Source organism: Scleropages formosus, chromosome 7, assembly GCF_900964775.1.
Source record: "Scleropages formosus chromosome 7, fSclFor1.1, whole genome shotgun sequence".
Taxonomy (NCBI): domain Eukaryota; kingdom Metazoa; phylum Chordata; class Actinopteri; order Osteoglossiformes; family Osteoglossidae; genus Scleropages; species Scleropages formosus.
Genome location: NC_041812.1, coordinates 29,106,492 through 29,178,580, shown reverse-complemented (window position 1 = coordinate 29,178,580; position 72,089 = coordinate 29,106,492). Strand labels below are relative to the sequence as shown.

At 41.5% G+C, this 72,089-nt stretch overlaps 1 protein-coding gene across 1 annotated transcript; it reads left to right on the top strand.

The window, feature by feature from the left end:
* The first annotated feature begins 22,913 nt into the window (after positions 1–22,913).
* LOC108929052 (LARGE xylosyl- and glucuronyltransferase 2-like) lies at positions 22,914–61,695 on the top strand. The gene is made up of 15 exons (XM_018743342.2): positions 22,914–23,042; positions 39,394–39,575; positions 40,771–41,057; positions 50,461–50,543; positions 50,665–50,788; positions 51,356–51,527; positions 52,334–52,438; positions 52,605–52,717; positions 53,380–53,505; positions 53,703–53,858; positions 54,138–54,301; positions 56,786–57,064; positions 58,824–58,970; positions 60,668–60,863; positions 61,265–61,695. The coding sequence occupies exons 2-15, from the start codon at positions 39,476–39,478 to the stop codon at positions 61,460–61,462; spliced, it is 2,250 nt and encodes a 749-aa protein (XP_018598858.1). The 5' UTR covers positions 22,914–23,042; positions 39,394–39,475; the 3' UTR covers positions 61,463–61,695.
* The last annotated feature ends 10,394 nt before the right edge of the window (positions 61,696–72,089 follow it).

The window sequence follows — 72,089 nt, the reverse complement described above, 5'->3', positions numbered from 1 at the left end:
AAGTCAGATGAAATGATTACAAAGTTGGTCATTGACCTTTAGCCCAAGGAGCTCTGGTACCAAGTGCACTTATGAGCATTCTTGTGTTCGAACATGGTGTTTGTTATGGACAAACCATGACTAACACAGAAGTCCAGTAACATTTCACCTTTCGGGTTTAGATTGGGCAAGCCATTCTTCCCAATCACGCCGCTCCAGATTTTTCAGTCATTGCTAAAGTGAGCGTTGAGGTCCCCCAGCAGGCCTATGGAGTTTGTAAGTGGGGCCTTGTCCAGAAGCCCACCCACTTTCTCTAAGGAGGTTGAATACTCTGAACTGCTGTTTGGTGCATAAGCACACACAACAGTCAGAGTTTTCGTCTCTGTGGGACCTTAAGTCGCATTGAGGTAACCCTCTCGTCCACCGGGAAAATCTCCAATGGTATGGCAACCAGCCGGGGGCTAATGAGTATCCCCACACCCGCCCGGTGCATCTCATCCTGTGCAACTCCTGAGTAGAGACCACCCCCAAATAAGGAGTTTGGTTCCAGAGCCAACACTGAGTGGAGGTGAACCCATCTATATCTAGTTGGTATCTTTCAATCTCCCACACCAGTTCCAGCTCCTTCCCCCAAGTGAGGTGACATTACATGTGCCAAGAGACAGTTTCTGTCACGAGGGGCCGTGATGCCAAGTGCCACCCTGCCCCCTCCAGCCACCTGAAAAGCATCACACCCGACTCCCACATTGAACCTTGTGGGTGGTGGGCCCACATAGCCCCCCCTCACATTTCCTTTTTGGGCTGAGCCCGGCTGGGTTACGTGGGCTGCCTGGCCACCAAGCGCTTGCCTAGTAACAGTACCGCCAGGCATGGCACCAGGAGTAGGTCCCTGTGACCCTTGTCCAGACAGGATAAACTTCTCTTGTTCCCATTTTCCATACGGGTTTTTCAGATCATGTTAGTCTGGATCTTCATTCCAGTCCTGGTCACCATGGGAGTCTCTGTTCGGAGCATACTGCTCCCGACGATATGGCTCTGGAGATCCCTAGATCATGCAAGCCCTTCCGCCACGACAAGGCCCCAATCCAGGAAGGGGTTTTAAATTAATGAAGGGATTTTTCAGTCCATGACCACAGATACAATTTTATAACGGTTTTAAAATGAATTTTGAATGGTGCAGAACAATGTGTTGTTTTTATTTTTTGGCAGTTCTGCTCTAAGGCACTGAAAGATGAATCAGTATTCCTGTAGTCACTGGCTTTTTATGAATGACAAGGAAAAGTACTATATTGCAACCATATTAGTAATGAGTTCCCAGAAGAGGAAAGTCTTGTCAGTGTGCAACAAATAAGTTGTTCTGCTGACTTACACATGCTGAATTTCTCGAGAATTTTCGGCAATTCTCTAGCTTCTTGGGTGGCCAGCCTTCACGGAGACTTTTGCAAGGCCAGACTTGACCTATATTTTCTGCAGATGATGACAAGCTGTCCCCAACTGAATGAAAAATTAAGGACATTACAAAAGGCAGCTGAATTGCAGATTGAGAGTTGTTTGCTGAGAAAACATAAGAGCTTCTTTCAGAATGTGGTTTTGCTGTTTTTCCACTAGCTAACAAATTCCATCTGTTTTACTAGGTAGCTGTGCTTCAGATTTTGTCAGTTTTTTTGAGAAGATTATATCTGACACTAATTTCTTTCATGGTTGCCACTGTCATTTGTTCACTATACATTAAATGATGGCTTCAGTTTTGATTTGCTTAAGTCTTAAGCCTTAATATTGATAAGCAGCAGGAAAACAAATATGTTGCTTTAATTTGTTTTCTGAAGGTAAATTTGTGAAGTTTTTAATAAATAATCAGCTTGATTGATAACTACTGGTTGTTTCGCAAATGCCCTCCTGTCTTTTCTCTGCAATATCTCTTGAGGCATGACTGAAATTGTATAATAATTTAACTGACTTATGTGTAATAATACCCCTTAGTATATAAAACAAAGATATAAGTATATATATATTTATGTACATAATACACTGTATATATATATATATATATGTATGTATATATATATATATATATATATATATATAAGTGAATAAGCTCCTGTTGATGTAATGCACTCATTGTATTTTTCTCTGAGATATATGTTGCTTTGGAGAAAAGTGTCTGCTAAATGAACAAATGTAAATGTAAATCTAAATTTGAACATGCTGCTTGTACTTGAGGTCATGAGCAGTCTGTTATCTTTTTGATGATAGTACACATGCTGATCATTCTTATATATCTTCTAATTATGGTTATGTGTGCTTATGCATCAAGAAAAAGTGGGGTGGACATGTTTTCAGCAAAAGAAATCAGCTGGTGTGTTTTTGCATTACATAATTTGCACTTTGACCAAGCAACAAAATGTTTTTGAAGGACTAATATGGTCCTGCTTTTGGACAATATGAGGCCAGGGGTCAGATAGCTTTTGGCAATGGTGTGCAGGTCAGGCAGCAAGGTAGAATGCTTTTTACATTAATCCACAGTGAAGGTGCCTTGATGGAATATATTAATTCCAGAGAGCAAATCAAGTGCTTCAGTTTTTATGTAGATTCAAGATCTGAATGATTCCTTGCATAAAATCATTGTTGTTTTCTTGAGCTGTCCATGATACAAACTATTTTCATTTGAACTTTTATTTGTAAATTGCTTCAGTTTATGTTTCCTCATGGTTAACAGCTGGTTTCTGGGGTTTGTAAGTGTTGGTGATAAATAACACGATGGCAGAAACACTGCACGTTTATGGGATAAATCAGAATTTTCAGCATGGGTGAAAGGTATTTTTAATTTTAGTCACTTAGGATAAGTTTCTGTTTCAGGGCAGCTTGAAGTTAATAAAGTTGTTAAAATGAAAACTATACTATTTATTCTAACAATATCCAGGATTAGTTGAAGATATTTTTATTTTTAAGCTTTTTGGAACACTGGGCATGTTTTAACTTGGTCAGCAATGAGATTTAAATATGAGGTTGTCGAAATTACTCAAATAAGAAGGTAAAAATGAACTGGAATGGACAGAATATTAAATAATTTTTGTTTAATCAAAATTAAAATTAAATTAAAATTAAAATTAAATTAAAATCTAAATTTTTAAGCTCCCTTTTTTACTTTGACTTTGGAGTAATGAACAAAGTGATGACAGACTTGGGACCATTTGTGTTTCTGCCATGATTCACATGTTTTAACCGTAGCACGCAAGCACGGAGATCTTCTGGGCAGATGAGCTGATGAGCACCGGGGAACTGCAGCTGTTTGAAAGGGAGCTAAAGTGGCACTTGGGAGAAGTAACCCGTAGAATGACACTTAGGAGGCAGGCATGGGTCCGCGGGACTTGGTGGTGTTCATGGTCGTGGTTCAAAGAGTGAGGTTGAGATTCGAAGTGTCATGGTTCAAAAACGAAGATCGTAGTCCGAAGAGTTGTAGTCGTACACAGTTGAAAGAGAAGGGGTTATGATCGAGGAAAAAAAGAGCAAAAGCAAGTAAAGGCAAGATTTTTCTATAAGATTCCGCCAGTACTGTGACTTCTTACATTTATACATTTAGCTGACACTTTTTTCCACAGCGACTTTCAACATTAAGGTTACAGTTATAACAAGCTTACAATTATTTACCCATTTATACAGCTGGGTAATTTTTTTTTTTTTTTACTGGAGCAATTTAGGGTAAATACCTTGCTACAGCTGGAGGTGGGGATCAAACCTGCAACCTTTCTATCCAAAGGCAGCAGCTTCAACTACAATGCTACCTAAAGCATTTTAGTAGTATAATTTGTTCAAATTGATGTCCAAAAAATAATTTCTGCAAAATAGTTATGTAAATATTTACTGTTTTGTATAGTTGAACAATTAGAAATTAGTACTTTAGTACTAATAGTTCTCTCTAATATTTAATACTTCCAAATGAAGTAATAAGGTCCAATGAGATTGTCTTCTCATGCCCCTTATGATGACAATTAAACCAAGGCTTTCGTTTACCCCGCCCGGTATGGGGTCACTGGGGCCCCACCCTGGAGCCAGGCTTGGTGGGGGGGCTGGCATGCGAGCGCCTGGTGGCCAGGTCTATGCTCACGGGGCCTGGCCGGGCTCAGCCCGAAGCCATGACGTGGAGCCATTCTTTGGTGGGCTCACCACCTGCTGGAGAGACCGTAAGGGGCCGGTGCGTTGTGATTTGGGCGGTGGTCGGGGCCGAGTGCCCGGCCGACCCAAACCTCGGGCGCCAACTCTGGTTTTTGGGACTTGGAATGTCACCTCACTGGCGGGGAAGGAGCCTGAGCTGGTGCGGGAGGTTGAGAGATACTGTCTAGATATAGTCGGGCTCTCTTCCACTCACAGCTTGGGCTCTGGAACCACTCTTCTCGACCAAGGGTGGACTCTCCACTATTCTGGCGTTGCCCAGGGTGAGAGGCGGCGGGCAGGTGTGGACTTATTAATAGCCCCCCAGTTCAGCCGCCATGTGTTGGAGTCTACCCCGGTGAATGAGAGGGTCGTCTCCCTACGCCTTCGGGTCAGGGAACGGTCTCTCACTGTCGTTTGTGCTTATGCGCCTAGCGGCAGTGTAGAGTACCCGGCCTTTTTGGAGTCCCTGGGGGGCGTGCTGGAAAGCGCTCCCACTGGGGACTCTGTTGTTCTACTGGGGGACTTTAACGCCCACGTGGGCAGCGACAGTGACACCTGGAGGGGCGTGACTGGGAGGAACGGCCTCCCTGATCTGAACCCGAGCGGTGAGTTGTTATTGGATTTCTGTGCTAGTCGCGGTTTATCCATAACGAACACCATGTTCATGCATAAGGGTGTCCATCAGTGCACTTGGCACCAGGACACCCTAGGTCGGAGGTCGATGATCGACTTTGTAGTCGTTTCTTCTGATCTTCGGCCATATGTCTTGGACACTCGGGTGAAGAGAGGGGCTGAGCTGTCAACTGATCACCACCTGGTGGTGAGTTGGATTCGATGGCGGGGGAAAAGCTGGACAGACCCGGCAGGACCAAATGCATAGTGAGGGTCTGTTGGGAATGTTTGGCGGAGGCCCCTGTCAGAGAGGTCTTCAACTCCCACCTCCAACAGAGCTTCAACTAGGTCCCGAGGGAGACGGGGGACATTGAGTCTGAATGGACTATGTTCCACACCTCCATTGTCGGAACGGCGGTTCGGAGCTGCGGCCATAAAGTCTCCGGCGCCTGTCGCGGCGGCAATCCCCGAACACGGTGGTGGACACCAGAGGTAAGGGATGCCGTCAAGCTGAAGAAAGAGTTCTATCGGGCCTGGCTGGCTCATGGGACTCCTGAAGCAACTGACAGGTACTGACGGGCCAGACGGAACGTGGCTCTGGCAGTCGCCGTGGCAAAAACTCGGGCTTGGGAGGAGTTCGGTGAGGCCATGGAGGAAGACTTTCAGTCGGCCTCAGAGAGATTCTGGCAAACCGTCCGGCGACTCGGAAGGGGGAAGCGGTGTTCCACAAACACTGTTTACAGTGGAAGTGGTGCGCTGCTGACCTCAACTGAGGATGTCCTTGGGCGGTGGAAGGAGTACTTTGAGGATCTCCTCAATCCCTCCGACACGCCTTCCGTAGAGGAAGCTGAGGCTGGGGACTTGGAGGGGGACTCGTCCATTACCCTGGCTGAAGTTGCTGAGGTAGTCAAAAAACTCCCCGGTGGCAAGGCCAACTCATGGGAGTTTGCCCAACCAGTCCATATGTGTTTTGTGGACCTGGAGAAGGCATTCGACCGTGTCCCTCGTGGCATCCTGTGGGGGGTGCTTTGGGATTATGGGGTTCGGGGCTCGCTGCTACGGGCTGTTCGTTCCCTGTATGACCGGAGCAGGAGCTTGGTACGCATTGCTGGCAGTAAGTCAGACCTGTTCCCGGTGCATGTTGGACTCCGCCAGGGCTGCCCTTTGTCACCGATTCTGTTCATTATCTTCATGGACAGAATTTCTAGGCGCAGCCAGGGAACAGAGGGTGTCTGTTTTGGTGGCCGCAGGATCTCGTCTCTGCTTTTTGCGGACGATGTGGTCCTGTTGGCTTCATCGAATCAAGACTTGCAGCGTGCATTGGGGAGGTTTGCAGCTGAGTGCGAAACGGCGGGGATGAGAATCAGCACCTCCAAATCCGAGGCCATGGTTCTCAGTCGGAAAAAGGTGCATTGCCCCCTCCAGGTTAGGGGGGAGTTGCTCCCTCAAGTGGAGGAGTTTAAGTATCTTGGGGTCTTGTTCACGAGTGAGGGAAAAATGGAGCGGCAGGTTGACGGACAGATCGGTGCGGCGTCCGCAGTGATGCGGTCATTGTACCGGTCTGTTGTGATGAAGAAGGAGATGAATTGTAAGGCAAAGCTCTCAATTTACCGGTCGATCTACGTTCCTACCCTCACCTATGGTCATGAACTCTGGATCATGACCGAAAGAACGAGATCGCGGATACAAGTGGCAGAAATGAGTTTCCTCCGCAGGGTGGCTGGGCGCACCCTTAGGGATAGGGTGAGGAGCTCAGTCACCTGGGAGGAGCACGGAGTAGAGCCGCTGCTCCTCCGCATCGAGAGGAGCCAGTTGAGGTGGCTTGGGCATCTGTTCCGGATGCCTCCTGGACGCCTCCCTGGGGAGGTGTTCCGGGCATGTCCCATTGGGAGGAGGCCTCGGGGCAGACCCAGGACACGTTGGAGAGACTACGTCTCCCAGCTGGCCTGGGAACGCCTTGGGGTTCCCCCAGAGGAACTGGAGGAGGTGTGCGGGGAGAGGGAAGTCTGGAGGACTCTGCTTGGACTGCTGCCCCCGCGACCCGGCCCCGGATAAGCGGAGGAAGATGGAATAGAATGGAGATTGTCTTCTCATTCAGTGTGAGAGGTTTCACCTTTACATTCTCTGAAACTTAAAACTAAGTGTGGCAAATTCTTTGCGTTAGGGTTAAGAGTTTGTTATCGCTAAACTTTTAATTCCATTCAGTGGCCAGGTTAGTTCTGATAAAACAACTGGAACTCTTACTGTTGCAATGTAGTTAAGTTTCAAAATATGAGATACCCTCGTGTTGTTAATGATGGTCAGGGTTGCAGTGGACTGTAAAGTATGAATGTATTTTCAGTTTAGGTTTCTATTCACAGAGACACTGTTTAGGAAGAACATTTTATTTTGTTCTGGATGGGTTTGGTTTCATTATGTAATTTCCATTACAATATGTGTTTTCTGTCTTGTACCCATTGGGTTGTCTCCTTTGCTTCAAGGCCTTTTGGATATACCTACAAACAGGTTATTATAAGTCAAAGGTTCTCTAGCTTGAGGCTATGGATTAAAACTCAACAAGACCACAAAGGCCACAGTGTGGAGTTATCTGAGTGAAAACCACAATTGTAATAAAATTGTCAAGTATGAGGCTATCATACTTAAATAATAATAATAATACGAAGATATGCAAACTACCAATTGAAACTGAATTAAATAAATAATGTTTGTTATAAAATATGTGAATGACTATATATCATGTGTGACGGGGTGCGGTGGCGCAGTGGGTTGGACCGCAGTCCTGCTCTCCTGTGGGTCTGGGGTTCGAGTCCCGCTTGGGGTGCCTTGCGACGGACTGGCGTCCCGTCCTGGGTGTGTCCCCTCCCCCTCTGGCCTTGCGCCCTGTGTTACCGGGTAGGCTCCGTGACCCCGTGTGGGACGAGCGGTTCTGAAAATGTGTGCGTGTGTATATACCATGTTAACTAAATGCCTTCCTGAATATTCTACCTTTCTCCTTATATAGATATGACATATGCAGAGGTAGGATTTCTGTAACACTGTCTATTTTCAGATTTGAGGTGGTCACATTTCAGGTTTTATCTGTATATCTGTAAGCAGTAAAGATGAGGATCCAACATCATCAGAACCCTTGACCAGCTTGCAATCAGTTTTCACTACTTTGGTTAATGCAAACATGGCAAAGTAGAACTGGTATAAAGTAGAAAATAGAAAAGTAGTACTTCAAAGTAGAAAGTAGTACTTTCTGGTCTGAGTGAAAAGTGTATGAGAAGGGCACTCTAAAAAATGAATTGAATTGAATTGAATTGAATTGAGTAGGGGGATGTGGTGGCACAGCAGGTTTGGCCAGGGCCTGCTCTCTGGTGGGTCTGGGGTTCGAGTCCTGCTTGGGGTACCTTACAATGAACTGGCATCTTGTTCTGGGGTGTCCCCCCCCAGCCTTGTGCCCTGTGTTGCTGGGTTAGGCTCCGGTTCGCTGCGACTGATCAGAACAAGCAGTTATAGACATTGTGTGTATGAATTGAACTGAAAGGGGATGGCACAGTGAGTAGCTTTGCTCTATGTGGGTTTCCTCTGGGTGCTCTGGTTTCCTCCCACAGTCCAAAGACTTGCTGTTCAAGTTCCCCCATAGTGTGTGAGTGACAGAGAGAGTGTGTTCCACTGATGTATGGATGAGTGACCCTTTGTAAGTAGTGTATCTTGCAGTGTAAGTCACCTTGTTGAATAAGATATGTGAGCTAATAACATTGCATAGAGTTCATTGGAAGTTGCTTTGGAGAAAAGTGTCTGCTAAATAAATAAATGTAAATGAAACACCCATGGTCCTGAAGTGGTTTCCCTTATACTATTCTCAGCTTCCATTGCATCACTCTGATCTTCATATGATTCCCACAAATAGCTCCAAACATGACAGTGCAGCAGAATTTAACTTTGAGCACACAGATATTAGATAGGGGATTGTAATGTGTCTCTTGACCCATCCCTGTCTTGGGGTATGGCACTCCTATGATGACCTGCTCTGCTGACTCACACAGGGTCCCCAGGCAGACTACGTGTGTCCGGTTTCTGCTTCTTGCCAGTTGTGGCTGGAGACAGGGATGGAATGAGGCTGCCCCTCTGGAAGAGCCTATAACAATAACTTTCTGCAGTTAACATAGTAAATGACAAAAATGTAAGTCTTAATAGAATCTTTATAATATACCCGAACTTGTTCAAGTAGCACTGTAGTGGGTAAGGACTTATAAGTTATTTTAAGGTGTAAGATATCTAGAAAGGTTGCCTAAGCCACATAACAATAAATCCGTACAAGATACTGAAACTGCCCTGTATTTAGAGTGTCGTTTACTGTAATCTAATGTAAAAACACATTCATAAGTTTAATTCAAGGTTGGAAAGAGCCAGTGTATTATATTCATTAGATGGTAAAACTTGTCATTATTCGCTGTCCACTTTAACAGTTTTCTGAAAGATTCAGTAACACATTAGGATGAAATTGGCAAGGAAATACAAGCACTTAAGAACTACTGTAAAGTGTTCTTGAAGATTCTCCCCATTGAACTGAAAAGGATTTTTGACCTTTTAAAGTTTATGCACAGATTTCACTTGAAAAATACTCTTGGAATCAAATCAAGCATCAGACTTATGACCTTATAAGGTTGCACAAGGAGGTTTCATAAAGTTATAATTATACTCTCCACTGTATTGGGTAGGAGTTGGGAAATTGATGAACAGCGACGCATAACATGTGATGGTGCATTTGCATTTGCCATGATTTGGCCTATCTTAATATTATGTGACTGGGATTTGTTGAATGTCATGGTTTAAATTTTTTTTTTTCTGAAAGTCATGCATTTATGCCATCTTTAATGTGGTGGGCATTCATTACCTGTATCTACAATGATAGAGACTGAAGAGAAAGGTTATTTTAACATTTTAATTTAAAAGTTCTTTTTTTTTTTTGAAAAATTGGGTATTTCTGAATGCCCTGAAGATGCATCCTGAGGACCGGCCCAACACACCTGCATGACATTAAGGAGACTGAAGTGAGCCCAGCCACCCAGTCTGATTTCCGAATTTTTTCAGAGACACACACCTTCCCTAGTGATCTCTCTCGTTGTTTCACTGCAACCTTGTAATTGACCCTTGCGCTGACCTTTAACTTTGACCCAAACCTTGACTTTGCTCTCTGATCACATTCCTGGCCCTTGCTTTGATCCTGACCATGAGTTAGACCACAGCATTGAGTATGTCTCAGATTTCAGACCCAAAAATGCAAAAAAAAAAATGCCTACCTGCTTTATCCTCCCCAGTGTTCTTTCATCATTGTGCATCATTATTTGTCTTCACATCAAACCTTTTCACAACCCACTTCAATTCCTGGCTCGTTTCAGGAAGCTCTGCACTTCGTTCTAAGTTTGCCCTTGTCTGAGTCTACTTTATGACGGTATTGTTTATCACAGCTGTTGGAATATAATGCACAATCTAGTGGTACATATACTCATACTTGACACATACTCAACAAGACCACACTTGTCAAAAACATTTAATACTATATTTCACAAAGAGAGTTTTTAAGTTTCAGAGTGGTACCCAGACTCCCTGCTTGACACAATACTGGAATTAATCATTAATTTATATGACTGGTACATACACCATTTCAGGAAATGAAAATCATCTATTTAACTGTGTATGTACATGTTGTGTATATTAAAAATATATTTGTTTCAGACAACATCCCTACTGATAAATATGTTATTGAAATATTAGGTATACATCAAAAGCTTAAAATGTGCTCACTTAACTTGCACATGTAACTTTTTCATCCACGCCAGCAGCAATTAGACTGCTACTAACAGTATTACAATTTTACCCTTAACACCAATCCCATAAAGCTGTGTTTGGGTTTAATTTTACACTTTCAGAGAAGGATTTAAAAAAAAACACCTACATGATAATTACTGTCACGCTGATTGGTTGATTATGTTTTAATTTTGCAAATATTTTAGAGGCCACTGAGATTCCCAGAAAACAGCTGCGCTCTCTCTCAGCCTCCTGAAATTCTTAGCTTCCTGCCTCTCTGGCACATATGTCCAGAGTGCTTGTCTGTATGTTCCAGCTGAGCGATGTTGCCTGGCTGAGGGCATGATGGGTAATCAGAGCAGAGAGACAGGCTATGCACAACCAAAGCAAACTGTTACGAGGATAATCATCATTATTTTCTTGTTTTTTTCAGCTTTTACAAAGCTTCCTGTTCTTGTCATGTAATTCAGGTTAAGTATCTTGCTGTAGGGTACAATGGCAGGAATCCTCAATTTAATCTTCCAAGAGTGTGTCCCTACCCACAAAGGTACATTGTACCCTTCGGTTTTGCAGATACATTTTAAGGATGGAATGCTTGTGATCTGGTGTGGTGGCGCAGTAGGTTGGCCCGGGTCCTGTTCGCTAGTGGTTCTGGGGTTCGAGTCCTGCTTGGGGTGCCTTGCGACAGACGGGTGTCCTGTCCTGGGTGTGTCCCCTCCTTCTCTGGCCTTACGCCCTGTGTTGCTGGGTAGGCTCCGTGACTCCGTATGGGACAAGTGGTGCAGAAAATATGTGTGTGTGCTCATAATCCTAATAATAGGACCTCTAGTTGTCTACTGCTCTTAAATATCACTAATGTAAAAATTCTCTCCCTTTTTCTATGCTTAAAGTATTTACAATCTATGTCTTGAAATAAATGGTTAATTCTTGGTAGTAACTTGACGTTGACCTTCAACTCTTCGTTGTGCCATGTGACTTCATTCTTCTAATTTAACACTAATTTGGTCTTTTAAATTTATTCATTAAGATGATTCTTTTCTTCAAAGCCACTTTATAAGTTTCTTTTTTAACCATTTTTACAGCAGGGTAATTTTTACTGGAGGAATTGAGGGTAAGTACCTTGTTCAAGGGTATAACACCATGGAGTGGGATTTGAACCAATGACTGCTGAGTTTTTCAAGTTAGGTATTCTCTCAGAGTGTATATATTGTTCATGTGTTTGTAAGGGAGGGGGGCACGGTGGCGCAGTGGGTTGGAGTAGGTCCTGCTCTCCAGGGGGTCTGGGGTTCGAGCCCTGCTTGGGGTGCCTTGCGGCAGACTGGCATCCCGTCCTGGGTGTGTCCCCTCCCCCTCCAGTCTTACGCCCTGTGTTGCCAGGTAGGCTCCGGTTCTCCGCAACCCCGTATGGGACAAGCGGTTCTGAAACTGTGTGTGTGTTTGTAAGGGCAGCATTTGAGAAATCACAGCCTTTTAAGCATACTTTAGAGACCAAGTTTCCAGTTCCCAACCTTAGAAGTTATGTTACATTTATTAATTTAGCTGATGCTATCCTCCAAAGTGACTTACGCTGTTAAGGTACAATTATTTACCAATTATAGGTTTGAGTGATTTTTTACTGGAACAATTTAGGATCAGTTCCTTGCTCAAGGGTACTACAGCTAGAGGTGGGACTCAAACCTGCAACCTTACATTTACATTTATTTATTTAGCAGATGGTTCTCTCCAAAGCGACTTCCAATGAATACTATGAAGTGTTATCAGCCCACACACCTTATTCACCAAGGTGACTTACACTGCTAGATACACTACTTAGAATGCATCACTCATCATCATACATCAGTGGAACACATTCTCTCTGTCACTCACACACTATGGGGGAACCTAAACAGCCTGTCTTTGGACTTTGGATCCACAGGTAGTACCTCTAACCACTACTCTACCAGCTGACCCCTTTGAGGTGAAGTTGGGTTACTATGTTTCTTTCTTGCTGTTAACAATGTAAAAAGTCTATATGTGACTGAAGAGAAGATGACAAAGTATTGCAACACCCTATTTTTTAAACCAAATTCTTATTTTCAGAATAAGGTACAAACAGTTTTGTCTATTATAACGAAACAGCTAAGAAATTATCCAGCCCTAAACTTCTTCCGATGTGTTTAACCACCTCCTTCAATGGTTCAAAGGAAAGAGTTTCCCTTTCTAGCTCCATTGTTATAGTTTCTATTCACTTGGCAACAAGGAAGCATTTTCTATCAGAGAGCTATTAATCTTTGGGAGCGCTCAGCCGTTGCCACCAAATCCATGTCTGACTGTATGGCTGGGCTTTAGCTCTGCCCGCTACACATATCCATGCTTTTTTGCCGTTGTTATAGGAACGCTTCCTCTGTCACCTGCACGCACTCCCGCTCTCCCTCCCATTGTGGATTTGTCTTGCCTGGCTGGGTTTCCTCTCTGCATGCAGAGATTCTTCTACTGAAAGGTCTCGCTGGTTCCAAGACATGTCCTTTGTTCCAACATATCGGCAAGAGCCCGGAACACAGCTGATGAACTTTACTCCCTGCTGCTTTTTCGAATTGACTTCCAAAACATTTCGTAATATTTTATCTTATCTCTTGGTCTTTGATGTGATTATTTAATTAAATTTTTATTTCACGAGAATCACAGAATGTTTCCATTGCAAGTTACATAGAATTTGTGCTACTTTTTGATTTCTTGAGGTATTTAATACTTGCTCTCTATACTTAAATATGATTTGGATTCTAAAAAAAATTCATTCATAATATGACATTAATACTAGTGGCCGCAGGCAGTATAGAGATTAGAGCCTCCAGCTTGCAGTCAGTGGACACTGGGTTGATTCTTACCTGGTACTGCAGTATCCATGTGTAAGGTACTTAGCCTAAATTGATACAGTGAAAATTACACAGAATTGTAAATGGATAAATAATTGTAAACCCTAACTGAACATTGTAAGTTGCTTTGAAGGAAAGTGTCAAATAAAGAAAATGTTAGTGTTACTTCCACTTATAATTACAACTAAAAGAAAAGGTGTAAAATTCTTTTTGTATTTGTGTTGACTTGGTTTTCCTCTCATTAAGGCAATAATGAAGTTGAAATCTGGAACCAATGGAATGACACAGTGAGAGAAATTGGGTATACTTTGTCTGTGTTTTCCTTCTTTTCATTTTACTCTATAGCAAAGTTTTGTTTTTATTTTTATGCTCACTCAGGAACCTAAGACTCCAGTGTTTGGTCTCTTTGGTCTTTGTAATAAGTGCTCAGCTGTTCTGTTCTGAGTGAAGAAGGCTCAAACGTTGTCCCTAGCTACTTTATAAATAGGGCACCATGTGCTTGAGTGACCACTTTTAATCTTGAATCACAAATAGATAGAAGAGCAATTACAAACGGCATCTCCTTGGGCATTAAGAACTGGTACATAATTGAAACACTTATGGTAGCTTTCACAGCAGCATACGAAGATTGCAAAGTGCAGTGAGACCGAAAAAAATTTTGTCCTATTTCCGGATTTTCCTAAAACTGCCCATTTTTATAATGTCTCTAAATTTGCTGAATAAGGATGAATAAGCATGATTGTGGTTCTTTTCAAAGCAATATTTTCATTCAAAGGGAAATGCAAGTTATTTGTGTCTGCATTGTTGAGAAACTGAGGGTCTTGCAGGCTTGTGCATATTATATAGCTTAGATGGCCCTTTACACCAGAAAGCTATCAAGAAAAGTGTTCTGACAGCTAAGTTTAAATCCTGTCATATCCTGCCATAGAATTTATGCAAATGATGCTATAGTTCTAATAATATAATTTTTGTATGTCATCGTACAGTGCAGTCAACACAGAACTCTGCTGAGAGATCAAATATGTTTATTAACATATAGGTGATGAAACCTACTCTATTCATTCCCTGAGATGTTTTCTACTGCAAATTCAAATTCAAGACATCAGCTGGGCCCTCCTCCCCTTCACTTCACTTATCAGTGATGACAAAGTCATTGCAGACATGAGTCCACATGATTATTTGCAGGAAACCAATCCCATCTGACATGTCCTGTTCTGCTATTGATTTCCTGTCTTTCCCACCTTCCCCCTGCTTTCCTTCTGATTGCCAACTTCATTAAACAACTTGGAAAGTTCTCAACTGTTTTTGGCTCATTTTTAAATTTTCTAGGACCATAAATAATTTATCAGAAAGGCTAAATTAGGTGTGTATTTTAACAAACCTAGCTGCAGGAGGAGAGAATTAGGATTTATTCAAAATATATTTATTCATAGCAAAGAAAAATTAGTTAGAATGTATAGAGAATGGAAATGGGGCAGTTTCTTTCAACAGCTGGTAGCACAGTGGTTTGAGCTGCTGCTTTTGGACTCAAAAGTTGCAGGTTTGATTTCCAGCTCTGGCTGTAGTACCCTTGAGCAAGGTACTTACCCTAAATTACATGCTAACAGGACCAAACTCCGGGCTGCAGAGTGATGATGGCAAAAATCCAAAACTTGCACAGACCTGGGTGTCTGCAGACAACTCTTAGCTACTTTTCACTCTTCAGTGTCCTCAGCTAAAACAACTTTCTTCCACAGCAAAATACAGTCTGGAACTAAAAAACCAGACAGATTCTTTGTTACCTTCTCATCCCTACTGTTTCTTCTGCTGCCCCCTCCTCTTTCTTCTCTCACTGCCGATGACATTGCGTTTTTTTCAGAGACAAAGTCAGTGCAATCACGGACGAGCTCTCACCCTGCCTTGTTCGTGCTGGACCTCTCTGCAAAGTCATGTTCTCAGAATTCAAGCCACTCTCCGACTCTGAAATCTCTGACCTCCTGATATCACACAGAACCACCACCTGCTCGCTTGCGCTGATCCCATCATCACTCCTACAAAACGTCTCCCCGCAACTCTCCACATTCACCTGTAAGAACATCAACCCCTTGCTTTCCTCTGGCTGCTTTCCATCTGCCATCAAAACCGCTCTCATTTCTCCTCTGGTGAAGAAACCCTACCTGGATCCCAACTCAGTCCAAAGCTGCGGACCATTCTCCCTCCTCTCCTTCCTGTCTAAAACCCTAGAATGGACGGCCTGTGATCAACTATCTGAATTCCTCACCCGGAACCATCTCCTCGATAGATATCAGTCTGGATTCAAAGTTGGTCACTCCATGAAGACGGCGCTTCTGGCAGTGTCTGATGCTCTCCAGTCGGCTAGAGTTGCCTCCCTCTCCTCAGTCTTCATCCTCCTGAATTTCTGTAGCATTCAACACTGTCAACCACCAGATTCTACTCTCCTCACTTAGTCAGCTTGGGATCAAAGGTCCGGCACTAAGATGATTTGAGTCCTACCTATCTGACAGATCCTACCAATTGGTCTGGCGGGGCTCCTGTTCTTCTCCTCTGCCTCTCTCAGCTGTTGTCCTCCAGGGCTCGGAACTGGGTCCTAGCAATCTGCACCTTCTCCCTTGCACCTGTCATTACCTCTCATGGATTCAAATACCACTGCTATGCTGATGATACCCAGCTCTTCCTCTCCTTTCCACTTGGAGCATCAGACATTACCGCATACATTGCTGCCTTCCTGTCAGACATCTCTGAATGGATGTCTAATCACCACTTACAACTCAACCTCTCCAAAACTGAGATCCTACACCTCCCAGTTGGCCTGTCTTCTGGTCAGGATCTCTCAATCAAACTGGACAATCCACTCATTTTGCCTACCTTCTCGGCTAAGAGTCTGGGTGTAATGATTGACTCAAGTCTATATTTCTCTCAGCACATTGAAGCCACAACCCCGACCTGCAGATACATCCTGCATAACCTCTGTAGGCTCCGTCCTTACGTCATATCTGACTCTGCCCGACTACTTGTCCAGGCCATGGTGACATCCCGTCTGGACTACTGCAATTCTCTTCTGTGGCCTTCCCACTAATGCCATTAAATCTCTACAACTGATACAGATTTGTGTTTGACTTTCTGAAGCATTCCCATGTATACCCTATACTTGTTTGTCTGCACTGGCTCCCTATAGCTCTCAAATTTAAGACCCTGGTTATGCAGCTACTTGTATGATGTACATTGGTGCATATGGTGAAAGTAACAAACTAACGGTACTTAAGAATCACGTCTGCAACTATGTCTCTTTCTCCTGATGTAATGCACAAATTGTATTTTCTATGAGATGCATGTCGCTTTGGAGAATAACGTCTGCTAAATGACTGAATGTAAACGTAAATGTAATTATAAGTACCTTAACATTGTTAGCTGCTTTAGAGAAAACCGTCAGCCAAATGAATATATGTTAGAATGATATGTAAATATTGAGACTCACTGCTGGTACCAGAACAATGATGACACTTCACAGTGAGTTCATCAAAGCTCAGAGCAAAACAAAAAAATTCTCTAATGACCATAAAATGCATAATCCGTGATACTGTGATGAGTTATTTTTGGAGGGATAAGGTCTCAGGTGGGCTGCTGCCAAAACTATGAAGATGTGATTCACACAGGAAGGAAAACAGAAGCTTGTTTCAACAGCTGAACTATGCCTTGCACAGTAGCCACATTTTGCTCTGCTGCCCATCTCTCACCTTTGGCTCCGTGGCTTCAAAAGCAGAGAAAACAGGGACAATTTTTCCCTTCTTAGTATTATTTGGTCTTTGTTTTGTATAGTTTAAAAGTAGGCCTAATCTGTGACATTGTTGATTTTTTGGCTAAGGCATAAATAACTTTTGCTGCATCAAATCAGTAAGTACCTTGCCCAAAGGTACTGCAGCAGGAATGTGTATTTTACTTTCAGATTGCAAAACACTATGCCACTTGCTGCCCCATGATACCGCTGTATATACAATTTCTTGTTTTAATACTAGAAAAACAATTATACTGACACAATTCAGGGATGAAATTAGACACCTTATATTGTCAGAGCAGTTTGTCATACTCCAGCAGTATGTCACTAAAAGGCTTTCAATAGACATGAGTGTCAATCCCCACATATCACTAAAAAAAATAATAAAGAATATGAATGTGACTAGATCACTTTCGATCAATGTCATTTTCAGTGTTTCATTTTCAGCACCACAATGCACTGTAGTTTCAGATATTTCTCTTGAACCACATTTTTAATTATTAAGGTGTGTAATTGCTGACAAAAGACAGATTTTCCACTGCATAGAATAGGTTGCCCTCTACTCAACACAGAAGAAAATTATGATATATTACATTAGTGCTAGAAATGTTAATAGATATTCTGCCAAATTCTATCTGGATTTTGATTTATGCCTGGATAACAGCTTGTGCTAAATAAATACAAAGCAACATATTTTTAAAAGTGGATAGTCACACTTAATACTGTCTGGTAGTTCATTACTACTGAAGAAGTAGTAGATTACTTATATTTTCTTAATGTTTTCCTTATACAGTATTTCTATTTTGTTGTTTTTGGTACTTGAGTTCTGTAGTGCACATACAAATACTTGTAGCATACATTAAGAACATGACTAGGTTTGAAAAGATTAATTGCATGACTGTTTTTACAATTTGCAGGAATCTGAAATCAGTGTGGGGGGTGCAGTGGGTTGAACAGGGTCCTGCTCTCTGGTGGGGCTTGGGTTCAAGTCCCGCTTGTGGTGCCTTGCAACGGGCTGGCGTCCAGTCCTGTTTGTGTCCCCTCCTCCTCCAGCCTTTCGTCCTGGGTTGCTGGGTTAGGCTCCGGCTCACCGTGACCCCATCAGGCGGCGCTGGTGCGGTTGACTGCTCCGACTATACTTTCTTTGTTTTTACTTATTTTTTGCAATTTATCTCTGTTTATAGATATTTAAATATTTAGATATTTATATATTTTGGTCTTACATATGCATAAATAGATTGTTTTTTTTTTTTTAAATTTTAATACCTGTTATTTGTCTTTTTAGATTGTTATGTCGGACAGCTTTATAATGCATTTCACTGCACGTCGTACTGTGTATGGTTGTACATGTGACAAATAAAATTTGAAAGCAGTTTCAGATGATGTGTGTGTAATGTGAAATCAGTGTCTCATGCAACACATATTACACACAGTAAAGATATTACATCTTTTTTTCTCCAACACACACACACACACACACACACACACTGTCTAAACCGCTTGTCCCATACGGGGTCATGGGGAGCCGGAGCCTAACCCGGCAACACAGGGAGTAAGGCTGGAGGGGACACACCCAGGACAGGACGCCAGTCCATCACAAGGCACCCCAAGTGGGAATTGAACCCCAGACCCACCAGAAAGCAGGACCCAGTCCAACCCACTGCGCCACCACACTGATTTCAGATTCCTGCAAATTGTAAAAACAGTCATGCAATTAATCTTTTCAAACCTAGTCATGTTCTTAATGTATGCTACAAGTATTTGTATGTGCACTACAGAACTCAAGTACCAAAAACAACAAAATAGAAATACTGTATAAGGAAAACATTAAGAAAATATAAGTAATCTACTACTTCTTCAGTAGTAATGAACTACCAGACAGTATTAAGTGTGACTATCCACTTTTAAAAATATGTTGCTTTGTATTTATTTAGCACAAGCTGTTATCCAGGCATAAATCAAAATCCAGATAGAATTTGGCAGAATATCTATTAACATTTCTAGCACTAATGTAATATATCATAATTTTCTTCTGTGTTGAGTAAGATAGAAGAAAATAATGTATGTATTTTGTGAGTCATTTTGTTTCCAGAAACCCCTCCCAGAATATCTGTACAGTATTGTGCTATACTTGAGTGTTTGCCAGCACGAACATGTACAATATGGCCTTAAATGATGTTTGCTTTAAAGAACAATAAATAAACTTTAATGTTTTTCTTTGTGGGGTGCGGTGGCACAGCTGGTTTGGCTTGGGCCTGCTCTTTGGTCGGTCTGGAGTTTGAGTACTGCTTGGGGTGCCTTGCAGTGGACTGGTGTCCTGTTTGGGGTGTGTCCTCTCACCCTCCAGCCTTGTATCTTGTGTGTGATCATCTTTGTTTGAAAAAAGGATTTCCTCTTCATGGAAACATTGACAACATAGTTTTGTTTTGCCTCTCCTGTTAACGTTAAACTGATATATTAAGCCCTGAGCACTCAGGATAGGACAGATGGAATGCGGAAATCCTGAAATGAACAATAAGTAAGAAAGGCAAGAGCTGCAGTTTTCTCCCTAAATTCTAAACATTTCACAACCATTTTTAGCATGTTTGACTGGTAACAGACTGCAACTTTATACATTTTTAATCAGCTGTTCTTGAAAATGGATTCATTTTGAAGTAAAGCTAGTATAATAACCTTTGTTGAGAGTCAATGGAATGAACAACGTTATAGTTTATGTAGCTTGTTTGTATTTTGTGAAACACACAGTAAGAAAAGGCACAAGAGTAAATAAATATTCCTTTCCTGAAACTGTTCTGCTGTCATTGCAGTTGTAAGAAAAAAAAAAAAACGGTCAATAGAACTGTCCTAACAGTTTCAGAGGGGCCTGTGAACTTTAACAAAAGTACAAACAATGACTTCCACTTTCACTTTCATAATAAACACATAAATTGGCTGTTAACATTTGATATTACATGCTATTTCACGGCGGTGGCGCGGTGGAGTGGTGGGTTGGTCCAGGTCCTGCTCTCCAGTGGGTCTGGGGTTCGAGTCCCACTTGGGGTGCCTTGCGACGGACTGGCATCCCGTCCTGGGTGTGACCCCTCCCCCTCTGGCCTTACGCCCTGTGTTGCCGGGTAGGCTCTGGCTCCCCGCGACCCCCTATGGGACAAGCGGTTCAGAAAATGTGTGTGTGTGCTATTTCATGTAATATGATAACATTGATATTTCATGTTTTATACATCCATCAATAACTGCTTGTCCTGAGCAGGGTAGCAGTGAACCAAAGTAAAGTCCTGGAATTTTTGGGGACATGACTGGGGAGGTACAGCCTTCTATGGGATGCCACAAGCACTCACAGTGACTCACCCATTCACATACTGAAGGCAATTTAACATCACCAGTCCACTTGAACTGTAAATCATTGAATTGTGAGAGGAAACCCACACAGACATGGGTAGAACATACAAACTCCACACAGACTGACCAGGAATTGTACACAGGAGAAATTTGTACTATTACTAAATTAATATATCTTTGCTGCATGGTACATTGAGCAAATATTTAATTATAAAGTCATATTCAATTTTATGGGGAATGTATGTTCAAGTATCGCTGTGAAATGATTTTGTGTGAGAAATTACTCATTCAGTGCTTTGAACAGCCAGCAGATTTTTTGGTGATGGAGAACTCCACTCCTTCATGTACATAAACCTTCAGATTATGATCATGGCTGCTGCATGATCATCTGAAAGCCACTGCTTAACATCAGATTGATTCTCTTGCTGTTCTTGTATCTCAGTGTCTCTATTTATATTGTTTCTTTGTTGACACATATAAGCAACAGATTTTGCAGGTTGACCCATTGAGTCAGTGGAAAATTTAAGCAGAGCTGTTTAGGCCAAATACTTCAGTCAAAGTTATAAAAGGTGACCGAGGGAAAAAGGGGAAAGGATATACATGGGAAAGCTTCGAAAAAAAAGATTTTTATTTATTATATTTATAATTTGATATACAGTGTATACAGTATATATGTAGATTTAGATTAAAATTGTTACAGTAATATATGTAAATACAAAAAGTAATATAAATGTTACTGAAATACTATTGTATATTTCTATTAGTATTGTTCTCAACCCTCTCCATACAGAACATGTTGTCACCAGATTAAATGTACAGATAATACAGTGGTACTATATGCTACTTTGAACATAGCTGATTATTAAACACTTAAGTAACAATAAAAAAAAAATCTTACTTAGACTTGTCAGAATGCCAGTATACTAAAAGGCACTGATACAATTATCTTTTTCTTCGGAATAAAGTTATGTCCTGTTTCCCCTTTTCCATGGTGATATCTTAATGCATCTGTTTTAGTTTTTATTGAAATGAGATTATATTATGTGAGCTGGTAAAGTGATACCACTTTGTGGGCAAAGATAAATTGCCATCTGCCTCTCTTTCCACTCCCATCTGCTCCATTATTCCCGTGTAGTGGCATATCAGGTCACAAAAGCTGTTTTTATGTGTAACTTTGCAGGCCCAATGAGAACTGTGAAAACTGGTAAATGTGCATTATCTGAACAGAGATTTTATAAAAGTACCCTCACCTGAAAAATGCAGTAGAAATAGACCTGAGAAACAACACTGAAGATGGACAGTAATAATAAAACTGTGCTGTGTACATCGTACCCTCTGAGAAACAGATGTCAAGTTACATTGGTTTGTGTTTTGTGAGGCTGCCCACAGCTTATAATAAATGATGACATCTCACCTGCAGTGTAGAAGTAAAGGAGATGTTAGCAAGAGTTGATCATACTGGGTATTATTGGAGATTCAGTTATAACCCCCAATTCCCAGAATCAATTGTTAATTATACATTCATATTTTTATCTGACACCTTTGTTCAAAACGGTTTACTATATTAGCAATACTGCAATAAGTTATAAAAGAATGATTGAGACAGTTGGGCAGTTTTTGCTGTATCAGTTCAGAATAAGCACCCTGGTCAAGGGTACTACAGCAGGAATAGGGCTCTGAACCCAGTGCCTTCAATTACAAGATGTCAGTTCTGACCAGTTCACAACCTGCTCTCCCCCATTTGTGTTAATAATTGTGTTTATTCTTGAATGTTTTCTCTTGAATTTTGTCTAAAATTATTTGTTTTATATATACCAGTAGGGATGCCTTGCCCCTTAAGGTTTGATGTAACCATTTGTGTTTACTTTTTTAAATATAGACTTCACTGTTGTTTTGATAAATGTGAGACATCCTACTTACTAGACAAGCGTTTATCTCATCGTTACTGCAGTAAAAGCTCCGCCAAGTCGGAGACTTTAATTCCAGCTTCCGGCTCACTGCAGTGTATCTGGGAGGGTATGAAGCGGGGGGTGGGGTGTCTCCAGCCTGTGCGTGAGCTGCAGCAGGCTGCTAAATACAGTAGTAGCTACTGTCAAGTGTGGGCGGGGATTAATACGTTTGTTCAATGGGAGCTTGTTCAGGTTTGTTGAGTTCGGGAATGAAGCTCTTCCTCTGGATGCTGAACAAGGGTTTCTTCTCTACCATCTCCCTTCGTGGGCCTTGTTGTCTGCCATCGCATTTCTCTTTTGTGAAGTCGCCCCTCCCACCCCCACCCCCGAGATTGTATGCCAACATATGCCACCTAGTGGTCATTTCTACCCCTCTAACCTTTCTTGTTTTTCTCCTCAGCTTGTACACAGTCAAAGCACATCATTTTTCCCCAGGCTCTTCTTGAGGATTTTGTTTCAGCTGCCTCTGATCTGCATGGATAAGCTTTTTCCCCTCACTGGAATTTTGAACTAGTCTGGATATGAAAAAGTGCTTGCTAGCTGACTACCAAAATAACTGTGCATTAAACTTCAAGAGGCACTTTCACTGCATAGGTAAGTTTTCTTATTATCATTATGTGTTTACTACTACAGGCAACATTAGTGTTAAGAGCAGTATCTTTAGTATCTTTCAGCATTTGTTAATTTCGTGTGCTTGTTATAATTTGCAGTTCTGATTGCTGTGCGAGAGCTTTGCCTAATAAGTTTTCAGAGTTAGGCAAATTAAGGGAAGAATAACGTCTTGGTTTTAACTAGTTGATATTTAGTATTGATTAGTTAAATTTTAGTAAATGTTTTAATTAAAGTCAGTTACATAGCTTACACTATGATGTACTCATTGAAGAGTTTTAAACTGAAAGCATTTGATCTAGTAAGCACATTACTTAGCTAGTTACTAAATTCAAACAAGGACATTAGCTAAAGATGATGTTTTAATATACATTGTGAGAATAAGACATCTTAGCTTTTCAAGGCTTCTTAGGCATAAAAATACCTATTAATAAAGTATTCTGCGCATTTCATTAAACACTGCTAGATTTCATTTGATATCGAAACATTATCTTGCCATGTGGAAATACATGGTATTTTTCCATTTTAAAATATTTATTTAGAACCTGTGTCACAATGATTTATACGTCAAACATTAACAATGGAGTCAATTACATGAACATTTAATATATTGGAGTACCTTTAAATAACTTATGATGAGTTCTTATCTTAATATAGTTTCCATTTTATTTTTCTGTAACTGTGTTCAGGCTCTCAGTACAATCTGTAAATAAACTCTCTGAAAAGTAATATCAGGCTGTGGAAGGAATACCAAGCTGAGGCTGGGAGACATTTAATATTTCACAGGGAGGTTATAAGGAGCAGCTGTTTGCAACAAATGATCTGTCATAAACTTATGTCTGGTGTTCCATTATTTACATCACTATTATTCCTGTACAGAAGCAAACCTCTGGGAGTTCATTTACACAGTAATATGACTTGTTTCTTAAATGTACTGAGGTGCTGCAAATGTAAAGCCTCTGTAAGAATGGTGATGTGTGTGTGATTTTTTTTTTTTTTTTTTGAGGGAATCCAACACCAGCCAGTGTACAACTTAAATAGAGGACCTTCACAAAAATAATTCTTCTCATTGCTGTTCTTTTTGCTTTCCCATCAAATGCTGTGACTGTGCATCAGTGCAAAACCAATAACCATGAAGAGCAATATTGCTTTCTTTATGAGGATATTTATTTTCTCTAATGCTTGCAGCTTTGATATTCTATTATTTTCTTATGTGTGTGTGGTGCTGGAGCCTAATTAGTATTCTGTACAACTCAAAAACTGAAGATCCAAAATGTTTGAAGGTCCTAAGTTATTCTGGCAGTTCTTTCAGAGATACATTTTAAAATTTTCACTGTCCTTGGAAGCCCTTCAGCATGAGTTGCAAACTTGAAGTTCTTAGAATACAAATCAACAGTGGGACTGAATAAAAAACATACATTTGTTAAAACTTTTATGTTTTGTGTAGTTCCCCTGTTACATGTTTTTAATGCCTGTATTTTGTATTGGACAGTCCAATGCATCCAACAGAATCCCCATGTCGTATAAATGTTTCATAGGAACTTCATTCCCTGTCCAAAATATACTTGTGGTGTGCTATGGAATGTGTGTTAAGGATATAATTTTCCTTGGCTGGAAGGTAAAACTAAGGTAAGGCAATCACAACCCAAACACAATCCTGCCTTTTGCAATGTTTGTACAGTATATTCTTCTATAAGGAAACTTTTTTCTTCATGCTCTTACTACGTACCACATACTATGTAATGGCTTCATATTAATATTAACTATAATCCTCTAGTGTTCTTTCGCATCCTTCAAATTTCTTTCACATTGATTTGTGTTATAACTTTTTTTTTTTTAAAAATCAGGATTCATCTATCCTCCGTTTTATGCACCTACTCGAGCGATGAACATTGGTGCATCAAGTGGAAAGTATCAAACCAGGTTTACTTAAGAATCACATGTCTGCAGCTATGTCTCTTTCTCCTAATGTAGTCCACAAATTTGTATTTTTGCTGAGATGTACGTCGCTCTGGAGAAAAGCGTCTGCTAAAATGAATAAATATTAATGTAATGTAAAACCCAGTGATTTTGCTTGGGGTGCAGGTGAAAAAATGAAATGCCATAATATAAAAAAAAATCCTCAAATGAATAGAAAAGGTAGAAATGCCAAATTTGTAAGATTTTGGTCCTATCAGTTTTATTCCTTTTACTTTTATTTTATTTTACCTGGTATAATGTGGAATTTAGTTTTATTGCAAAATAATTTTTCCCTGGCTTTGAGAAAGTATCAGTTACAAGTATTCTCAGAGCATCAGTTCAAGGCCTCGCTCAACAAGAGACTGTTTATCGTCTGCTTCCTAGCTGCTGGACCTTTAATGGTGTTAAGGAGAGGGCTATTTCTCCTAAAAAGTGGCAATAAAACTCAATAAGTGCCTGATCTTGCCACATCATAGCTTCTGGCTGCATGAAGGGATGTGTCATAATTTACTTCAACCAGTAGTTATTGTTGAATATATCTTTTTAAATGGAGTTGGTAACGGATAATGGAGCTTTTGTGTGCTGATCCTGTTTAGCTATTGGAGTCAGATGCAATTACCTTGTGGAGCTGGGCAGCCGTGGTGGGGGGAGCGGATTGCTTGAGAAGGGAGATTAGTACCCTCTGCAAGGGTATTCAAGGAGGGGAAATTGTTTTACAGTGCGGAAATAAAGATAAGTAACCTAGACTCAGTTTCAGATGGGAACCTGTTTTGCATGAAAATACAATTCAGCACACAGTTTCTTAATTACAACTAATTATTGTGGTTTCCTTTGCCACGTTGTGCAGTTTAATTTCGTCCACCTCGCTGTCACGAAGCCATTCAACCGGCTTCATGAATAAACATATGTGGCCTGGCATTTTACAGTTATAATGCTTGAGCAATGCAATAGCTCTATAAATTAGAATGAAAAGTAAAGCTATAAACTGTATAAAAGCCAATGTCCTATTACATTCATAATCACTGTGACTTTAAGTTGCCATACACAAAGTATTGCTCTGTCAGAAGGCTGTATTAAATCACCAACTGGGAATTTGCATATTGTTACAAAATTGTGACTTAGAGTCATAGAATCAAATGTCTTCACACAGGACTTTGGTGTGAGAAGCTTAGAGTAGCTTTTTGCTTCATTGACATGCAAGGATGGATTTTTTTTAATAATGCTTGTGCATCTGGAACACATGGGAGCAATCAAATATGGATTTTCAGTGTTTTTATTTTTAGCAGCTAGTAGTGATACTTGCTTGTAATGACAAATTGCATGAAACTGGTATTCAGGGAAATTCCAAGTCCCCTGTTGTACCAGTAGGAACTCATACTGCATGGTATCAGTGAAATAGCAGTTCATGTTATTCATTGGCATTCACTGAAAACTCCATTGTGTCAGGTTTCTTGTGACATGTTGGTCAGAACACAAGCGGGGAGATTGTTGTCTGAAGTGTTTTAGTCGTGGTCTGAGTTGTTATTTGAAGAGTTGGGGTTCGCAGGCGAAGATCTGAGGAATCGTGGTCGTGGTTCAAAGAGCAAAGATTGTTATCTGAAGAGCTGTGATTCAAATGTGGAGATCGTAGTCCGAAGAACAAGGGTCGTGATCCAAAGGGCGATTGGCAAAGAGTAAAGAGCAATGCTGAGTGCGAGGAAAGGCAAGGTTCTCAATAAGATTCTGCGACCACTGCAGGGAGGTGGTCTCTTAAAGAGTGTTTTAATGAGGTGCAGCTGTTTGTCATGTATGTGAAATCAGCTTTCATGATATGGTCCTTTGGTGTAATCTCTGCGAGGTTGTGACATGTTGCTTGTGGGAAGCAGTTCAAAACATCATGGCCAATGAAACTGGCTATGGATGTCGAACAAACCATGCATTCTTTTTTCTGGAAAATTCTATTGAAGACAAGCAAGATGGGGCTGTATTCTTGATTAAAGTGCTGTGGGTTTGAATCCAGTCACAGCTCTGCATATCTAGAGTTTGCATGCTCACCCCATATGCATGTGGGCTTCCTGTCGGGTCGGTACCTCATTGATACTCTTGTGTCCTCCCAAATTCCACTGACATCCAGCTTGCGGAGTTGGGCAGAGTAAAATTGCCCTGAGTGTATGGTTGTCCGAGTGTTTGTGTACTTGTACCTCGGTCTGGTATTTCATTTGTCCTCCTACTCATACTTCCTACCACTGGACAGATGACAGTATCCCTAACTGGGTCAGTGTTTGCTGAAGGAACAGGGATGGATGAATGGAAAAAAGTTTCAATGTCAAAGATACATCCCAAATATTTAGTCCTGGAAATGAATTATATGGTGGAAATGGTAAATAACCTCTTAATTTGACATTTTATTACCAGTAGTTTGGTCCAAACCATAATTGAGGACTGGAATATTCCACCATAGTACCATAACTTACTCGAAACCATATTGTAAGCAAAATTTAGGCTTATGGCAGAAGAAAGATTAATTTCAACACTGTGTACACTTTCCTCATACTTATAGTCCAGTCAGTCATGACTGTGAAAGCACCCTGGCACTGTGTATGATTAAACCTAAACGTGCATCCTCACTGAAACTCTGAAACTGCAATGAATGTATTACAAAGCACCATCTTAAATGAACTGTTATTTTCTGTGAATGTTATGGATTTTAACTGGTAGGGGTAGGATATTGTAAATTTACTTCATATGACCTCATATTTACTTCATATGACAGGCACTTTTCTCTTTCCTGCCCTCTGGAAAGCGGCTCAGGTCTATTTGAACCCGAACTGCTAGATTCAGAGATAGCTTTTATCTCAATGCTGTAAGAATGTTTAACACAAACTAATGTGCAATATCAATAACGATAGTGGACTCTGCACTGTTAACTTTTGCAACTTGACTTTACACTGATCCTTCCAAGCACATCACTTGCATTGTCATTTTATTGATTTTGGCTATGTTTTTTATCCTTTTATATATGTATATTTTTTACTTAGTACTACTGTTTTTTGTCTGCGGAGATGCATACAAGCAAGAATTTCATATTACTTTGTACATGGTACTTGTTCATATGACACACACATTTTCAGAACTGCTTGTCCCATACGGGGTCGCGGGGAACCGGAGCCTACCCGGTAACACAGGGCGTAAGGCCAGAGGGGGAGGGGACACACCCAGGACGGGATGCCAGTCCGTCGCAAGGCACCCCAAGCAAGACTCAAACCCCAGACCCACCGGAGAGCAGGACGGAGGTCCAACCCACTGCGCCACTGCGCCACCGCACCCCTGTTCATATGACAATAAACTTTAAACTTGAGCTTGACCTCACAGTCACTGTGGAAAAACCAATGAACTGCTTGTGCATTTTTTATTCAATACACAAATTGCATATTGAAAAAGACTCAGTTCTCCGATAACTGCATATTGTACAACCATTCATTTTATATGCTACGATAAATCAAGGAATGTACAAATTATAGTTCTAAAGCTATTTATTTTGACTACCTTGTGATGGACTGGAGTCCTGTCCAAGGTATGACCCCAGCCTTGTACCCAGCGATTCCAGGATAGGCTCTGGATGCCTGCAACCCTAATCAGAAAAAGTGATTATTGGAAATAGATGATGGATGGATGGATATTTATTTTTCATTCTGCAGTGATGTTCAGGGCTTACGGTGTTGTAGGATAGATCACAACATTTTTTTTGAAAGAAGGATGAATAAGATCGGGGGGGCGCCGTGGTGCAGTGGGTTGGACCGGGTCCTGCTCTCCGGTGGGTCTGGGGTTCAAGTCCCGCTTGGGGTGCCTTGCGATGGACTGGCATCCTGTCCTGGGTGTGTCCCCTCCCCCTCCAGCCCTACGCCCTGAGTTGCTGGGTTAGGCTCCGGTTCCCCGCGACCCTGTATGGGACAAGCGGTTCAGAAAGTGTGTGTGGGAATAAGATCAGCTCAGTGCCATTAATGTTACTCTTTCTTAATTTTACGTTTTTGAACACAGGGTCTGTAACTGTTATTCCATGTTTGTATTACAGAGAATTTGTCTGCTGTTTGCAATTTGACTGGTGGTTTTAGTGCAAAAGAGGGATGTGGTGGCACAGTGGGTTCGGCCTGTACGTGCTCTCTGGTGGGTCTGGGGTTCGAGTCCGGTTTGGGGTGCTTTGTGAGAGAATGGGTGTGTCCCATCCCCCTCCAGCCTTGTGTTTCTGGGATAGGCTCTGGTTCAGTGCAACCCTGTTTGGGGCAAGTAGTTTCAGACAGTGTGTGTGCTTTAGTGCAGTCAGCCTGGCTCTTGGCCATGTCTCCACTCATTATTTCCAGGATGTAGGCAAGAGAAAAGCACTAATGATTTCACTGGAAAAAAAGAGAAGATTTTCATTCTCACACCATAGTTATGTCTTCTCCACTATTTGCATGCATTTTTAACACTTCATCAGAATGTAATACCTGTAACTTGGCACAAAAACTTTTAGCAGCAAACTTCTAAAGAAGTTACTGTGTTTAACTGCTCTAGTGTCACCATCACAGATAGGAGACAGGAGGGAAGCTGTGGACCCAAATTGCAGGTTTGTTTATTTTGGGATGGGACACGGGGAACAAAGGTCGTGGGCAGGTGTGGGTCTTCCGAGGCGCAGACGTCTTTCCGAGGGGCAAGACAAGAGACAAAACCGAGATGACGAGCAGGCGATAAAATGCCAGTAGATCCGTGAACGAGGGACAAGGGACGTAGAGGAGGAAGGAGCAGGTACGCTGAATCACAAGCCAAGCAGGTGAACTCTATAAGATTCTGCAACCCAGTGACTCAATGTTGTTCCTTTTATAGCTGGCTGGTCTGATTTGCAACAGGTGCGGTCGCTTGGCTTGATTGCGTAGGTGTGACATATTGCCACGTTGTAGTTTACATGTTTCAGAGTGAGTGAAGCTCAGCCATCTCAGTCGATAATGATCTGTGCTTCCAGGCACTCTAAACAGCTGTTTGTATAATGGAAAGTGATCAGAATGATTCACATGTTAAACATGATCCTCCACAGTGGGCAAAAATATGAGCTTCTGCTGCAGTAGAATGAAGACACTGAGATTTTTTGTGATTGAACTTGACCTGCCAAAGGGCTGAGCTATAAGGTACATAGTTTTTAGTCCACTCCAGTATTAGTTTATATCTTAACCATCCTTTTCCTCTATCCAACTACTTCTGAAGTTATAACTGCGAAAAATAAAAAGAATATGTAATTTATATTACTTTATAATACAAAATAATTTATACTACAGTTACATATTTTTACCTGTTACCGAAACCAGCAGAGGCTGGTAATTTGATATTGCCATGTATCGTTTGAATTTGATCGAAGACCTCTATGTTTGAAGAGGGATTCGAGGAGCTGAAGCACATATTCTAAGAAAGAATTCTTGAGGTCTTAGCTCTGGGATATGCCTAACTTTGTTAATGATGCCTGTGGAAAGGCAGAGAAGAACCTTCTCTCTGATACTATTTGTTCTCAAGAGCTGTTTGAACAATTCCACAGGTAGACCATTTGATCCTTGCGCTCAGACACAAACTCTCAAAAAGTTTTGTAAATTCCTTGAGAAGCAATTGTTTTCTGCACTGTTGTCTTCAATCGTGGAGACTGCCAGAAATGAAATGGACAACTCAGAGGAATTTTCCAAAAGCCATCCAGCACGTGCCCTTGTGGGCTTTTCAGATACTTTTAATTAGAAAATTCTCTTCCCCCCACTTATAAAGGTATTCAGTTTGTTTTCTAGGTTGTATATTAAAATGAGCTTTCTTTTTCTTATAAAAATTTAAACAGGAACATGACACAGTTCTCCAGTAGATAGATTTACATTTATTCATTTAGCAGATGCTTGCGACATGCAATTCAGTGAAAAAATGCAAAGAGTAGTACTTAATGGAGTTAGGCTGCTAGCCTATAAAGAGATATATGTAGCGGGGCAGCTGGTGGCGTAGTGTTTGGGTCCATCACCTTGCAGTTGCAGGACCTGGGTTTGTGTCCCCAGTCCTACAGCTGGGGTCAGAGAACATCTCTCCACTGTAGTGGAAACATGGATCCTGCTGAATAGAAATTTAATTTTCCAAGAAAAAGTGACTGAATATGTGTATAGGGTTTCTTTTTTGCACCCCAGAGAAAGATGGAGGGATACAGTGCATTCAGAAAGTATTCATATCCCTTCACTTTTTTATGCTGCAGCCTTATGTGAAAATCATTTAAACTCACTTTCCCCCTTTCAGTCAACACTCACACACTGTCTACAACTGCTTATCTCAAGCGGGGTTGTAGTGAACCGAAGCCTAACCTGGCAATACAGTGCATAAGGCTGGAGGGGGAGGGGACACACCCAGGGTGGGGCACCAGTTCGCCTCAGGGCACCCCAAGCAAGACTCGAACTCCAGGCCCACCAGAGAGCAGGCCCCAGCCAAATCCGTTGTGCCACTGCACCCCTTCGGTCAACACTCAGTCCACCGTAATCAGAATGAGCTTTATTGCCAAGTATGTTCACACATACAAGGAATTTGTCTCATAATGACAAAGCAAAAACTGGATTTTAGAAATTTTTGCAAATTTCTTAAAAAATATTAAAGCTGAAATATCACATTGACATTAGTATTCAGACCCTTTGCTATGACACTTGAAATGTAACTTAGGTGCACCCCCTTTCTATTGATCATCTTTGAGATGTTTGTACAACCTGTGTGGAGTCCACCTGTGGTAAATTCAATGGACTGGACATGATTTAGAAAGGTGCACATCTGTCTATATAAGATCCCACAGCTGACAATGTGTATCAGAGCAAAAGCCAAGCCATGAGGTCAAAGGAATTGCCCGGAGAGCTTACAGACAGGATTGTGTCGAGGCACAGACCTGTGGAAGGCCACAAAAAAATCTCTGCAGCGCTGAAGGGTTCCCAAAAGCACAGTCGCCTCCATAATTCTTGAAGGGAAGAAGTTTGAAACAACCATAATTCTATTTACATTTACATTCATTTATTTAGCAGAATCTTTTCTCCAAAGAAGGAGGGTACAGTGGTGCAGTGGGCTTGGCTGGGTCCTGCTTTCTGGTGTGTCTGGGGTTTGAGTCCCGCTTAGGGTGCCTTGTGATGGACTGGCATCCTGTCCTGGGTGTGTCCCCTCCCTCCAGCCTTACGCCCTGTGTTGCCGGGTTAGGCTCCGGCTCGCTGCGACCCTGCTTGGGATAAGTGGTTTCAGTCAATGTGTGTGTGCTTTGTCATTATGGGGTATTAAGTGTGCTCTGATGAGGGAAAAAATTATTTAAACAATTTTAACAAAAGGCTGCAACATAAAAAATGTGAAAACGTGAAGGCGTCTGAATACTTTCTGAATGCACTTTACATCTCAGAAAAAAAGATTACGATAAAACAGTGTAATTAATATAAACTTGTAATTCCCTCTATCCCTTGGTTGAGCCGTAGCTGCAGACATAAAACTTTGGCTTCTGGTAAAGTTTACTGAAATTGGGGTCATCTCACTCAGTTCCTTATGATTGAATGGAACTACTGGTGTTACCAAACTACTGGTGACAATGTATGCATCTCATGTACTGCACTGTATCAGATATACAGTATTTCGCAATACATATGGGTTATTTTGGGTTACTGACTGACAGCCTTTGTAGCGTTTCATCGGTTTCTGGCACTCTGTAGAGTTTGGTATTAATGCTCTTTCACTCCTACAAACTACTAGAGGTCATCTGGCTTAATATGATTGTAGCAGAAACAATGCCAAAGACCGCAGGAGCGTTGCTCTTGTGCTCTGTTTTATTTGATTCTCATGAGAGACCGACACTATCCTCGATCATGAGGAAAGGACGAGAGGAAAAGGGGATACAGGGAATAGGTACTGGGGGGGTTCTCCGGGGTCATTCGGGAAGGGGCCGGGGGTCGTTCTCTCATTGTGTGCTCGTAATGGGGTTCTCCGTCTCTCTCTCGCTGTCTCTCCCTCCATCTCCTCCCTTCCCTGTTGACCACAAGGGGAGAAATAGGGTTCTCAGTTAGCCTCAACTGCGGCAACCCCGTCCCTGTCTCCACCCCCCTCCCTGTCTGCTTTGGCGTGCCACAGTGGTATTTCTCCAATTTGTTTTCTTTGGATTTTAAAAGGGAGGAAATGATAGCTGTGCAACACAATTAGAAAGTTGGCCTGGACAGAGTTATAACTGCCAGTGAAATCCGGATCTGTCCAGGTTTAAGTAACATTGCACGCAGCATAGCCTGCTAATGGAACCATTGATTTTCTCAACCGAAGGTCAATACATTTCATCCTGGAGGGCTTCTGAGATTAAATGCAACAAAATGCAATACCCAACACTAGAATTTTGTGAATGGTCAGTCTTCAAACTTATATAATTCAATCACTTTGGCTGACGGAACTGCAAATACTTTATTTGACTTTAAAATGGTGCCTCTCTGCTGACAGCTTTCAGCAGCATTCTTGGTGGTAGTGCATGTAGATGGAGCTGTCTAGCCAAGCCTCTTTGTACTGATTATGGCTCAGATACCTGATGACTACAACAAATTTCATCCTTAAAAATATTGATGAAAATGTTCTGAATTCCAGTATTACTGTACTGAAATGAAATGGGGCAGCATGGCAGAGCAATAGGTAGTGTAGGTTTGAATCTCCACTTCTGCTATAGAACTGTTGACCAAGGTATATACCCTGAATTGATACAGTAAAAAGGAAACTTTCTATGCTGTAAAAAGCTAATTATTTATAGGATTATTGCCCTTCTCCTGAGCTTCAGTTGGCACACAGCCACCCTGATATTATCCTGTAGGATATGTTGATACACTTGGGAATTCATTTTTCCCTCAATGATGGCAAGTGGTCCAGGACCCGAAGCAGCAAAGCAGCTCCAAATCATGATGCTCCCTCCACCGTACTTAACCGTTGGGATGCTGTTTTCATGTTGGTTTGGCAAGCATTATCTCACAGCAGTGTTTGGAAAGCAGAGGCTTACTTTGTGGTGTCCTGCCATGGACACCATGCCTATTTAATGTTTTCCGTATAGCAGACTCACAAAAAGAGATGTGAACCAGTTCCAATGATTTCTTCAAGTTTTTAGCTGTCACTCCAGGGTTCTTTTTCACCTCATTGAGAATTGTATGGTGTGCCCTTTGAGTCATCTCAGCTGGACGGCCACTTCTTACGAGAATAGCCACAGTACTAAATCGTCTCCATTTATAAACAATTTGTCTAACAGTGGACAGATGAATATCTAAGCTTTCTGAAATAACTTTGTAACCCTTTCCATCTTTTTTCAATGGAACAATTCTTGATTGCATGTCTTCTGAGAGCTTTTTTTGCAAGGCATGGTTCACATCAACAGATGCTTTTTGTGAATAGCAAACTCAAACTGTTTGAGTGCATTTTATAAGTCAAGTAGCTATAAACCACACCTCCAATCTCATTTCATTAATTGGACACCAGATTTGCCAATTTCCAGCTCTAATTAACTTTTGTCGAAGTCATTAGCTTAGGGTTTCACATACTTTTTCCAACCTATACTGTGAATATTTCAGTTACATCTTCAATATTTACAAGAAAAATTACAATTATTAGCTAAAGCAGATTGTGTTTGTTGATTACTGTAACTTAGATGAACATCAGACCAGATTTTAGACAAATTTATACATGAATGCAGTAATTTTCAAAAGGTTCACATACTTTTTCTTGCCATTGTAACTGTGATTACATTGTACTTCATTACACCATTCCCCGTTAATCATTACTAGGTGGAGTCAAAGTAGCTGGTAATGAGGACAGCCAAGGTGTCGTTCAACACTCTGGAATGCAGGAAGGCACTCTTAGAAGTTTGCCTCGTGTCTTTTTACTGTGGGTGGTTAATAATTTGCAACATGCCCCCATCTGCTCTCCTGCAGTCTGTTTTTCGATAACTGGTAGTTCACAGAAATAGAGGGAAGGACAGAAAGAAACCCAGCTGAGGTCACCGAGGGGGTGAGAGCTCCGCAGGCTGTTGTGTTTGCTCAAAAGGAGCTGGAACTCTTCTCTCCTGAAGGACAGAGATATTGGCCGAGTGCAGTTCTAGGTGCCTTGGACTCTCAAGGTTAGGAGTTGAAGAGCAGTTCCATCAAAAGAAAAGATTAAGAGAGCTGAACAAGGGGAGCTGAAGCTGCACCTCAAACAAGGTAGCGAGTGGTGCTGTACATCTATGATCAACGGAAGTGGCCGAATGTAAAATTGGTGTTTCGCTGTGTGAGTGGAACAAGAAAGAAATAGCAAGTCCAAACTATATGCAGGGGATGTGAAGAATTAATTTTCGGCTTTGAATACTTGCTTCATGGTTTTATTTTTCTGCTAGGCAAACATGATTGTAATGTTTGGAGTTAACGTTTTTGTTAAATTACTTTTATTACAGATTAACATATATATATTATATCCTTTATTCTGCTTATTTTTTCTTTGGTGTTTGGTTTGCTGGGTAAAATTGGCATTTTATGACAAATTTCTCTGTAATTATCGAACCCACTTTTTTGGGTGTTTGTTTATATGTGTCATGCAGTTCACTTGTAATGCATTCCTCTGTTTGTCTATTTATCAATGTTGTGCACTAAAAAAGTTGGTGTAAAGTTTTGAGATGGAACTCTGAATGAGCTAGTGAAAGGCTAACTGCCTGAAACAGATTATATTGAGCCAAAAGGTGGGGTTTATTGTTACCTTGCAATCTCAAGATTCCTGGTTTGAATCCCATTCTTGTTGTGATACTTTTGCGTAAAACACTTACCTTGATTTCATACAGCAAGAATATCCTTTTTTACAGAGGGAATACAATTATAAAGTTATTTAATATTTTAAGTCATCTTGGACAAAGGTATCAACTAAGTAAAGATTAATAAACACACACACATTTTCAGAACCGCTTGTCCCACACGGGGTCGCAGGGAATTGGAGCCAACCCGGTAACAGAGGGCATAAGGCCAGAGGGGGAAGGGGACACACCCGGGATGGGATGCCAGTCCGCCACAAGGCACCCCAAGCAGGACTCGAACCCCAGACCCACCAGAGAGCAGGACTGTGGTCCAACCCACTGCGCCACCACACCCCCTGACTAATAAATAATAAGAATAAAATGCTACTCTGTCTACATGTACAATAGCTAGAGAGTCCTTGGAAGAGTGTTTTATACACAAAACAAGAGAATAATTTCATGCATGGTGGATTTGTCACATCAGTATCAAACTGAAGTTCGGATTGCTTTTATGTGTTAGTTGTTTTTAATGTAATTTATTGCACGCATTAAATTAATTTTGATTTTTTTTGTGTTTTCGCAAAGCCTTGTGCGAGGGGCACAGGGGAGCAGGGGGGGCATGGGGACAGAGTGAGTTTGGCCGGGTCCTGCTCTCTGGTGGGTCTGGGGTTCGAGTGCCGCTTGGGGTGCCTTGTGATGGACTGGCGTCCTGTCCTGGGTGTGTCCCCTCCCCCCCCCAGCCTTGCACCCTGTGCTGCAGGGTTAGGCTCCGGCTCGCTGCGACCCTGCTTGGGGCAAGTAAGTGTGTGTGTGTGTGTGTGTGTGTGTGTGTGTGTGTGTGTGTGCAAAGCCTTGTATGTTCAGGTTATTGGGTTGAGAGTAAACATGTCTACTGTATCCTTATATGAAAGTGTCAGCTAAGCAATGCATTAATTAATAATAGTTAATAATTTCATGGAGGAACTAGTCATTGAGGCTTCTTTCTGTGTTTTCCATAACATCATGTCAAGACTTCTCTGGAATAGTAGGTCCTGCTTTCATTTCATCTAATTTCTAAAGACATTCTGCAATAACTGAGATTCAATTGAAATTCCACTAATTTTATTCAGACTGCTACATAATGAGAAGATAAAATTGAAATGATATGACTAAAATGTCATCATGCTGTTACAATTTTGATAATCAGTTTATTGGATTTTGTATCTGTTTATATTTTCCCAATTTTTCTTAAATAAAATCATGATTAGTCTTTTTTTTAATGTTCTTTGTGGTTAGGTGTTTTCATCACCATTATCTACAAGGTCTTTATACACCCCGTCCTGGGTGTGTCCCCTCCCCCTCCGGCCTTACGCCCTGTGTTACCGGGTAGGCTCCGGTTCCCCGTGACCCCGTATGGGACAAGCGGTTCTGAAAATGTGTGTGTGTGTGTGTGTGTGTGTGTGTCTTTATACACAAAGGGGAGGTGTGGTGGTACAGTGGGTTTGACTGGGTCCTGCTCTCTGGTGGGTTTGGGGATCAAATCCCACCTGGAGTGCCCTGTGACAGACTGGTGTCCCATCCTGGGTGTGTCTCCTCCCCTTCCAGCCTTGCACCCTGTGCTGCCACGTTAGGCTCCGGTTCACCACGACCCTGCCTGGGACTTGCGGTTTCAGACTCTGTGTGTGTATCTGTCTGTCTGTCTACACAGAGCATGTATTTCAAAATGGTGCAGTTTTTGTTTCTGATGCTGTTTTCTTAATGAAATTGAACAGAGAAGAGCTTTTTTGTAAGTTTAAACCCTTAGCTCCTTTGACTGAGAATCATTTAAATTACACGGATCCACCTGCATAACCTCTTCCTTAATGTATATCTTCTATTTTTGTTTATTGTGTGTGTTTTCTATTTTAACCTGAAATGCGCTGGACTGTTATCAGCCCTGGAAAACATAGAAAGAAATATAATTCCTTACCAAGTCTGTCATGCTCTGTAATTTAGGCCTGGAGTAATACCGACAAGAGTTCAAATGGGAAAAGGTCATTATCGTGGTCTTTCTGATCAGCAGCTCTAAAAGTGTAAGATGTTCAACGCTGATTATTTTTTAATCAGTAAAATCCCAGGGTAGAGGAAAGAAATAAAGCCACTATTGAAAGGGAACTGTTGTGATAAAACTTCAGACTTTCCGTTTCACTTATCTTTTGGGAAACTTTACAATTCTTATGCTACATGCTTAATTACATCAGAATGAACTGCCCTGTAGTGGTGGTATCAAACAAGAAAAATGGCCTCATATCCACATTGTCCAAATGGGAACTTTAATGACACTTATAGTCAGCTAATGGCAAATGTACATGGAAATGGCAGTGTTCGCAGCAGTGATACTGGAGCTGGGTGATTTTCATCAGTTTAATTCAAGAAAGAATGTTCAGATTTATTGTCAAAGTGACATGGAATGAAAAACTGAGCAGTGATGATCAGCCAAAGGGTGCTTTGCTCTACCTTAACTTTTTGCATTTTCCAGAAACTTGATATGTTGATTGCAACCCAGCATCCTTTACCATGGTAATTTTTCACCCCTTTCATTTCAGAGATTTTGTGTTATGTTTAAAACGGATAAGCATTCATGCTCATTTGTAATTATCCCTGTCTGGGTTGTATGTGGATGTAAAATGCATGGCTCACATGGGAGATTGAAGCTTTACAGTTAGTTTACATGTACAGATACATGTATGTTATCTGACAAGTGCATGTGGTAAATGCAAAGATATTCGTTAAATCTGAGTGCAACAGCATATGTCAGAAACGCAGATCAGTGAAGTAAATCCAGATTAACATCATTCCTTGGCCTTTTCTTATAAATCTCTGGAACAGGTGCAGCAGGCAGAGGAAAGTGTTAGATCATCTACTTTTTTGCAAGCCATCAGCATCCTCTGACCTTCAGGGCACCACTATTCCTGGGCCTCCTCACCAAGGTGCCCTTTAAAAAGAGCCATTTTAAAGCCTGTGCTGCCTTTCAGAGCCAGGGTCACAATGCTGAGCTCTCTCATCACTCAGGGAAATCACTTAACAGGAACATTTACTGTGGAGAACATCAGTGGTGGGAAGGTCTTAGACTGACAGGTTTCTGCTCGCAGATGAGAACAGTGAAGGGAAGGAAAAATTAAATGCAATTAGCAATACTTTTTTGCAGTCTTGTTGTAGCTGTTGTTATTTTCAAATGAAATATAATGAGTTGAATTTAATACAGAGTACAGAAATGGAAGAATATATAATGTCTTATTTTGGTTTGCACCATTGTTGAGTGAGGGCAGCCATCATAAAATGACGTAGTGGTTACAGCGTTCTCCTTATAATCAAGGCACACATTCAAATCCTCTATCAAGGTACATAACCTGAATTACTGTTGTAAAAAATGACACCCCTACAAATAATTGTGAGTAACTTAGTGGACAAACCTAATATTATAAGTAGCTTTGAGGAAAAGTGTCAGCTAGATAAATGAGTATAAAGCCACTGTCTTTCATTTGCTTTTTCACAAAATCCTAATTCTCCAGGTATAAACAACAAATTTGCTCTAGATCAGTTATTCCAGTTGTTTTTGTAATGCACTAATCTGCATTTTTTTTGTTTATTTCCTCCTTACAGGTGGTATGATGTTGCAACCAGCTGATGTGGGACTAAGCCCCACTTGAACACGTTTCTACCCTTTTGCTGTCACCTTCCCACAATGCCCGGCCCTTTTCGTGGGAAGCTAAAGATTTTTGTGGCATCTTTAGCTTTTATGGTACTTCTTACATGGCTTTACATCATAGTATGTAACTTTGAAAGTGAGTATCTTACTATCATAATACCATAAGGCATCATGTACTCATATTCTGTATGCTGTAAAACTGTTGCTTAAGTGAACCCCGTTCCAATCCATTCCATTCCAAAATATTCTTGATGTACAATAAGTAAGTTAAAGATTTTTACCTCACTCTAGAAACATCAAAATTGATATGATTCTAACTTTTATTAAGATTTGTTTTTTAAAGGGTTCTGTTCAAACAAAGGCGGTCTATTAACGTAAAAAACACAGATTACTTTGTGATGCTTTTTGAAATACATCAAGAAGCATTGCTTAAATGCTTATGACTGTCCTCTCAGTTTCAGAGCACATTTCATTTTCACCTTTTACAACAGTTTGCAAGGGTCCAGCTGTTTAAGAAAACACAAAAAACATGTTAAAGAATTAATGCTTGATGGATTATGACACAAGCTGATGACTCAGGAAGGGTCTAAGGAAAGTATTGCCCAACCAGCTATTGTGTGGCTAAGCAGAACTGGCCACCAAGATGTAAACCCCCTGGTACAAGAAGTGTGTATTAGTTTATCTGCTCCCAGTGTGAGGATTTAGTGGTGCTTCATAGGAGGAGGGCAGAGAGACCTTGTTTCTGGCCACTGGAGGACACACGTTCCCCTTCTGGCCCTGGAAGTGCTGTGGCAGCAGCCCGTGCTTTGCAAACACGGTGGCACACAAGAAGGAATGATACAGAAGTTATGATGTGGAACTTCATTGTTGGTGGTGGCGAATGTCTTTCTTTTGACATAAAGGTTGCTGACTGGACTGATCTAATTTTCTCCTCATAATACTATTTAAGCTACAGTTTAAGTTATACTTTCCCTACCTATTGTGTTACTTTACAGGGAACCAGCAGAGCCAGCTTGCCAGTGTGACTTTCTGCAACATTAAAGATGGTTAACATAAACTAGTTAGTTTGTAAGAGGTTCTTGAGATGGCTTTAGATAACAGTTTTAGATTACAGTCATTCCCGGAAAAGTTAATATATAGAAGGAGAGGAATGGAAAACAATGAGAAGCTTCAGTCCTGTGCTTTACTGTGACATGGGGTTCTGGGAAAGTTCAAGTATTATTCCTTTAAAAATTGAAAAACTAAGCATAACTAACACCTGGATTTGAAACAGAAGTACGTGAAACGTAAATTTCAAGTGTTACCATACATTACCTTCTGTCTGTTGACAGGTGGCAAGTCCCTACTGCTCTCCCCCTGTCTTGTTGACCAATCAGAGCTTAGCTACTTGGAGAGAGATGTGCTCACATCAAGGATGCAGATGGTAGAAAAGGAGAACCAGCAGCTGCGGGTGCAGCTCCGCCAATCCCAGGGTGTGGCACGGGTACAGGAGGGGAACTATGGCAACCAACAGTGGATGGCATCGGCAGACAGAGGTCCGGAGGATGCAGGGAACACAGCTGAGGAGAGGGGGAACAATTCCGACTGCAGTCACCGATCTATGGTTGAGAAGTGTGAGGTGAGCTTATCCGTAAGGGAAAAAAGTATATCAGGTGAATTATAAATAGGGACCTGGCAAGACACGTTTCCTTCAGTGCACCCAAGGTTTCTGATGCTCTTAAAAGTTTGTTGGGCCTGTACTTCCACATCCATCGAACACTCTTCTAATATACTGCTGAGATGATGTTCTGCTGACTCATTAATAAATTAAAGGCATTTCTCTAATGTTAATGTTTTCCTGGTATACTTAGCTTCCTGAACTGGAATTTCTCAGAAACACGTACTTAATCAATCATTCTTGTGCAATGGTTCCCCCAACTTATCCAGCTTTCCACTCTAGTTATGAATTAGTCTGAATGTAGGCTGTCAGGACTGCTACAATAAACTGCAGTAACCCCTAGGCTGAAAGGAAAATGCACAATAATCACTTAAGTTCTAGAAAATACATTCATTAACCTCAGTTTAGAAGACTCTACAGCAAAAGAGCATGGATGACATAGCTTTGCCTGCAATTACTTTCAGAAATCTACTGGATAAATCTCAGCCTCTTTTGCAGAATTTAAGGTTAAAGTCATGTCCCTGTAAATCAATCTTAATACTGTGGTCTTGCTGCCAGTTTTATGACTCATGTGCTCAAATTAAATTTGCAGTTGTTTCAAGTGAGGGGGCGTGAGTTGTCCCTTCCCCCTTCAGCCTTGCGCCCTGTGCTGCCAAGCTAGGCTCCGGTTTGCCTTGGGACAAGCAGTTGTAGACATTGCGTGTGTGTTGCCGCCCCTCCCAGTCTGCTGCCGATCTCAGGCTCTCTTCTCCTCTCACTTGTGAACAAGACCCCAAGATACTTAAACTCCTCCACCTGGGGCAAATTCTCTCCCCTTACCTGGAGGGGACATGCCATCCTTTTCCGTGAGAGAACCAACGACTCAGACTTTGAGGCGCTGAGCCTCATCCCAACCGGTTCACACTCAGCTGCAAACCGTTCCAGTGTGTGTTGGAGGCAACCATGTGACCGTGCCAAATAGACCACATCATCTGCAAAAAGCAGAGACATCACCTTCCGGCTCCCACATAGAATGCCCTCCTAACCTTGACTGCGCCCTGATATCCTGTTCATGAAAACCACAAACAGGAGTGGAGACAAAGTACAAGCTTGGCGGAGTCCAACACCCACAATGAACGGGCTTGACTTAATGCCGAGTATTTGGACACAGCTCTTGCTCCGTGTGTACAGAGACCAAATAGCTCACAGTAGTGGCCCCGGCACCCCATACTCCCTAAGCACCTCCCACAGAATTTCTAGGGGGACACGGTCATAGGCCTTCTCTAAGTCCACAAAACACATGTAGACTGGATTAGTGAACTCTCATGCCCCTTCAATTATCTGTGAGAGGGTAAAAAGCTGGTCCACTGTTCCACGGCCAGGACGGAATCTGCATTGTTCCTCTTCAATCCGAGGTTCAACTATCGGCCGGAGCCTCCTTTCTAGCACCCTGGGATGGACTTTCCCTGGGAGGCTGAGAAGTGTGATACCCCTATAGTTGGCATACACTCTCTGGTCTCCTTCCTTAAAGAGAAGGACCACCACCCTGGTTTGCTAATCATAAGGCACTGTCCCCGAGGTCCATGCAACATTGCAGAGGTGTGTCAGCCATGACAGCCCTACAACATCCAGGGCCTTAAGCAGTTCTGGGCAAATCTCATCCATCCCTGGTGCTTTGCCAACATGGAGCTTACCAACTACCTCAGTGACTTTCATCAGAGAAATGGACTCTGATAGCCTGGAAGCCTCTGGCCCTGACTCCTGTAAGGGAGGCATATCTCTCGGGTTTAAGAGTTCCTCAAGTGCTCCTTCCACCTCCCGACAATGTCCTCATTAGAGGTCAGAGTTTCTCCATTCTTGCTGAGCACAGCTTGAGCGAAGCTCCTGCAACCCTCTCTGAGCTGCCGAATGCTTCTCCAGAACCTCTTTGAAGCCGACTGATAGTCATTTTCCATAGCCTCTCAAAACTCCTCCCACGCTCTGGATTTTGCTTCTGCAACCGCAGCCGCTGCTACCTTTTTTGCCTGTTGATCGATACCTGTCTGCTGAGGCAGGAGTCCCCAGAGCCAACGAGGCCCTAAAGGCCTCCTTCTTCACCTTTATGGCTACCCTCATCACCGGTGTCCTCCAGTTGGTTCTTGGGTTGCTGCCATGACTGGCACAAGCAAGCTTTTGGCTACAGCTGTGCCTGGCTATTTCCACAATGGAGGTTTTGAAGAGGGTTCATTCAGACTCCATGTCTCCTCCCTTCTCCAGGACATGGGAAAAGCTCTTCTGGAGGTGTGAGTTAAAATCAGTCTGGACAGGGTCCTCCAACAGTCGTTCTCAGCACACCCTCACTAAATGTTGGGTCTACCGGGTCTGTCCATCACTTTTCCCCACCATCTGACCTAACTCACCACCAGATGGTGATTGGTTGACAGCTCAGCACCTCTCTTCATCAGAGTGTCCAGAACATGTGGCCTCAAGTCAGATGAAACAACTACAAAGTCGATCATTGACCTTTGGACTAAGGAGCTCTGGCACCAAGTACACTTTTGATCATCCTTGTGTTCGAGCATGGTGTTTGTTATGGACAAACCATGACTAGCACAGAAGTTCAATAACGTTTCACCATTTGAGTTTAGATCGGGCAAGCCGTTCTTCCCAATCACCCCCCCGCCAGATTTCCCAGTCATTGCCAACATGAGCGTTGAAGTCCCCCAGCAGGACTATGGAGTCTGTAGGTGGGGCCCTGTCCAGAACCCCACCCATCCTCTCCAAGAAGGTTGAATACTCTGAACTGCTGTTTGGTGCATAAGCACACATAACAGTCAAAGTTTTCCTCTCTGCGACCTTAAGTCGCATTGAGGTGACCCTGTCATCCACCGGGATAAACTCCAACTGTATGGCAGCCAGCCCGGGGCTTATGAGTATCCCCATACCTTCCCGGCGCCTCTCACCCTGTGCAGCTCCTGAGTAGAGACCACCCCCTGTTGAGGAATTAGGTTCCAGAGCCAACACTGTGAGTGGAGGTGAGCCCAACTATGTCTAGTTGGTATCTCTCAACCTCCCGCACCAGTTCCTTCTCCTCCCCCTCCCAGTGAGGTTACATTCCATGTGCCAAGAGCCAGTTTCTGTTGTGAAGGGCCATGACTCCACTCGCCACCCTGCCTGCTCCTGCCGCCTGAAAAGTATTGCACCCAATCCCATGTTGGACCTTATGGGTGGTGGGCCCACATGGCCCCCCACGTTGCCTTTTTGGGCTGAGCCCAACTGGGTTAAGTGGGGTGCCTGGCCACCAGGCGCTCGCCTAGGAGCACTGCCCCCAGGCCTGGCTTTAGGGGTAGGTCCTGGTGATCCTATTCCGGGTAGGGTAAACATTCTCATGTTTACTTTTTCATGGAGGTTTTTGGAGGTTTGGAGGATAATTTAGCATATATGAAAGTAAATCTAGGGGCGGGGTGGCGCAGTGGGTTGGACCGGATCCTGCTCTCTGGTGAGTCTGGGGTTTGAGTCCTGCTTGGGGTGCCTTGCGACGGACTGGTGTCCCGTCCTGGGTGTGTCCCCTCTCCCTCCAGCCTTACGCCCTGAGTTGCCGGGTCAGGCTCCGGTTCCCCGCGAACCCGTCTGGGACAAGCGGTTCAGAAAATGTGTGTGTGTGTGTGTGTGTGTGTGTGTGTGTGTGTGTGATAAAGTAAATCTTACGGAGTTCAAGGGGCTCTTCAGGAATATTGGCCAGGTGTGGTCTACCATTGGGTTGAGGCTCATTTTTAGTTGTACTATGTGAAACCTGATTACAGTATTGTGTAAACCTCTTTAATGCACTGAATGCTACTGAAGAACAACATAATTGAGATACAGAGCTTTGCAAAATATTGCACAGGGCTCTACGGAAAATGCAAAAGAAAAAATGTGAGCTAAATTAACCTCTATCTCTCACTCAGGTGCCTCAGCCTTGTTTAAAGGGTCACTGGACCTGTTGGCTGAACTGCAGCTCATTTAAAAAGCAACACTGAGTATTCTAAAAAAATGAATTCCACTTTGAGAAATAAATACTGGCACTTGACCTGGTCAAAGGCATTTTCAGCAAAGAGTGAGATGACTGCTTTAGGGAAATTAATTTAGCGCACTGGTTGCATTACATTGATGAGATGTCTTACACATCTGAGGAGCTCCTCTTCAGTGTAAATCCATTCCATTCAAGGTGAACAAAAGTAATTACTTTATCTAACCTGTTCTCAAGACTTAAAGATAAGATCTCCAGGTCAAGTGGAAACCAAGAAAACAGGGCAAACTCTTTTGAAATCACAAGGATCTTTGGTTTTCTATAATGATGGTTCTGATAAAACAGTCAGTTTATCACTGTCAAAGGGCTTTCCATGTGCATTTGCTTTGTTTAGTAAGGACAGAAGTACAAACTCAGTTGTAAAACTGTCCAGATATTCAGACTTAACTTCTGACGATTACTTTTTATCTTTCATGCTATAAAAGTAAAGAGAATGTGCAAAATATGTAATGCCATGTTACAGAATATTGTAACCGTGAATATGTCTAGTAATGTTGTTTTTACAGGGAGAAGCTGTCATGTCTGGACGGGTGTCCGACACGGACATGTGTTGCTGTAATGTCCAAACACGGTTGTAAAGTATAATGACACCACGTAGAGAGTGTATTTATCAGTGCACAGTGCGAACTATAAAGTACATTTTAGAGGTGAAATGATGAACATAGGACACAGAGACACACAATGTAGTCTCACAAAGGTGAAAAGTGAACCAGGAATCTGTGAGTGAGACTGTCATGGTCGGGTCTTGAAGGAAGCGGCGGACCCAAGTGCAGAGCGGTAATCGTGGTGTCTTCAGGGAAATCCAAGAGAGGAGGTCAGAGAATGGGCAAAGAGTCTTCGAGGTGCGAACGTCGTAACAGGGAGGATCCAAAAGGCGAGGTCAGTGTGCAGGCAAGAGGTCGATGATCAGAAAGAGGCAGGAGATCACGGGAACAAGGGACGGGTTCGGGGAAGGCGTTCGGGAACAGAAAATGGCTAGAGAAGGTCGCTAACGAGGAGGCAGATCAAGGTTCCACATCAGCTGGTGGTCTGACGCAGCCTTTTATGCTGTAGTCTGCGTTGCGTCCCAAGTGTTCCGTGTTGGCCCGGAGGTGTGGGCGTGGCAGAGACCTGAAGGGTGAGTGGCGCCCTGTAACTAATGCCTCCAGTCCTCTAAGGCTAATTTTATGGCTAAGAGTTCTCTGTTTCCAACATCATAATTCATTTCTGGAGAGAACAGTTTGTGTGAAAAATACGCACATGGATATAACATATAAGGGTTTCTCTGACACTGTGAGCGCACCACCCCTATGCCAACCGCTAATGCATCAATTTCTACTATAAATGGCAGCTTGGATTAAGGGTGTTTCAGAACGGGAGCAGTGGTAAAACCCTTTTTCAGGTCCTCAAAGACCTGAATGGCTTTGCAAGTTCAGATCAGCTGCCTGGGTGCTTCTTGTACCAATGGCATCAATGGGGCTGCTACAAAACTGAAGCCACTGGAGAACTTCTTCGAGAAATTTGCAAACCACAGGAAGCGCAGTCTTTAAAGGCTGTGGCTAAGATGTTACTGTAAAGGTTTTTTTGGGTCCATGGTTAACTCATTAGTTCCAAGAATGAATTCCAGAAATTCCACAGAATCTTTATGGAACTGGCACTTCTCTCCCTTCACGTAAAGCTTATGTGATGTCAGCCTTCCTAAAACCTCGCTTACCCGTGCAACATGTCCCTTAAAAAACTCAGAAAATATCAGGATATCAACCAAATACATGTACACAGATTGATTAATCATGTCTCAGAGGACCTCATTATTGAAAGCCTGAAATACTGAGGACACATTTGCCAGGCCAAAAGGCATGATCTGATACTTATATTGCCTCAGGATGGTGCTAAAAGCTGTCTTCCACTCATCCCCCTCTCTAATACAGACCCAATTGTATGCGCTTCTGAGGTCTAGTTTAGTAAATATTTTAGCTCTCGTAACTTGTTCGAAGGTGGAAGTAATAAGGAGCAAGGGCTGTAGATATTGTGGGATGTAGCACCCTTGCACCAGGGAAATAATGCTCTCAGTCCGAGGGCACCGTTTCCTTCAGGACCTGTGCCTACAGCCAGCCTTCCCAGCTTGCTTAACACCCTCAGGCTCTCTCTCTACACACTGGCAGACACAGTCACCCCATCATTTCCCCCAGAAGTGCCCCCAGTGGTCACACGTGCTATTTATAAGTTACCCACAATGCAACTATTTACATAAAACATCTTCTTACCTAAACACAGTAACGCGGGTCATTACAATATTTAACTGCAATGGCATTTAGGCCACAATAATCAATATAAGGCTGCAATCCCCCATCTTTCTTCTCTACAAAGAAAAAGCCAGCGGACTGTTTCAAACAGTTTGAATCTTTCATGTGAAGCCACTTCAACTGAAAGCCATATCTGCTTTGGGGCTTTCAGTTGAAGTGGCTCCACATGAAAGATTCAAACAGTTTTGTTAACATCGCTTTCCCTGAGAAAGCAACACCACTGGTACTCCAGGAAAAGACAAGGTTATGAGTAACTAACCATGGGTACCCTAAGATAATGAGGTTGAAATGGGATTTGACTTAATAAAACCAAATTTTCTCTGTATGGAACAGCCCCACCTGTACGGTGACGGATTCTGTATGATGTTTAACCAGTCCGGACCCAATTAGTCCACCCTCTATAGAGCTAATTGCTATGCACTGCAAGCATGGAATACAGGGCAAACTCCAAGCCTCAGAAATATTTATATCAGTGAAATTCCCTGCTGCACCATTGTCCACCAAAGCTTGAATTTCCTGCACCTGCGTGCCCCATGACACTTTAGCGGCATGGTAGCACAGCAAGTAGCACTTCTATCTCCCAGCGCCTGGGTGGTGCGAGAAGACATTGGCTTGATCCCTGTTCAGTCTGTGTGGAGTTTGCATGTTCTCCCTGTGTCTGAATGGGTTTCCTGCTGGTGCTCTGGTTTCCTCCCACACTCCAAAGACATGCTGGTCAGGTTCCCTCATCGTGTGTGAGTGATTGAGAGTGTTTCACTGATGTATGGATGAGTGACCCATTATAAGTGTTGTATCTAGCAGTGTACGACACCTTGCCGAATAAGATGTGTGCGCTGATGACACTACATAGTATTCACTGGAAGTTGTTTTGGAGTAAAGCGTCTGCAAAATAAAAAAATGTAATGTAAATGTAACCTGGGAAGCACTATGAGAAACATCACTCGCCAGTAGATTGTGTCTTCCGGATGCACAGGATGGCGGTGCAGGACAGGAGATCTGAATATGATCTGCAGCTCTGCAGTAAAAGCACAGTTTCTACTGAAAGCAATACTTTCTCTCCTCATGATCCTCATCCCCTGTTGTCCCACTCCGCTGCTTATTTGTGCTTGGCGTGTTCAGTTTCAAGTGGTTTATTCCGTGGTTTAAAGTCACCCGGTGAGAGTGGGTGCTTCCATCCGCAATTGTGGACCAACCAGACTGGTGTCAGGAAAAGGAGGTCTGTGTGTAATATTTCTGTCAAGGATTTGATGAGTTGGAGGAGTTCATTTTGGTGCACACCGTGATGTTCTCCGTTCACCTCCACCATCTTCTGCAGCTCAAGTAGTTCTACTGAGGTCATGTCGGGGGGCAGATTCTTTTATATTGCGTAAAGTATAATGACCCCATCTGCAGAGTGTATTTGAAAGTGCACAGTGTAAACTGTAAAGTACAGTGTAGAGGTGAAATGATGAACACGGGAGACAGAGACACATTGTGTTTTCACAAAGGTGAAAAGTGAACCAGAAATCTGTGAGTGAGACTTGAACATGGAGATGTGATGGAACACTGGGACACTGGATCTGGAGAGGTGCACAAAAGACAGGAGTGGATGGGATAGGCACTCAGGACTGGAACATAAACACCTATGGGAAAAGGCTTTGGAATAACGTAAATGACTAAGGTTCGCAAAATAACGCTGATCAAGAATCCACATTCTTGCCTGCCTCAGTGTTTGCTGCTTTTTATATGTGACTGATCATTAGATTATAAACAGTGTTAGGGTTAGGGTTAGTGGCACTGAATGGTGCCTCCTCTGGTCCCTAGGGATATTATCCCTGTGGGATGTGACAGTTGTGTCACGTGGATATTTGCTAATGCACAAGCCAATGAAACAGCTGAGGGCAGAGCCTTTTGTGCATAGCTGATGTAGCTCAGAGGCGGAAAAAAGGAACAGAGGAAATAAAATTATTGCTGTTATCACTGTTGTTCACTAGTGGAAGTCATACGTTTGTATATAATCATTGCTGGAACAGATTCACCTGTAAATAGAGCACTGGCATGTTTGCTGAAGAAAGTAAACCTTTGTGGATCCACACTAATCTTGCATTCACCTCATTATTTTGTGGGCTGGACCACATATGGTAGTAACTCTTTCAAATCTAAATCTGTGTCTTCTCAGGTCAGTGTCATCTGATGGCAGTTGATCTGCTGGATCAGCAGGCCTCCTTTTCGCACTTTATTGATGTTTTAGAATTCTGCTGTCCTGTGTGCAGATGAAGACTCTCTTGAATACTTGATGGGCTCTTTACCTGCCTATAAATACATCTCCTTGATAAAGTCCATTGCATTCTTTGAATCCTGCAGTGGTAAAAGCAATGCTAAAATATCTCTTCTCTTACTCTGGTAGTCTCAAAAGTGTCTGAGGAAAATCAATAGGTGATTACTGTTCCATTGACATGTTCCATTTTTTAGTTATGTCCGGTATAAATTTTTTCTCTGCTGAAAATTTGGAACTCTGCCTAGGTTATGTCTTGGTCTTTTGCAATGATAGTGTTCACATCGAGCTGTCCACTACCCCTTTTTGCTGTTGGACTTCATGGCATGGACAGCTGGTATCACTTTTTTACCATTTTGCCCGAAAAACAGTGGTGTTCCTTGCTGCTTTTGGGATGTTGCTCTTGTACCTCAATGTCCTACAATTTATCATGAAAGATTATAATTTCTGTTCTTTTCACAGTGGTGCCCCCATCTTCTAAGAACATCATTTGTTTCTTGATGTTGTTATTCCTGACAGGACATTTGAACATCTGAACATCCCAGATTTTACACCTCTGTAGCTGCCTGGAAATGTACCATATTTGTAACTGAGACTGTCTTTTTTAGCATTGTCATGTGTATAACTCCAGGTGAGGAAAGGTATGCTAGACAATCAATGACCTTGTATATCACACTGGGATAAATGTGGTAGATTTGACTGTGATACTAAAAGGGAGGCAGTTTAAGCAATGAGTTCTTGAGGTGCTACTGTTTTTGCACAGCAAAATGAGATCATTGATTTTCTACCATCTTTTCACAGCTCATCCATGTTGCTTGTGTGTGTGCGGGTCACAATACCAGTCGAGATGTCATCACTCTGGTCAAGTCCATCCTGTTCCACAGGTGAGGGTAGAGGAGCACCATGATCTTAGGAACCTGAACTGGGAACTCTGTTTGAGACATAGACTATGGAAACAGTTGTGATTAAGCATCCAGTCCTCCAACTCTTACTGTTGTCCCCCAGGAAGAACCCCCTCCACTTCCACTTTATCACGGATGCAGTGGCCCACAAAATCCTTGCCCCTCTCTTCCAGTCCTGGTTGGTGCCGTCCCTGCAGGTCAGCTTCTATGATGCGGACAACCTGAAGGTAACAGACGATTTTGCTTTTTAAAAGCTTAGTTTTGCATCACATTACACATGGACCGTTGGTAAGAAGCCATCAAAATTACACAAGCCACATTTTACTCCAAAATCTATATCAAATCCAATCCAAGTACTGATATGCAATGTTAACTTTGGGGCACATTTTAAAATCACTGGTCATATGTAAATAGTTATATTCAATATAATCACACACACACACACACACACACACACACACACACACACACACACACACACACACACACACACACACACACATTGACTGAAACTGCCCGTCCTGAGCGGGGTTGCAACGAGCTGGAGCCTAACCCAGCAACACAGGGCACGAGGCTGGGGGGGGGGGGGGGAGATACACCCAGCACAGGATACCAGTTCATCAAAAAGCATCCCAAGTGGGACTCAAATCACAGACCAACCAGAAAGCAGGCACAGGCCAATCCCACTGCGCCACCACACCCCCTAATAACCTAATAGTAATTCCAAATGTGAAAATGTATTTCATACTTTGACATCATTGTCTCCATTTTGAATCTTCCTTTTCTGAATGCAGCCGGAGGTGGCTTGGGTCCCCAACAAGCACTACTCGGGGATATATGGCCTGATGAAGCTGACTCTTACCAAAGCGTTGCCCACTGACCTTGCCAAGGTCATTGTCCTGGACACAGACATCACCTTCGCCACCGATATTGCTGAGCTCTGGGCTGTCTTCAGGAAGTTCTCAGGTCCGGTAAGAGTGTTGGAGCTGATCAAACGGTTCTCTGTCATCTACACCACGCTGGGGCAGTCAGACAGTTGAGGGGTATGGTATTTCAGAACATGGTCTGAAATCTGGTTACTGGCTGCTTCTAAACTGATTCAATGGTTATTCAGCAGTATTAAGGTAAAAACACTTTGGAAATAAAACACTAGGAAAATCTAAATTTGACTTTATTTTGTTTTAAAGGCCTTTTTAAATATACTGTCTGCTCTCACCTTATGAAAGTAATGTGTTCTGGAAAAATCCTATGTAAGGTGAATTCTCGTTACTCAAAGATGTAATTACCATTACTTTCAATGGCAAAACTTGTTTATGTTCTTGAGCCCCAAAATTTATGTGCTGTTATACGAAAATATCAAAAAATTTATAAAAATGGACACAGTTACTTACACAGTTGTTACACACCATAACAGGGCAGTTTCCCTTCATTAATTATTTTGTAATACTGTATGGCTGTCTACCTGCTGTCATTCAGTTTTTCTTTGTTATTACATGTCATACATTTAAGAAATGCTCATAAACAAAACATCCATACACATGGTGCTCTATGTTTATTTGTGTTTTCAAACTTTAATGTAAAAAAAAAAAGGAAAAAAAAAAAAAACAGAGCAATGAAGGCCAAAAAATCAATGAAAATGCAAATGCCTCCAAGTTCACATTGTTGACATTGCTATTTTTACTCCTTTTGTTTTCTGCTACTAGTAGGCAACTGTAAAATGTTTATATATTATTAGTTTTGGTCACTTACATTTTGATATCTTTTGTTTGTAGATAAGCAGGCAATTGGGCTGGTGGAAAACCAGAGTGACTGGTACCTGGGAAACCTTTGGAAAAACCACAAGCCTTGGCCAGCCCTAGGACGTGGGTTCAATACAGGTCCATACTAAAGACCTATCAAATCCTCACCTGCCATTAAGACTGACTGTTGTTGATTTTATTGTGTGTGTAAAATGGGTAACTCTGAAAATCCTATTTGAGAATGTTTCTGATGGATGGAGTTAATCACTTCAGTTTTTCAGTATAACATATGGGGTTATCACAGGGGTCATCTTATTACTGCTGGATCGACTGCGTAGGATTGACTGGGAGCAGATGTGGAGGCTGACTGCCGAAAGGGAGCTCATGAGCATGCTGTCCACATCGCTGGCTGACCAGGTCAGTTACAACTAAGTGTTACTGGGGGTCACTGTTTGTTGCCACCATTCATCTCATTAGTGAACTACATAGCTAATGACACTCTCAGCTCTTGGTTACCTACATAGTTGTGAAAAAAAGTTAATGAACCTTTTGAAGTTATCTGGATTTCTGCATGAATGGCTACTAGACTCAGATCTGATCTTCATCTAAGTCATAGTGACAGTTAGTATTGCATATGAACTGGCATTTTAAATGACTAAGATTGAAGTGAGAACTCAGTTCTACGAAGGGGTAAATTTCTCACCAAGGCAATGTGAGGAAGGCTGTCAGTGAATTTTTTGTATTGCTAATAAGGTTTCAGAACAACCAGTGTCCAGAGGGTCCACTGAAAAAGAACCATTTCTAAAAATATTTGATACAACTGTTAATGATTTTCAACTTAAAAATAACCAGGTAACCAGCAGGCAGTGCAATGTGACTAAAAGTTTGCTAGTTCCTGTTTTAAAACGGAAATCTGTCTCCATGAACAAGATTCCCAAACCGCGGTATCCAAATATCCAGAAGTACTAAAGTGTTTACTTGTGCATCTCACTTTATAGAATAGAATTTCAAGATCAGCTAAATCATGTAAAAAACCTTGATATAAACATCAGTATCATTTCCCTCATGACTGTGTGCAGGACATATTCAATGCAGTGATAAAACAGAACCCATTCCTGGTGCACCAGCTGCCATGTTTCTGGAATGTCCAGCTGTCTGACCACACACGCTCTGAACAGTGCTACACTGAGGTCTCTGATCTGAAGGTACGAACAGATGTAATGACATATCGTCAATGAATTTATCCACATTTCAAGATCCTCATGACTGAAACAAGCACTCTGAAAGAGTTTGATGATAGTCAAATGATCAAACAAATTAATTTAGTTTTCTGAACCCTTATGAGACACAAAAGACACCCCCATACTCAGAGTTGTCATGTGATGTGGTCCTCTTTGGCCAGGTGATCCACTGGAACTCCCCCAAGAAGCTGCGGGTGAAGAACAAACACGTGGAGTTCTTCCGTAACCTCTACCTGACCTTCCTGGAGTATGATGGTAACCTGCTGCGCAGGGAGCTGTTTGGATGCCCCAGTCAGCCCAGCTCTGAGAGCCTCCGGGTGGGCAGCCCCAACGCCTCCACACCCCCCCTACAGTTCCCAACATCCATGTGAAACAGCAGAGTGTGACTTGGGTCCACTCTCTGCTTGTGTAAATAGCAATGACTAGTTGAACTTCACAACTTTAATGTGCGCTGTTATGGTGATAAGGATAATTCTTGACTCTCAGCTTCCCTGTAAGATTTTCCTTTCCTTTCTCATTCCATTTCAGTGGAACTGGAAGTTATACTCTTTCATAGCAGCAAATTTTACTGTTAATAGAGGTTTCTCTCAATCCAGCTGCAGTCAGCCCTTGAAGAGCTGGATGAGGATGACCAGTGCTATGAATTTCGTCGCGAGAGAATTACAGTACACCGGGTGCACCTATACTTTCTGCAGTATGAGTACACCCCCACTGAGGATGATGCGGATGTCACTCTGGTTGCCCAGCTCTCCATGGACAGGTAAAGGATGGAAAGGATAATAGGAAGTAATCAGTCTGCTGTGAAATGGTAATAAAGAACAAGAATTGCCATTGTCCACTTAAACAAATTTTGAATTCTGCTAAATGATCTTTGTTTTCCATTTTCGACCCAGCTGTTGCAGTCTCATGACAATCATACACATTGTCCATCTATACGTTATAACTATCAATCACCACTCAACTGATGCAGGGTGTCAGAGGTCCAGAGCTTATCCTAGAGTCATAGGGCATGAGCCAGTGTGAGTGTGCACCCTGGGCATTACACCAGTGAGGTGGGCGCTGACACACACACACACACACACACACACACACACACACACACACACACACACACACACACACACACACACACACACACACACACACACAGACTCTTTGGAATGTGGGAGGAAACTTACGTGAACATGGGAAAAACACGAAACTCTAAACAGACCGAGCCAGATTTAAACCCATGTTCAAACCCACAGCCCAGGCACTGTGAAGCACCACCATAACCTGTTGTTTCATGATGCCATCCATATATTATCCAATCTGTTAGAATTTTAAAGTCATTAGAGATGTATTACACTAATTTTGCTTGATGAATTCAGTGTAGCTTTACTTCATTGTTTAGTTATGAAATGAATTAATTATAACATATTTCGATAACAACATGTTCTAGATATGAAATTAAATAATTCAGCTGAAGCATTATCTGTAACTGACCATTTGAAAATGACTGTTTTTCATTATTATATGTAAATGTGTTTTTTTTTTAAAAAAATATCTGACTTAGTCAGAGATATCCTGTTGTTTTAAGTGGTAATTTGCTTGAAGTACACACACTTTCTGAACCGCTTGTCCCAGACGGGGTCGCGGGGAACCAGAGACTACCCGGCAACTCAGGGTGTAAGGCCGGAGGGGGAGGGCACACACCCAGGACAGGACTCCAGTCCGCCGCAAGGCACCCCAAGCGGGACTCAAACCCCAGACCCACCCGAGAGCAGGACCTGGTCCAACCCACTGCGCTACTGTACCACCATGCCCCCTGTTTACTTGAAGTATAAACACTATAAAAATAATAAACTTTATATAATATAAAAATAAACTCTAACTTGCATTCACTGAAGCATTAATTGCACTTTAATTGCTGTGTAGGAATTTAGTTTTGAAATAGAATAATCTCTCAATTAAATTATACACAGGTGCTTTCATCAGGTAAAGCATTGAAATATGGGAAAAAGAATTAAACATATTAATCATGAACTTATCTTTTGTCACTAGAAAGGTTACTTCAAAATTTGTAATTTCCTCAACAATAAACGCAAGGGTCATAAAAGGTATCAACATTAGCAAAATTACTGGTTCAGCTCATCAGCTCTTCTTTGGGTAAGGTGTAATCAGCTGGCAATTTCTTCATGACAAGCACATCATTAATACCTGTACATTTACTATCAATCCTGAAATGATGGAAAGTTTTTATCGGTATCAGTGGTTACTGTGATTTTCTGGAGACAAGTGTTGTCCTTTATTCAGCTACAAATTCCATTGTGGATGTCACTGCAGAATGATGCTTTGCTCTGAGTATAACTGGATAGGCTGTAATGTTATCATTGAACACATCAAATTGAGAATATTGCTTATAATTAAAATAACAATGTTTATTGCCAAGATAAGTTTGGAAGTGTTGAATTAACTTCAAAATAATTATGTATAATTTCCAACTTAAAAAAAAAATCTGGCTTTACAGACTGTTCAAAATTAGTATCGTAGTATATTAGTATCTTAATATGAGCCACAGTATATTTTCAGTCATTAATACTGATGATTGTTTTTTTGAACAGTTTAATAAAACTATTAATTATGTTTTTTGTTTGATTAAATGACGGGGGTGCGGTGGCGCAGTGGGTTGGACCGCAGTCCTACTCTCCGGTGGGTCTGGGGTTCGAGTCCCGCTGGGGGTGCCTTGTGACGGACTGGCGTCCCGTCCTGGGTGCGTCCCCTTCCCCCTCCGGCCTTACGCCCTGTGTTGCCGGGTAGGCTCCGGTTCCCTGTGACCCCGTAAGGGACAAGCGGTTCTGAAAATGTGTGTGTGTGTGTTTGGTTAAATTGTGCATGTATATGTCACTACAGTTATATTTTTACAGTTACCTTTGGGTTGTGGGTAAAGTAGGAATATATAGATTTGTACATAGATATAAGGATATGAGGGATATAGATCTCATTGGCAGAGTTAAGGAATTGCTTCCCTAATACAATTTAGCATTACAGGAATAATTACATTGACTCTATTGAGATATGATCATTGTTATGATTCAACTGGCAAGTGGTACCCACTGTAATCCATTTGAGAAGCTCATGCTATGGCTCTGATTTGGCAACAAGCAATGTGCTGAAGTCCACTCTGGAAGGTCATACTATGGCACTGAACTGGGAGAAAGGTATGTGCCCTATTCCACTTGACTGTCTCAAGTTTGCTGTCCAGGCTGCAGATGTTGGAGGCCATCTGCAAACACTGGGAGGGTCCCATCAGCCTGGCCCTTTACATGTCTGATGCTGAGGCCCAGCAATTCCTACGCTATGGCCAGGCCTCAGAGGTGCTCAAGAACCGCAAGAACGTGGGCTATCATGTTGTTTACAAGGAAGGCCAGTTTTACCCCGTAAACCTGCTGCGCAACATTGCCCTCCGACATGTCAACACGCCCTATGTCTTTCTGGCAGACGTGGACTTCTTGCCCATGTATGGCCTGTACAGTTACCTCAGGTGAGTAAGTGAATATTAGCACACATACAGATACTGTACTTTCAAAATACATCGTATTCAGATAGATCAAAGAAAACATTTGCTGCTAATGTACATGCAGCACTATTAGCGCAAAGTGGAGAAACTCAAATTCTTGAGCAGAAACACTGACATTCCCAACAAATGGTATTATAGCAACATGTCATTTGCTGAATCATACGCATAGTTATTTTTTCACATATATATTTTGTCATCACATTTTACCTGAAATTACAATTTCTCAAGAAATGATAGATTTTCTTTTTGTCTGAAAATTAAAAAAATACCTTGACTTCAGTGTGACATTTGCCAGTTTTCCTTTGGCAGCCTAGCAACTGAATTTAGTGACATGCTCAGCATATGCAGAAAAAAATCAGGCAAAATTTAATTGCCAGTTCTATCGAGTACAAAAATGCAATGAGTAGATTTATTGTTCTGCACGAGTGATTCCTTTCACATTTCCTCCCAGTGTATGAAAGGTGGATTAGAATATAGGGTTTTAATTATCATAAACAACCGTGTTTTATTTTTATTTGTCAGTTTAAGAGCACAAGTGGAACAGACCTAAAGCTGATGTTTCAGTGCTCATCGTGCTTTTAAGACATCGTGTTTCAGGTTGTAACTGCTTTTTCAATTAATTCTGATAAATTCTTCTTGAAACGGTCTTTGGCTTACCATTGTTTTCAGATGGGGGGTGCGGTGGCGCAGTGGGTTGGACCGCAGTCCTGCTCTCCGGTGGGTCTGGGGTTCAAGTCCCGCTTGGGGTGCCTTGCGGCGGACTGGCATCCCGTCCTGGGTGTGTCCCCTTCCCCTTCCGGCCTTATGCCCTGTGTTGCCGGGTAGGCTCCGGTTCCCCGTGACCCCATAAGGGACAAGCGGTTCTGAAAATGTGTGTGTGTGTGTGTGTTTTCAGATGTCTTTCTCTCTTATGAATCAAACCATGTTAGACCGACATCTGTTAAATGTCTGATGTAACAAACTTCAATGTTTTGGTCTATTCTTTCTTTTGAATGGACACAATACATAGTAAAATTGAAAGATAACTTTGATGCATTAATACATTCAATTCAATTTATTTTTATAGAGTGCTCTTCTCACGCAGTGGTTGTTACAATTTAAGATCCTATGCTTAAATCCCACATCCTGCTGCAGTGCCCCTGAAGAAGGTACTACCCCTAGAATTGCTCCAAAAAAATTATGCTGCCATATGAATGGGTAAATGATTGTAAGTAGCTTAAACTTGTAAAATCCGATGGATAAAAGCAACAGCTAAAATAGATGTAAATGAAAGAATTATACATACATACATACATACACATACACACACACACTCACTGGCTGAAGCCATTTGTTCCAAGCAGGGTTGTGGCAAGCCACAGCCTAATGTGGCAGCATAGGGCGTAGGGCTGGAGGGGGAGGGGAACACACCCAGGACGGGATGCCAGTCTGTCACAAGGCACCCCAAACAGGACTTGAATCCCAGACCCACCAGAGAGTAGGACCCGGCCAAACTCTCTGCACCACTGCACCCCTCAATTAAAGAGTTAGCAAAATAAATTAAAATAATAGCAATTCTATTTGTATTATTACAAAATGACAAAATGCAACATTTTTGTAAAGGAAATGGTATTCAGCTAGTTTTTAACCATGTTTTCTATCCCTGTGCTGCTTGTGTTGATAGTACAATATGGTATTATCTTTCTCAATATGTTTTATGTTTTTATGTTTTGTTTTTTATTAGAAAATCTATTACCCAGCTTGACATGAGTCACACCAAGAAGGCTCTAGTGGTTCCTGCCTTTGAGACCCTGAGATATCGCCTCTCCTTTCCCAAATCCAAAGCTGAGCTACTCTCCATGCTGGACATGGGGACCCTCTATACCTTCAGGTAAACGTTGCTTTGTATATGCAGGAAATCTCTGCTTGTTTAGAATTTTTGTGATGATAAACACTGAATGATTTGTTGTCCACCAGCTTGTCATGTTGCCACATTTTTCAGACCTAGAAGATGGAGCTTACCAGATGGTTCATCTTGGTTAGAATAGTTCACCTGGCAGCAGCATTAACCACTAAGCTACCAGCTGTCCCTATGCCATACTTATATGATATTATATTTACAATTACACTGATACTATATTTACATTACATTTATTTCACAGACACTTTTCTGCAAAGCAACTTCCAATGAACTCTATGTAGTGTTATCACCCCACACACGCATGCAAAGCGAATGCTATTCCTTCAAACAATTTCCCAAAATACCCTGGAGTAACATTTGACAGAACACTCTCTTATAAACATCTTTTAGACCAACTGTCAAAGAAAGAAAATGCAAGGAACAACTTATTGAGAAGACTAGCTGGCCTCTCATGGGGAGCAAACTTCAAAGTGCTACAAATAACATCAATAGCACTCATATACTCTGCAGCAGAATACCGTGCACGAGTATGGGCTAGAAGTGCCCACATTAACAAAGTAGACTGTGCATTGAACACCACAATGAGAATTGTATCTGGCTGCATCTGCTCCACAACAATGAATTACTTACCTGTTGCAAGCGGCATACCTCCGCTTGATATCAGGAGAAATGCACAGTGCATAACACTGGCAAAACACTACTTAACGATAAAAGCTCATTGCTTTACAGTCACCTAACCTCTTTTACCTCTGGCCAACAAAAGCAACTCCGCCTGAAATCTCGAAGACCTTTCCATCAGTGCGTGGTGGAGCTGCTTGACAACAGCAGTGGCATGTCACCAAAGGCCTGGGTGGAAGCTGAGTGGCAAAAGCAATGGACAAAGGACAGTGGCTCATGGCTACACAGATTTATCCCAGTGCCGTCCTCTAAACCACCTGGGAGCCAGCTACACTGACACTGCTGGGAGCGCCTAAACCGACTACGCACCGGGCACGGCCGATTCAGGGCACACATGTACAAAATGGGACTAGCAGACAGTCCTGGATGCCCATGCAGTGAGCAGCAACAAACTGCAGAACATCTACTGACTTACTGCCCCACATATACACCCACGCCAGTGGACCTGACGAACATCGATGATATAGACGTTAAACTCTGGCTACATGAAGTCAATTTTACAGCTTAAAGCTTGCCCTATGTTGCTGAAGATCTGTTTTTGATCATACGATAAATAAATAAATAAATGGCCCACACACCTTATTCACCAAGATGACTTACACTGCTAGTGCTGTAAACTACTTACAATGGGTCACTCAGCCATACATCAGTGGAACACATGCTCCCTGTCACTCACACACTACAGGTAAAACTGAACATGCCTTTGGGAGGAAACCCATGCAGACACAGGGAGAACAGCCAAATTTCATACAGACTGAGTGGGATCAAGCCCACGTTCTGTCGCACCACCCAAGCGCTGTGAGACAGCAGCGCTACTTGCTGTGCCACTGGCCCACCCATATTTTCTTTGCTGACACCCTGTAGGAAACCTGCAAAAATAGACCGTGTGAGGATAAAATGTCTTTTCAAATGTCAAATTTTGTCAGTCAGTGTGAAGTCCATGCACTGATAAACAGATAAACTTACATCTGTGTATGTGTATGCACCAGGTACCATGTATGGACCAAGGGCCATGCACCCACCAACTACGCCAAGTGGCGCACAGCCACTACACCCTACAAGGTGGAGTGGGAGTGTGACTTTGAGCCCTACGTGGTGGTGCGGCGGGACTGCCCTGAATATGACCAGAGGTTTGTGGGGTTTGGCTGGAACAAGGTGTCTCACATCATAGAGCTTGATGCACAGGTAAACACACTTGGTTTGTTGAATGGTTCATAACATTCAGTGGAAAGAAATAATTAACAAAGATAATCACAATTAAGTTTGCAAGTAACAATATTCAAACCAAACCATAAATTAATGGGTCGAATTTAATCAGGATCCTAACTAATTACTGTGGTCCTTAATGGTGAGTCACATACCATATGTAAAGAAATTTTGATTACCTGCTACCTTCATCAGTTTGATTACATGCCAAAAAATGTGTCCAATCTTCTAAATCCTACATCCTATTAATCAAAGCTGCCACACATCTCTCATACTGTATCTCTCACTTTGTCTGAGTTCTTCTTTTTACTGGAGTTGAGACACTGAGCTCCCAGGTCAAATATTAAAAGAAATTCTGGTGTTCTCTGTCTCGTCCCAAGGAGTATGACCTGGTCATCTTACCAAATGCCTTCATGATCCACATGCCCCATGCCCCCAGCTTTGACATCTCCAAGTTTCGCTCCAGCTCCAGCTACAGGTACTGTCTGAGTATGCTAAAAGAGGAGTTCCACCAAGATTTGTCCCGAAAGTATGGAGCTGCAGCCTTGAAATATCTCACTGCAGAAAGGAACATCTGAAATTCTGGAGAGCAATACCAGTCCTCGCAGGAAACAGGGTATACTGGTTTTCCTTCGACACTGAGCTGTCAATTCCTCAGCCTTAACTGGGATTTGAATTGTATGCAGTATTGTGAAATGTATGGCAGGATTCATGTCATGTTAAACAGAATGTGCAAGCTGAGAAATTATCATCATCCAGGACTCTACAACCACGATCTAAAAAACAGACACAAATGGTCAACTGGCTACCTTCCTCCAATACGATTTTCAAAAATTCACAACTGTTCCATATCATAATGATTGTCTGCTGTTTCCTCTTCTTAAAATACAAGTTGTACTTTCCTGGAAGTCAATCTCATTGTGATAATGCTTAAAGAACTACTTTTGCCTAAAGCTTGGTAGTTCCATTCCCAGGAAAGATCCTGTTGTTTTAGCCTTGACCAGATCTGGAAATCTGAATAAATGGGTAAAGGTTTAAAATGAAAATAAGGTCAGGCTGTATTGGTCACTTTGGACAAATGCATTTACTGAGCAGCGACTCTAAAGGGATGCTTTCCTGTGAGATTTTGCAAATGTGTAGAAATATGAAAAAGATGGAGAATATTAAGGGACACGTTTCAGCGATCCTTCAAGTCAGTGAATGGAATGACATGTTAACGGGAAATTAAATGTATAATTTGTTAACATAATTTAAACACGTTTTTATGTAATTTATTTAAAATAAATCATTTATATAAAGTGGTAATGATGTTTATATTTTTATTATGCTGTTTGACTATGATTGTGAATACATTTATTTCTTTCTATATTTTGCTGCTGAGTGAAAGAGTTTTCTTATTTAAAACATGAGAAGTGTCAAAAGGTAAGTGCATGTGAAACATACATAGAAGTGATGCATCATGGGTCAGCTGGTTCTGTTTTTGAATTTACTGAATGATGCTGCTGCTTATAATTTGATATCACAGTTTATCCTGGTCTCTTGTATGTGTCTGTAACTGCCTATTCAAACATACCATGTGTATTTTACATCTTACTTTTTCAAGTTTATGCTGCTCAAGTCAATAATATTTCAAAGAAAATCTTGTTACCATGTAGAATATTAGGTCATAATCACTGAAAGTCCACACTGCCCTTACCACATTAGCAGGGCCATTCCATATTTATAATCTGAATGGGCGAAGTAACACCATTACCTGATTATCCACATGGGAACCTAATGGAGCACTAAAATTTGGAACAGAAAAAATAGATAAGGCAAGAGTATGTGAATAATTCTGCAGATATTCAGTATATGCTATATACATATATACAACAGACTACAGACTACAGTCCACCACACACCATTAGACTCCCAAACCCTCCACCAAGCGCCAGTGCCTTTGCTGTAATGCAAAAGTAAGTATTGATTGTACAAATGTTCTGCCAAAGCAGGCACACGTACTTAGGATCTGTATTTGTTGTTGACCTTAGTCATTCTTATTTTTCTATACCGAGGATAAAATGTACTTTTAATAAATTCTATTCTTTTTGTATATCCTGGTCTCAGGTTCTTTCTTTGTACGAATGTGTAAAAGCAAATACAGTTCTTCACCCCTCTAACAGGCACTTCAGTTAATTGACTCAGAATGAAGTCATTCCACAGTTCCTCAATTTATTTGTTTCTTTTAAAGAAATTGCAATATTTTAACTTAATGTCATGCTTTCCCTACTCACAAACCTTGTCCCAAGGCAATAAAGAAGTAATTGCCATACTGAAGCTGTTTTTTTCTCTGGCAGAACAATTCCTACATGTAGAGTGAGATTTGCTGGATAAAATTTCATTGCATGTTTTGTATGTCAGTCACCTGCAAATCGGAACTGGCATGCATGATACATAATTTCTACAAATACTGAGTGGTTAACTTTATTTTCAACTGTTGACAAAAGAGAGTCACTCTATCAATATAAAATTTTCACAGAATGGGGGTTAAATATTGATTATTCACACGTAGATGGGCTAACTCCAAGCATCGCACGTGGATGTACATTTTAGGAATCAAATGATGTGGACTATATTCTGGCTACCTAACATAAGGCACCAATCCTAGCAGATCAAGTTTACAATGTGTTTGTTTCCTCTTTGCCTTTTTGAGAGTTTGCTATAGTAGGTAGTGTAGTAGACAGAAGTGCACCAATTCATTCAGAACACAAAAGGGACTGCTTTATTGACTAGTAGCAAGTCATAAGCCATCTCACCAACACAACAAACAAAATTGAACCCTACTCTTTGTGCCACTACCTACCCTATTGAAATAAAACCAAAAATACATCAGTCTAACTTGACTCTTGACTCGGTAGTTGGTGGTTTACAATGAGATATTTACATATACTGACAACATACACAGCTGGGGCCTTTGCCCATCATTATACAACCATTATATTCCCCAATTACATACCTACAAGTTCTCACAATAACAACAGCAGGACCACAATCTTTCTGGTGTGGCCGTGTGATTTTTCAGTCATTTTCTATTTCTGCTGGCCAATCACAGTGGGATTGCGATTAGTCTTCCCAGCTTCACCCGTGGAGAGCGAAAGAGAGATATGTCCACAAACCAAAATATTACAGGCCTCTGGCCATCACAGGTATGAGAAAGAATTAAAACAACATCCACATTTACTGATGAAAATGAAAGGAAGAATATGCCTCAGAGAGACACTGTAATTTGCCCTTCGTTTTCTGAGTATAACAAAATCATTACAAAATCATTACAAAACTGCCTCAGTTTGGGTATCATGGTCATTCAGTGTAAATTTTTAATATATGTTTGATATATGTAATGTATTTTGGCATTACAGTTAAAAGAAGTTTTCTAAACTTTCAGTACACTGAAGCAGGAGACTATTATTTGGATCTTGAATGATGACATTGTACTGGGCAGTTGACAGTTAAAGTTGACAGATATAGTTGATTCATCATAGCATTTTTATAACATATGTGGCCAGAGTGTCCTCCTCACTAAGTTATTCAGCAGAATTGACTGATTCTTCACAGTATAAGGACTTTTTTCCACCTGTAAAAGAAGTTGAGATTCTTTTAGCTCTTAATAGAAACATTTAAATGTTTTATGCAATGTCACTCAGTTAAGTCTATTAAGATTTCTTTCTTTTACAAAGGATGTATTGAAATACTACATAGTTTATTTTAAAATCATGTATTTGCTTTTATGAATAAAATTGATCCTACAAATATACTGAGCTCAATACATGTGTTAAGGAAGCTTTTACCGAACATGGATGTAATGTGACTTATCCAAGCCCTAATTTTTAGCCTTTTTAAAAGCACGTTACATATGGCTTAAACAGAGATGAAAAAGACCTCAAAAAATAACTCATTATATTCATTGTAAATGTCACACCTGTAAAATCACAGTTTAAATTTTCAATCAGTTCTGACAGTTGTGATTGTCAATGTTCTTTACAAAGGTCCAAAATCTTATTAATAAACCAGAGCAATTTAATCTTCCCAAGGAATTCTGATTCATACAGCAGTGTCATTTTTACTGGAATTCTGGAACTTTTTATGTATTAATCTCTGCCTTCTGAGATTAAATCCCAAGAGATTTTTTTAATAAAAATGGGAGAAGCAGCAAATATAAACTAAATTGAAGAACATACTAGAAAACAGTTCAAGCCAGTTTGGGGTGGTACAGTAGCAGAGCGAGTAGCGCTGCTGTCTCACAGAGCCTGGGTGGTACGAGAGAATGTGTGTTTTACCCCTCCCCAGTCTGTGTGGAGTTAGCATGTTCTCCCCATGTTTGCATGGGTTTGCTCCGGTTTCCTCCCACAGTCCAAAGACATGCTGTTCAGATTCACCCATAGTATTTGAGTGACAGACAGAGAGTGTGTTCCACTGATGTATGGATGAGTGACCCTTTGTAAGTAGTGTATCTAGCAGTGTGTGGACTGATAGCACTACATAGAGTTCATTGGAAGCTGCTTTGGAGAAAAGTGTCTGCTGAGTAAATATATGTAATGTAAGTGTTTTGAAAAGTTACTCCTAAAAGCATCACAAAGTACAATTAATCAAGAATAAAAGTGCAACAAAAAAAAAATCACAACTCCTCCTTTTATTTGGTAAATTGACCTGTAATGGGGACTTTTAAAACTTTGAAATAAGAGAATTAAATAGGGTAATTGCATATGTCAGATTTTTCTTTCGACAAACATAAACATTTCTTGCAGAAAATTCTTTCCACTTAGTCCATTTTATAAAGAAAACCGATTTAACTGGTGTTCTGAAGATGCAAAATGGTAATTTCAAATAATTGTTTTTAAGACTCCATAAGCTTTTACTTAACATGGGTGCACACTAGCTCTTTAGATCCAACTTTTTGCCTTTTTTAAGCTCTTCCTTCAAGTAGAACCCAATATATAATACAGTACTTCTCCGGTATCAATACAGCTTCTTCTATTTTGAATGTATTCTTCCAGTTTTGCTCATGAAACCAACAGCTTTCAAGAAGTATGATGTAACAAAAAAAGACCATCAGCCATTAAAAGTTCAATGGTACATCAACAACGATCTGATTAGCCTCTGGCTTGTGTTTAGATAAGGTCTTTTTTCTCCTTTTGGGTGTGCATGTGTGAGACTGGATATTCAGGTCCTCTACAAAGTGAAAAATACCTTGTAATATGCAATTTAGGTGAGTTTTCTCACCTAAAAGCATCATCAATTGATTGCAACCTATTCATCATAAATTAGTATAAGAGACATATCATTGGGTTTGTGTTTATTTCCCAATTTAACCATCAAAGGGTCACACTGGAGGCAAACAAGGGTAGTGACTGAGAAGTTTTTCTCATATTGTGGACTCGGGATTTGCAGCATCACATTATCAAGATCAAGGTGATGATGAATGAGAATGAGTAATTTTCTAATTTCTTCCAGCCCATTACTTGTATTTCATTATTATGTGTGGGATGATTTTTTGGCAGAGCATGTTACATTTTAGTGATCGCTGCTTGCCCTAGAAAGGAATTGTCACAAGCTGAGAAAATTGTTTATTTTTGTTTGCTTCTGAGGTTAGACACACTGTACCACAGTACTGTGTACAATTGTACACTGTACAAGGTGGGCTACATGGATTCCTGTCTGTTAAATATAAAAAGGGATGCATACTGATTACATAATTTGGTTAAATAGTATATGCTTTCAAACAACCAAAGGAGTGTAAACAATATTAAAATGCTTTTACTGAAACCACACTCCTCCCACACCAACTCCTCCCTTACCATAACTGTATATCCTCCCATTCTCTAACAGTCCTGGAGAACTTATAAGATTGTATGTTCTACACATTTTTTTCCTGCAGCTCTGCCCTTAGTCTGTTTTGCCTTGTACTCTTTATTTGCTGTGATTCTAATGAAATATGTCAAGAGTGAAAATTATTGCAGGCACCAGCATGGAAGTGCAGCAGACACTTTCAAAGTGTGTCAAAACCTGTCATTACAGGCCAACATTGCCAGTGTCAAGGCTTCACAAAGGATTATAAAGAGGACACCTATGTTGTTCGGCAACTGTGGTGTTTTCATAGGTATTTGCTCACAAGATTTTACTTCACACAGATGATACACTATATTCCTTATGAGTGGTAATTCTATGACCACTCAGTATCGATGTCAGTCAACACTATTTTCTTTCCTACCTTTAAAAATATTTTTTGTTAAATTATGTATGGTAGAATAGGGGTATAGGTGAAACGACCTTGGGGAGATCACACCAGAGATCTCTTTCCTTATATTTTCCCTCGTGCAGTTCAGCTATCTTTTATCTTGTCCGTTGTCCTCACTCATTGAAAAAGATCCAGCTGGGTAGTGATAGCAGTTGTACATTTGAAGGGCTAGCATTGTTTTAGACATGAAACATTTTACACATGAAATCCAGACCTGTGTTAATGGTCCACCCCAACCAAAGTGGCATAGCAGTATTGGGTCTAGCTCAAATTTAATCCATGAGAAGGTATAAACTGCACATGATCATTGAATTAATGGATCTGCAGATAAGCCTTTACTTCAAACACAAAATACTGCAGAATGATGAGCTCCAGACACTTTCCGTGTAGCAATAATAAAGTTCTGCATTTAAAATTTACAGTCCTTCCTGTGTCTGAAATTCTTTTTGAATTGTTTTATTAAGTGTTTCTTTTCACTGATATATCTGAGTTGTCTTGACAGTTTCTGAGATGCAGAAGGAATGAGAAAAGTTTTGATGTTGCTGTCCCCAAAAAATGTAATGCAAGGACATTTAAAAGTGTATCACATCTCTGTTTAATTAACTTTTTCTGTTGCCAGCTGCCAGGGTAACTGCTTGGTTGGGAGCCATTAAAATCTCATTCACCTTCACTAGCTATTTAAGGTAGCTGTAAAGCAGATCCAAACTAATGTTAAAGGTATCCCTTGTATAGCCTTATATAGCTTTGTACAGAAGAAGCTTTCAAGAAGCATTCTCTAGAAACAAAGGAAATTTCTAATGTCTTAGGAATAAAGAATGGTTTGCAGCCTGTGTAACTGTTTGCAAAAGGGACACAACCCAGGGATGGAGCTGACAGAAGATGCTGTAGACACTGGTAAAGGTCTCTTTTTTAAATCTCAGCTCAGCCTCAGGAGAATACAGAAGCCTTGACTTGCAGGTTTCTGATATATCTGCTTTTTCACCAGAAAATCCTCAGCTTGAACAGAAAACCTCTTTAAAGGCAGAAAACAGATTCCCAAGGACAGGTTTCCTGGGCTTCTTGGCATGAGTGCTGGTGTGCAACATGTTGTCTAAATCGCACCACTTCTTGTGTTCCAGAACTGCTGCTAGAAAACTGCATGCTTACGGAAGTGGCACAGTGGCACCGTGTCTCACAGCACCTGGATTGTGTGAGAGGATGAGGGTTCGCTCTCTGCTCAGTCTGTGTCGAGTTTGCATGTTCTCCCTGTGTCTGCACTGGTTTCCTTCTACAGTCAAGAGACATGCTGTTCAGATTCACTCATAGTGTGTGAGTGACAGAGAGAGTGTATTCCACTGATGTGTGTATGACTGACCCATTGTATGTAGCAGTATAAGTTACATTGGTGAGAAAGGTCTGTGGGCTGATAACACTACGTAGAGTTCATTGGAGCTGCTTTGGAGAAAAATGTGTGCTAAATAAATAAATGTATTGACAAAAAAGATTAAGGACATCTGGTCCCAGAGTGGGGTGCATTGGCACAGAAGGTTTGTCCTATGCCTGCTCTCTGGTGGGTCTGGGGTTTGAGTCCTGCTTGGGATGCCCTGCGATGGACTGATGTCCTGTCCTGGGTGTGTCCCCTCCCCCTCCAGCCTTGCACCCTGTGTTGCCAGGTTAGGCATATATATATATATATATATATATATATATAACATTTATTCATTTAGCTGATGCTTGTTTCCAAAGCAACTTACAGTGTTGAGGTTACAATTATTTACCCATTTTTACAGCTGGGTAATTTTACTGGAGCAATTTTAGGGTAGGTACCTTGCTCAAGGGTACTTCAGCTGGAGGTGAGGCTTGAACCTGCAACCTTTGGGTCCAAAGGCAGCGGCTCTAACCACTATGCTTAAAATAACCATAAATGCATAAGTGTTAAGTGTATACAGAAATGCATAACTTTCTGATTCAATGGTGGTCTGTTTTACTTTGCATGTGATTTTGTCTTTAAAAGTGGTTTTCTGCACAGCACAGGTTCAAAACAGAATACAGGTGGTCCCGATTTATCATGGGGTTATGTTCCCCGAAGCTCATCATAAATTGAAAATCTCGTAAGTCGAAAATGCATTTAGTACAACTAATATACACCTCTGTGTGACAGAATTGGAGATGCTGATCTCTGTCGCTGCCCAGCATAGTGAGAGAGTATTGCTCTCCCTATCGCTTGCCGGGGAAAAAAGTCAAAATTCAAAATTTGAAGTATGGTTTCTACTGAATGTCTATTGCCAGCTCACTATCGTAAAGTTGAAACAATCGCAAGTCGAACCATTGTAAATTGGAGTCCACCTGTACAGAGAGTACACAAGAAAAGGGAAATACAGGCAGTCCATGACTTACAAATGTCCGACTTACATACAACCTGTAGTTATGAACTGCCCCCTTACTGACCGGAAGTTAATTTTTTTGTCACCCTTAAGTAACAATGAAATAACTTCATAATTAAGGCTATTATATAAAAAATTGGAATTACATACAATGATTCGTAACAAATGGTGCTACTTTTGGACGAGCATCAAAACATTGTCTACAGCAGTTTGTCGGCTTGCGGGATGCATGAACCCAAGTTTGGACAGACTTCCTTCTTTTCAGTCGCACCATGTTGCTGTTAACAGTATCTTGTGAGTTACTGTGTTTGGCTTGAATTTTTTTGTTTTTACGCTCCTAACCATGGCACCAAAGTCATCTGTGCGATGTAAGTGATGGTGATGCATCCAAGAAAAGGAAAACTTTCACGACTGAAACTAAAGTGGAAATAATAAAGTGATCGGAAAAAGGTGAAATGCCAACAAACATTGGAAAAGTGAACATTAAAGTTTCTTTAATGTTTTACACACCGGAGCATGCGTGCATACACTTTCTCTCTCTTTCTCTGAGAGAGCTCTCGGATATAAAGACACTTCTCAACTTCTTTCCAGTTGTGGAATTTCACTCGACATAACACCCTCTGCGTTTTCAAACCTCCCTCATTTTGCTCTTCTAAGTTCTGTTCGTCATCGTTCCCCGGTCACGTTCCACGTGTCTTTGATAACAACTGCCCGCCTTGTCCCTCAAACATGATTTCGGATCCTTGCCTCTGTCCAGTCTGCTGATTGACTGACCGACCATTTGTCCCTCCCCAACCCCAAGAACACGTCTAGTCATTTGATTCTGAATAAATGATCCTGCACTTGGGTCCAACCTCCTCTGTTCATCATGACAGTAGTAACATTTATTATTATCTCTTTCTATGCCTCTCTTATAAATATTGTAGTTGTTGTTAATAATAATAATAATAATAATAATAATAATAATAATATTATTATTATTATTGTTATCGTTACTGCTTCTGGGATAGGCTCTGGACTGCCATGACCCTGTCTTGGCTTAAACAGTTATTGAGTGAGCATTGTCCGACACTCTACTGTCACCTCAAAGAACCCAACATCATGTTCTTGACGACTCTTGTAATGCTACAGCTAATATAGGTAGGTAGGAAATTGTTGGTAGCTTAACATTAAAAGTTGCTTTGGAAAAAAATGTCAGCTAAATAAATAAATGTAATATAAATTTTAGTGAAACTGCCATTCAAATCTTCATTTATTTATTGATTTATTAAATAGTTTTTTTAACTTAGACCTGAATGCAAGTAAATTATAAGCGGGGTATGAGTGGAATGAGTCCATCCACAACCACTCCTTGCTGGAACTCACAGAAAAGTTTTAAAGAGAAGTTGAAGCTTCTCTTTCTAGTTTCTTTTGAAATGATAGAGGCTTGAAGAACACAGTTTTCTGAGTTACAGTTAGAATTAGGGTTCAGTTTAAGTTAGATAATTTCAGTAAGTTAAGAGAATATTTAAGGAGGTGTCACTCAGAGCAGACCCGGGTTTGGACCCAATTCGGGATCGTTTGTTGCAAAGGTTCTTGGGACAAGGCAGTACTTGTAGTTAGGGACAGTTTTGGTGAATCCAAGGTGCAGACATTGTTCATGGGGAGAATCTGAGGACATGGTTGATAAGGGTGTTGCAAGGGTCGATGTCATAGTAGGACAAGGATACCGCAGACAGGAGAGAGCAGGTAGGCCACTGTGGAAGCACTATAATCACAAGAGGAACAGTTGTCTCAAAGACATTCTACAACTAGGAAGGTGGTGATGGTGGGTTTTATAGCTGACTGCTCTGATTCCCATCAGGTGCTTAATTGGAGTCAGGTGCTGCTCATTGTGGTGTGGACGTGGTCGTGACAGTAGGAGATTTATGTTAAAGGTTTGATTTAAGCTGTGTTTAAGTTCTGTGCTCTTAACTTTTTTTCAGTAGCTGTTTATTAACAGTTATTTGAGTTTCACTGTTTGGTTACTGTTATTTAAGAACTATGGGAAAAAAAATAGTAAAACTGGGTATAAATCCACCCATTAGTGCTCCTGGCCTTGCGACTCCTTAGACCTGACACACAGCTCAGTATGTCAAAAGGTGTTATTGTTGATCACTGGCTTCTTTAGGTCAGGGAATCCACTGAAATGATTAGAATGGACTCTGTGGTGCAACTGCCTGATTCATTTCCATCTTTCACAAAGTTCATCACTGGGCCTTGCTTCTAAATTTGGCAAGCTTCACTTTTGCTGCTTAATGGAACCTTGCAACAAGGCCAAGCTTAAATTTTAATTAGCCTGAAAAATGTGAAAACAGCAGTTTTGGGGCTGAAGTCCAGTGATTTATCTAGCACAAGATAGTGTCAAGGTGGAAAGCTTTTTCCAAACAATTCATTTATGGATAAGAATTACATTTTGCTAATGATGACAGCGGTTTTCTAATATTCCACTCTACTGAAAGTTAGCCTTGTCCTTTTCACCCAGTTCTGAGCAGATCAGGGCTGATTTAAACAAATTGCTTGTACAGCAGTTTGTAGTGGCCTCTTCAT

Bases quoted from the DNA above. Each gene is read 5' to 3' on its own strand.
- LOC108929052 (XM_018743342.2), top strand. From the start codon at position 39,476: ATGCCCGGCCCTTTTCGTGGGAAGCTAAAGATTTTTGTGGCATCTTTA. The intron at 50,789-51,355 runs GTAACAGACGAT...TTCTGAATGCAG, and splicing joins ATGATGCGGACAACCTGAAG to CCGGAGGTGGCTTGGGTCCC. The intron at 54,302-56,785 runs GTAAAGGATGGA...TTTGCTGTCCAG, and splicing joins GCCCAGCTCTCCATGGACAG to GCTGCAGATGTTGGAGGCCA.